Source organism: Pecten maximus, chromosome 13, assembly GCF_902652985.1.
Source record: "Pecten maximus chromosome 13, xPecMax1.1, whole genome shotgun sequence".
Classification (NCBI taxonomy): Eukaryota; Metazoa; Mollusca; class Bivalvia; order Pectinida; family Pectinidae; genus Pecten; species Pecten maximus.
Window position 1 is genome coordinate 13,670,009 of NC_047027.1, and position 72,089 is coordinate 13,742,097.

At 35.7% G+C, this 72,089-nt stretch overlaps 3 protein-coding genes across 4 annotated transcripts; 1 reads left to right on the top strand and 2 right to left on the bottom strand.

Moving 5' to 3' along the window:
• Positions 1–7,930: 7,930 nt before the first annotated feature.
• LOC117341361 (IgGFc-binding protein-like) lies at positions 7,931–18,416 on the bottom strand. The gene is made up of 13 exons (XM_033903216.1): positions 18,342–18,416; positions 17,421–17,471; positions 16,804–16,889; positions 16,060–16,131; positions 13,954–14,071; positions 13,592–13,686; positions 13,424–13,492; positions 12,279–12,384; positions 11,745–11,885; positions 11,073–11,126; positions 10,245–10,322; positions 9,625–9,669; positions 7,931–9,176 (listed from the first exon to the last, which is right to left on the bottom strand). The coding sequence occupies exons 1-13, from the start codon at positions 18,346–18,348 to the stop codon at positions 7,951–7,953; spliced, it is 2,148 nt and encodes a 715-aa protein (XP_033759107.1). The 5' UTR covers positions 18,349–18,416; the 3' UTR covers positions 7,931–7,950.
• Positions 18,417–28,719: 10,303 nt separating this feature from the next.
• LOC117340144 (gamma-secretase subunit PEN-2-like) lies at positions 28,720–41,677 on the bottom strand. The gene is made up of 4 exons (XM_033901912.1): positions 41,592–41,677; positions 41,083–41,187; positions 33,453–33,601; positions 28,720–30,674 (listed from the first exon to the last, which is right to left on the bottom strand). Exons 1-3 carry the CDS (start codon positions 41,650–41,652, stop codon positions 33,462–33,464), a joined length of 306 nt encoding a protein of 101 aa, XP_033757803.1. The 5' UTR covers positions 41,653–41,677; the 3' UTR covers positions 28,720–30,674; positions 33,453–33,461.
• A 1,913-nt stretch (positions 41,678–43,590) lies between these two features.
• On the top strand, positions 43,591–58,656 carry LOC117340143 (splicing factor U2AF 35 kDa subunit-like). Of its 2 annotated transcripts, none has more exons than XM_033901910.1 (8): positions 43,591–43,694; positions 44,805–44,892; positions 46,045–46,111; positions 50,239–50,315; positions 53,118–53,189; positions 53,936–54,069; positions 54,725–54,823; positions 57,982–58,656. In XM_033901910.1, the coding sequence occupies exons 1-8, from the start codon at positions 43,651–43,653 to the stop codon at positions 58,124–58,126; spliced, it is 726 nt and encodes a 241-aa protein (XP_033757801.1). In that variant the 5' UTR covers positions 43,591–43,650; the 3' UTR covers positions 58,127–58,656. The 2 variants fall into 2 exon arrangements, with proteins under 2 accessions (XP_033757801.1, XP_033757802.1); XM_033901911.1 differs by lacking the exon at positions 50,239–50,315 and adding an exon at positions 51,565–51,638.
• Positions 58,657–72,089: the final 13,433 nt, after the last annotated feature.

A 72,089-nucleotide genomic window follows, 5' to 3' on the forward strand; every position in this document is an offset into this window, starting at 1 on the left:
CTCCCATTACTCTCCTATATAAACAGACACACATCTCTCATTACACTCCTATATAAACAGACACACATCTCTCATTACACTCCTATATAAACAGACACACATCTCACATCACACTCCTATATAAACAGACACACGTCTCTCATCACACATCTCTCATTACACTCCTATATAAACAGACACACATCTCTCATCACACTCCTATATAAACAGACACACATCTCACATCACACTCCTATATAAACAGACACACATCTCTCATTACACTCCTATATAAACAGACACACATCTCTCATTACACTCCTATATAAACAGACACACATCTCTCATTACACTCCTATATAAACAGACATACATCTCTCATTACACTCCTATATAAACAGACACACATCTCTCATTACACTCCTATATAAACACTCACACATCTCTCATCACACTCCTATATAAATGGACACACATCTCTCATCGTACTCCTATATAAACAGACACACATCTCTCATTACACTCCTATATAAACAAACACACATCTCTCATCGTACTCCTATATAAATGGACACACATTTCTCATCGTACTCCTATATAAACAAACACACATCTCACATCACACTCCTATATCAACACACATCTCTCATTACACTCCTATATAAACAGACACACCTCTCTAATAACACTCCTATATAAACAGACACACATCTCACATCACACTCCTATATAAACAGACATACATCTCTCATTACACTCCTATATAAACAGACATACATCTCTCATTACACTCCTATATAAACAGACACACATCTCTAATAACACTCCTATATAAACAAACACACATCTCACATCACACTCCTATATAAACACACATCTCCCATTACTCTCCTATATAAGCAAACACACATCTCTCATTACACTCCTATATAAACAAACACACATCTCTCATTACACTCCTATATAAACAAACACACATCTCACATCACACTCCTATATAAACACACATCTCCCATTACTCTCCTATATAAGCAAACACACATCTCTCATTACACTCCTATATAAACAAACACACATCTCTCATTACACTCCTATATAAACAAACACACATCTCACATCACACTCCTATATAAACACACATCTCCCATTACTCTCCTATATAAGCAAACACACATCTCTCATTACACTCCTATATAAACAAACACACATCTCTCATTACACTCCTATATAAACAGACATACATCTCTCATTACACTCCTATATAAACAGACACACATCTCTCATTACACTCCTATATAAACAAACACACATCTCTCATTACACTCCTATATAAACAAACACACATCTCTCATTACACTCCTATATAAACAGACACACATCTCTCATTACACTCCTATATAAACAGACACACATCTCCCACTGGCTAACACGTTAACAGAGTAATATTACCAAAGGGGTTATCCTACTACCAAGACGAGGATACGTGATTTAAATCATATTCCAATAGTTTGTGGACACTATCATCATCGGGACCCGACGGTTGCGGGGACGTATAACCTTAAACAAATCACTAGATGTGTTCCATTAGGCCAGACTTTCGTTTGCATGTCTTTATTATTCATAAATAAGAATTATACGCGTCATTTAAACTTGCTAAGACACACCTGATACATATGTACTATTCAGAGACCTGTATATATTTTGCACGTCCAATAAAAAAATGTTTTGGCCTCTTTGTTGTATTGTATCTGTTTGTAAAATAGATTTTAATCAAAGCATCTGTTCCGTAATACATATATATACATAATTAAAGTATCAGAACCTTAAAACAAATTGAAGTTTCATTATCGAAATTCCGCCTCTTGATAGTATAATCTTTTATTAGGCTCGTGGTTAAGTAACGTGTATATGGATATTTTGTTTACGAAAAGCGTCGTCCGGGTGAAGATTTCATTCGACAATATCAACAGATATCAAATAAGATAGCTCAGTTAATTCTAAACGTGTTCATCAAAGATTCAGCAATATGCTAATACTTTTGTAGCTGCTGAATTAGATTTAGAGGGTTGTATAAACCTGCCCTCTAATAAAAATTCCAGATCAATTTATGTCATTTAGGTCTGTTACATAAATTAAATAAATTAGTTCCCTAAGGGACTCTGTCGCAATTTCTTCTTTTAAACGTAAACTAAAAACAACTATTGATATAACTGTATCTGATTTTTTTAATTAATTCCGTTTCGAGAAAACTTAATATAATCTTATGCCAGCTTAGAAATTTTAAAAGTGATCTTAATTACGATAGGTTCCAAGATCACCTGATTGATAATGCTTCCTGTCCATGTGATGCTCCTAGAGAGGATACAGTGCATTTTTTCTTTCAGTGTTCTTTATATTCCAATTCAAGACATCATATAACATCCATTTATAATTTGTTAGGTTATGTAAATCTTCACTGTTTAGTATATGGAATCCTCGATGCACATGATTATTTAAATAATTCTATTCTTTGTCATGTTAATCTATATATTAAATCTTCAAAGCGTTTTATTATGTATACATGATAAACTACATGTAGTAAAAATACAGTCTTTATGCATATAACATTTGCAGCAAGTTTCTTATCCTTATTACTGTAGCATTATACCATTCTAGTATGAATGTGTGAATGAATATGTGAGTGAGTTCTGAGTATTTACATATCTATATCTATTACATTAACGTTTTCATTTTTGGGTCTGGCATTGTTATGTTTCCACTCAATTATTGACGGATTCTATTTTGCGGAATTATTCCTTTGAAATTATTTCTATTTTTGATATAACTAATACTATCTTTCTGCCAGGTCTATCCGGAATATCTTCAGAAGAAGATTTATATAGGCTTAGCCTGTTGTCTCATTCTTTTGACACTACTATATTTTATATGTGTATTTTTAAGAAAATATTTTGAAATTGAAAGTGTAATAAACATAATTCTTCCAAGCATACATACATGTATATCTCTCAAATATCGTGTGGCCAAAAATGAACAAAACAAGACATATCTTTAAAAACGATAAACGGCATAGTTTTAATGTTGATGGTTATAATGAAAAACTGCCTGTGAACTAATGCATTTCAGCACAGATGACAAAATTTTATCAGTTTGAATCATTTTTGGTGATAATAAGACGGCATTTGAGTCAGGAATATATGTGTTATTTGAAAATATACATCTACTTATTCAGCTTGCATTCAAGACTGGAGGCACTGTGAGTCTGTCTTGTACTGGTGAAGAGTATGCTTATATGATACAAATGAGCATTGGTAACTAGATTTAATCTGGGAATCAAACATAGCCATTCTGCTCCCTTCGGTGGGGTGTCTGAGTGATCTGTCAGAATGGGGGTGGGGACAATTAAGCTGCTATAATGACGCTTGACTGGACTGACAGACGTCATTAACCTTTAATCTCATTACCAGAGATACTCTACCATATGTATATAATACCCACTAAAATTAATTCTCATTGCATTTTGAGAAAATTCGCCGAAAATACAGTAAACTTTCGAAATATCTACGATGTCCAATGGGGAATGTCCTCCACAGCAATCACACATTACTGGTCAACACAAAAATGATTTCTGCTTGTGTAACAGAATCCAGAATCATGTCTGAAAACAAATATGTTCCCACTTATTGTCAAATAGCCAGAATTCCGACCAATATGAAAATACTGTGGCCAAAAGACAAAGTGTAAGTAACACCTACAAATGAGCTCATACACATAATACAAGAAATTCAGACAGCTACATTAGTTAGTTGTACTTGTCTATACTAATGTTAAGTGACTACGAAACGGATTACATGTACAATGTAATTAGAAACATCACAAAAAAAGTCTTACGTAGACAGATTTTTGGCTGTAGTGCCCCCCTCCATCAGATCCCCCCTCATCGATTTCCGGGTTTTCAGACAGATTTACGATTTGAATTTCGTCTACAGTATCCTCGGAAGGTAGCATTTTAATCAAAATGAATGTACAGACACCGAAGGTAATTAGGGTCACCTAGACATGTGGTCGTTACCCTTAAAGGACTCACACAACTAAATAATTTACTATATGTTATTACTAGTGACCCAATCCCTTTATTCACTCGTTTGAAGTTCAAATGATGTGGAATTTATATCAAATTAAAGTTTGAAGTTTTTTCTATCGGATAAATGTTGTTATTGTATAGGTTTAATAAATAGCATATGAGAGCACACGGGTACTCGAAAGACAGTGACCCTTACATTAACTGTACACTGGGGAACCACTACCTTGGGAATTCCCGCCTTTTTACACCTCGAATCCTACGCCATTCTATTTCCAGTAGGAGTGTATATATTTGATTTTCCAAACCTCAATACACTACACTTTATTCTCGTATATAGAGAGTACCCATTTCATATATTAATTTCTCAGGGAAACAGCTACAAACCTAAGAAACACAATTTCCTCAGGGACTTGGTTTACGTGAAACACCAGCTGATTGGCTGATTTAGTTGTGTGAGTCCTCAAAACAAACGCCGTCGCTCGGTGCTCTACACGGGTACAGGAAAGGGTCGTTAAGCAAACGCCGTGGTCGTCCGTGGTGTTTGCACGGAGATTATATGGCGTTCTGTGAGATGTCACTGCGTCTTAAACACACTTATACGACGCTTCTACGGGGCTTGTACCGAATGCCATTTATTTTACGCCGCTCTTAGAATACAAAAAAAAAAATACTATGAAAACGGGATATGCAAATAAGCATTCTTTTTAGTCTATGTCCGACGTACGCAAGCAAGCTTGACTCCTTCTTGCATATATGCTGGTCCAGTAGTTCCAAAATGCTGCAGACGCTGTTCACATCATTCTTAGAAGACGACGGTGAGGGAGGGCGAAGAATCGTAGAATGCTTTAGGTCCGACCAATGATGCAGGAAGCTAGACGGCCCCACTCTGCTTGATGAGCTCCAAGACAGACTACGTCCTCGAATCACCAACCAAGACACACGGTATAGAAAACCGCTAGCTATAAAAATGCGTCATCTTGCCTCTGGGGATGGAACATATCATCTGAACCGAACCGAACCGAAACCGCAACTTGAACGAACCACGCGTGCTAAATTCATGAACCTGAAATGGTTTTAAACTATTAAAGACTTGAAGTTTTATGTAAAAAGGCTAGTAAAAAACAGGTTGAAAAATAAGAAACCATTGCTCGTACACACAATGGCCTTTTTTTCACCATGTTTTCCATTATTAAGAAGAAACGGAAATCGAGAATAATGTTGCATTCTTGAGTTTCAGTTCTGTATGTCAGGATCCGTATATGGTGCAATTGTATCTCATAATCTTTATAGTTTTTGTATGCTTCAACAATGATGATACTATAGTTGACAAAACTGCTTTTTCTGTGAACTACACTTAAAATAAATTACACATAGATCGCTTCACACATCCTGTGGTGTGACTTTCAAGTGAGGTATTGGGTATGCCGATAGTGTTCCTTATTATGTTTGACATAAATGGTATAGCAGACAAGGTAGCCCTACTGGTGGATCTAGCTGTAAAAGTCTATGGACAACCGCCGCCATCGGTTGCAGTTCAGTCATCTGCTCCTGTACGGAATTATGTGACCCCACACAGACATGTCCGGCTGGACGGATATAGACCACTGCTGAGGCTGGAGCTGCAACATAGTGCTTGTAAATGATGTTCCGGAGGACGCTCTGGGATACAATGGATACTGCTGCTGCTGTGGTGCTATATAGGGCGGCTGCTGTGCAGAGTAGTGCTGCTGCTGTGTAACAGGATTGAGAAGCTCTTCATTTTTCTCCTGGTAGGAGTACAGCAGATTAGTACATTCGCGCTGAAACTTCAGCCAAAGTGACAGATGTAGGCTCACCATCACCTCTTTTGCCCGATCAACATAACGTGTCCTCTCTTTTACCTTGGATGGAGCAAGCATCTCAAACGCTTTGGCCTGGAAAGTGACAGACTTCTCTGGCAGCGATGTTGCTAAGCAGTCGCTCCTCCTCATGAATGGCTTTCATAGTGGACGGTTTTGATGAACTCTGGAAGAGGGGCTCCTGCCGATGAGGGATGGTGGCTACAGTGTCGATGTTGTTTGGGTCTTCTAAACGGTCATCCTTCCCGTCATCAACAGAACCTGCGGCGGCTATTTCGTCCTTCTTCTGTGAGTATAAGGACACAAACACATTGTTAAATAAACAGGTGATAAGAAAAAAAGCACATGCGCTGTGAGATTTAATGTTAATTTATGGATAAAAAAACAAAAATACTTAAAAATCGTCTCCTATAGGCGACGAAGATATTTTCACGCAATGAATCGGTGAATCCACACAACACCGATGTTGAGTAAGTACGGATGGACGGACACAGGGCCATAACATACGCCGCACTGGTTAGGCCAGTGGAGCTAAAAATGGTCACACCCCACCCCTTTTGATTCTGATTCTACTTGACTTCTATGACGTGGTACCAGGCGAAGTTTGTTAGGACCCAGCGGTCCCTCTAAGTTAGTTCGGATGTGCCATCCCAAGACTTTTTAAGCGCTAGGCGGGTGAAGCGGCTGCGAATAGGCCTGTACCTGACCTTTAAGATATGTACGTCCTTACCTATGCTGGCTGCTTTCGATTTCTGAAGTTCTTATAGGCGTTAAGTTTTTTGTAATACAGAAGTTCATTCTCCTTAAGCTATGATGACATGTCTTCTTGGGCCATAGTAAGATCTGTCGTAGGCTGTTTGATGGAGAACTCCCCCGAGAAGGCTGTGACTGAGTTGACTCATTCCGTGGTTTATGAGTCGATGGCGGTGGATTTGCTTTTGCTTCTTTTTTGGCATTTTTCGTTGCCTGCCTTCTTCCTTCCTCTTTTTGCGGGCATGGTTTCTACTTCGCGAACAAATATATAGCTGACGAATAATTCGTTTTGTTGTGCAGTTCGTCAGCGGAGTGCGAACGTCGTAAAAGTGCAGTGAGAGCGTCGTGAACGCGCAGAAAATTGCGTTATAATAGAAAATCCATTATATGTTATGAATAATGTTTGCTACCATCCAAATGCGTATCCCTATACACTTCTACTTCTTTTGCTGTAAAATAAACAACGTTTACGGGGTTTCTTCTTCTTCTTCTTCTTCTTGTAAATCCAGTGACTAACATATTCGTGCATGTAGGCCTATGAACCCGGATACGAGGTCAAACGCATTACCGTCTTAGAAGTATCGTCACGATGTCTTGTATGGGAGTTTTAGATAGTTTCATATAGATTGACTACACAAAAATAGCAATATCAGATATTGCTGTTCCTTGTCTTCCAACATACTGGAGTCGTGCTGCTAAAATATATAAATCATTTCCTCATTCTGCTGAAAATATTTACAGTTAGGTTGTTCTGAGTTAGCACAAGACAATTAGTGTCATTTTCAACTACCACAATTATGATTTTAACTGCAGTTTCCGACAACTTTTCCTGTTAGTGCGAACGAATACATAGTTAAGATATTAAAAACCAATTAGTGTAATCTTTAAAGCAGCTTGGATCAGACGGGTTTGTGGCAAATTATGACGTTTTAAGAAATCCCCCAATGAAAAAACCTAACAACTGATGAGTTGAGAAAAAACGTAAAAAAAAAATGCATTTAATCAGAGGTTTTGCATCAAACTATATTGTCTGAAATCAACGTATAAAAACAGATATAAGAAAAAAACAATTTAAACATCACATCACGTCACCTCTGTCAATAATTAATGAAAAAATATTTCCAGTTTTCAAATTAAACCGTAAGACCCCGAAAAGTACCTTTCTTTTCAAGACATTTTCTCAAACCTATCAACACTGAAACGGAATAGGTGGATTGCACAACGTCATGGGATGCATATATAACATGAAAATACCCATTAATCGAAATTAAAGCGAACATGTTCTAAACTCAATTTTATTCACAACATGATATTTGCGGGATATGCATACATTTCCGTTGCTGTTCTACCATACACAATAACACTAAACACTGCGTTCTTGTTTGTATGCTGGACAGAACACGTCTGGTTTTTGTTACATGAAACTGTCATGAAACTAAACATCTCGCCGTCAATATCCGGAAAATTCGTGCTGGCAACAAGAGGTAGGTCTCCTCCGTCAGATGAGTGGATCTCTAGACCGGACATATCAGAAACACGTATACTGATTACAAGGTAGTTCTGAAAGGGCATCGGGTCTCCAGTAGGGGGCGCTACCAACACAGATTCGTGTGAGAATTGGTCGATAGAAGGAACTATTGTCATCGCGATAGATGCTGCCACAGGAAACAACAGAACTAGTATAGGTTTATCACTAGATATGGCGTAAGGCAACGAAGTGTTCATGTCTACATCGATAAAATTTGAGACTGTATATGTTTTGTTGAAATCTGTAGCAGAAACATGCACACTCGTGTCGTTCACTGATGCCATTATCCTTATGATGCCACTATTACTACCAGCAATCGGCGGGACCATGAATTTTGACCCCCATTTGGACACAGGAGGTAGATACTCCACAAGATGATTACACTTTTGTTCTCCATTCGAACACAGATTACCCGAAATCACGGCTACAGGTTTATCACTCTCGATACGCGTACCTGTCAGGTCATCATGACCAGCCTTCGCCTCTATATAAAAAGTGTCCAGTTTGTCCAGAACGACAGTAATTGTATCCCCATCTCTGTGATACTGACCAGGTACAGACACAGCGGATGTGCTTAGTGTAATATTGACCACTGTGTTGTCGTGCGGCGCTCCTACAGCAAATGAAGATCCGGTCAGGTTTAGTGGTTTCAGTGTTCCAACGATATAAGACGTTCCAAGTGCCTCGATCGGTAAGACGTGAAAGCCTTCCATTAGACCCAGGTTATTTATATTGAATGCTGTAACGGATGTGGTAGTATTTGAAGCTACAATAATCCCTTTGGTTGTCTTGCCATTCCTCCTCATTGTCATATTGGCATCTATGTTGATATTGTAGACGGGACCGGAGACGATATTTGACGTCGAACTATCATGAGTGATCACTTGTATTTCTGTATTTGGCGACGAAACCGTCATAATTCCAAACAGTTTGGTGAGGGAGTAAATATATGAGAAATTCTCCATGAACATAATGAAATACTCCTTTCCTGTGAAACCTGGAAAAATAGCAGTGCTGTGTAATACACAGTTAAATATCACTCATTTGAAATCTATTCACAGGGATTACTTTAATCAACATCAAACTAAAATGTTGGATTTAATTTATTGTATAACTCGAATACATGTACACACTAGTATGAGTCACTGTATAGTGCCGCCGACCCCCAGAATAGGCTAATTGCCTCCAGTGTATCATTTGATAAACGATCTAATGGTTTGAACATAATTGACTTATTTGACTGGTATTAATACACGATGAAGTATTTACATGCTTCGAAATGTACGTGTTCTATATCGTACGTATCAAATGGTAATATCGCATTACCAATGCCCATATACTATTATACAATATATTGTGAAAATGTATACAATTGTATATTTTTTTTCACGGATAATAACTTTTTTCTCATTGTATCAAATGTCAAAATTATAACTGGGAATTACCATGGCTTGGAGGCGCCTGCGTTGTCGTCACCCTCGTCGATGGAGCTAAAGTAGAAATAATAAGACGATGCAATCAAAAACAAAAAATAACTTTTGATTAACATAAAAGTATATTTACCTCGCTAAAGGAGGACTCATTTTACTGTATTTAAACTATTTCTCAAAACTGGTAAGCCAAATCACGCAGCCGAATATTCTAATGAAAAAGACATCATTAACATGGTTTTCTGCTATATAGTATCATGTCACTGGGTGACGCATTACAACATCGTTCCTCTAATCATCCCATTAACATTATTACCTGACAATGTAATATCTAGTCAAATAACAATGTCACATTGTCACACGAAATATCATATAATAAACATCAAATTATTATAATTTTGCCCCTTTATTTTTTAATGTTTTAACAATTCATTAAACTTCATGTAGGAGGACCGAGTCACGATACCAGAAGAAATAAGGGTAATGTGCTTTGACCATGGCCACAACAGCAGACAGCAGCCTTAGGTTCGTGAAAAATGCTAACCGCCCAAACAAGGAAAGAACCACACACTTCGGATATTCACCTGGGTTTGCATCACTCGCTTCTCTATCGCCTCAACTATCAGTATACATACCAAGGTGTACTGTTGTCGGTATTGTTGTCGGTATTGTTGTCGTAATAGTTAATGGTACAGTCGATGTCATGACATTACCTGGAAAATTATAAAATTTGAATCCAATCCTTCGTGTTGGTCTTCATCACATAATTCTTTTATTTTGAATTGTGATACATATACTGTTTTAAACTTTCGTTTCTATTTTTAGATCGTGAAACTGCCTGATTACTTTGATTTTGTCGATGAAGCACAAACAAAAGGTATCTCATGTACTTTTTCCAAAGTTGCCAGTATAAACATATCTTTTTCGTATTTTAACATCGTTACATATATGTTTAGTACGAATTCAATTGCTTAAATACATTTGAAAATCTTGTTTAAATTTTAACTTTAAGTGTAAAATTTAATATCTTTCTACATACCCTATTGGTAGATTTTCATTTTAGCGTCATGTGTTATGATAGGATATTGATAAGATGCATCCATCCAAGGAAACAGTCTATTCACATAAATGTATTATGAAAATCGTCACTAACAAAACTTTGTACGTTTTGTCGCATTTGTCAATACCCCTTTACACGATGGATATATACTTTAAAAACATTTTCTTTTAACAAAAATAACAAAGAGTAACAATATCTCAAAGAAACCCTAGTTCCGACGTTAAGATAACTCGAGGGCAAAATATGAACAAAAATAAAACCTTGAATAAGGACATGGATAATAAGACCATGTCCTCGGGAAGAGGAAGCGTCTTCTGCTTCATCGACGACATATATTGGTCGAAAAGAATCAAACATCACACAGACTACACCGGCAATAAAAGTATATGTTCTTTGTATTTACCCTGATGCATTGGTGTAGAGGATACAGTTGATAATCCTGATGTGATTGCAGTGACTAGAATCAGAGCAGAAAACGAAACAAAAATGAATACAAAATCGATAAATAATCAAAATTAAGACGAGCAAATAATAATAATAAAAATGAATGAATAAAAACAAGGTTTAATTAAGAACTTGACTATTTTTTGAATTTACCCATACAATACTTAATCGATGGCAATATGTATTTGACAGTAAAAGAGCCCTCAGTGTTTCTAAACCGACCCAATGGAGGGAATCTCTCCTTTATCGCAATACCGTTATAATCATGATATCTCAAAAAAGAAAACACAAACACACATTACACGCATGCAGTCCGGGCACAGGGGAGGTCGTCCTCAAACAACCATAGCTGTTAAGATGTAAACATTACACGGTGGAGGCCGTCCTGAAATGGTCATGACTGTTGATAGGATGTTAAACATTACACTGTGGAGGCCGTCCTGAAATGGTCATGACTGTTGATAGGATGTTAAACATTACACGGGGAGGCCGTTATCAAATTACCATAGTTGTTGATAGGATGTTCAACAATACTAACTCAAACCTCAGTTCGTCTAGCGGAGATGCACCCATATTTTCGATAGAAATATCATATAACATATTGTGACGTGACCAAAGAGAGAACACTCACCACCACACAAATTGCATGTTTTGTAACATCCCATCCTTTTGGCCGCATCTACATCGTTACATATATGTAGATGGTTGCTATAGAAGGCACAATCTGGAGACTTATCTTCGCATGTTTGAGGATGGGACGAAGTATTGGTGCCTATAATGGATTAAAGAATCCTATATTCTTTCTATTTACTGATACGTATTTATATTTCTGTATGTACTCGTAATGATGACAAAGAAATATATAAACTAAAATTTAAACTTTATTTTAAAAGGCATAATAAAAAAATGAAACTATTTACCAAAATATGTAGGAATAAAACTAATACAATGTAGAACGTTGTGGTCCACGGGGGCATTTTTTCCTTCCTTCGCCGTGTTAATTTGAGTTAGCAGGAATGTCACTTTCTCACAATACAACATCAGGATATTGAACAGGAGGCAACAGACCACAATAACAAGCCTCAGATATGTAGATATATGTTTTCCAAAAATGAAAGATTTTCCACTAAGATCATGATGACAAATAATATATAAAATGACTTACATTTGGTGTTACAAAGGTCATCCTGACAGCAGAAGAAACAGCTACGACGTCGAATAGCCCTTCTACCTACCTCCACGGGGTTATATACAGGCGGAATAGCGCATTCCTGCAATGAAATATCATGCGTACATCGGCCAGATAAGAATAGTATACCTATTGTAATCCACGCCATGTCGTAAGACACGAATAATTGTGTCATCTGAATGGAGAAGCTTCTGTGATATTTTCTGTTAAATAGAAATCAAAAAGCCAAATAGTTCAGCCTTAGGCCCCTCTGTATTCCCTGTTGCGTGATGTCACCAAAATTATGCTCTTTAGAATCATCTACATAATCTTTTTTATGATTTTTTTAGAGGACATTTATTGGAAGTTGTGCTTTTTAAAACCAAGATTTTTGTCTGACAAATGATCACTATATATTTACATTTTGGTGACAAAGTCACGATATAAACTAAGTAAAAAGACTTGCAGTCTATGTGACCATAATTGACACCCAAAACGTGACATCAATCCATGCCGCGCCCGAATATATTTACCCACCGGAACTACTTGTAACTAACATAAATCGTTTTTATGTTAAACAAAAAGGTATCAAAAAGACATTTTATACAATATTGTTTCACAAATAATAAAAAAAAACGTTGAACCGATTGTGTTTTTTTCGTAATATTTCAATGCACTTTTTTGTTTGCCAATCTGCACGTGACAAATGAATTTTGAAAAAAATAGGCTGTTCTATTTGTCGAACCCCATTGACGAAATCGCTGAATATTGGCATTTTCTATGCTTCAAATATAACAAAACGAATATGTCGAGAACGTAAATATAAGCATTAAACTGTCTTTTTTGGTGTCTATGGTCGATATAGATGCCAGAGCTTTACAAACAAACATGCCATATTGTGCTAGCTATATCGACCATAGACACCAAAAAAAGACAGTTCAATCCTTAATCAGACTGACCACAAGCCCCTCATTATTTGTACACAATACCTCAATGGTATTATAATCATTGCTTATCTAGCCCTATTTTCAAACCTTTCAAAAAGTGCATAATATCAAAGACTGTATTTTCATATATAACTGTAATATTCTAATTCAACTATGTCATAATCATATTTATTACTCTTTCGTTACAATACTCACAAAATTCCGCAGACAGCCCGTTTTATAAAATACATCTCCAAATTGGTGTGTTTCCTCAACATGACAAAGCTACAACATATCAAATAACAATCAGGTTTGTCGGAATATAATTATGGAACAATCTCTCTTAAATATTTTGTTAAATGAAATCAATATAATGATCCTTACCTCGCCCTCGAGACAAACTGTAATGACGTCACAGGTAGACGGATCACGTGACTGTTGGCAATCTAAACATACTGGTCCTCTTCGACTTGGAAATCCTTCATTTACATACATTCGTAATTAGATAACTTATTTTTTATTAAGATTTGCAGTTAAGAAGATTTCATTTGTATTCCGATAAATTGATATAAAGATATACATGCTTACGATGAAAATATATTTCTTCAAGGAAAATATAACACAAGATAACATGACGTGAACAAATACCATGATGAAATAATTTTGACTTATATATAATATATATTATAATATACTTATATCTCCTACGGTTGACAGCACAAAATTATTTGACTATCGTGGCTTACCCTCCGTCCTACATCCGGCAGCGTTACACAGGTCACCATGGCAACAGTCTGTACACAACGACTGGACGTCTTTCCCGATTGTACCAGCACTCCGGGTAGTGTTGATCAATGCACACCTCTTCAGGCAAAACCGAAACAATTTGACTAGCCAGCAAAACAATACCCGTAAAGAGATTTTTCCATGTAGATAAAAAAAAACATAAGGCGAAGCAGGCCTGAGGTGATAAATATAATAAGTAATGTAAATATCACAATGAACAAGCTGCTCACGTGGAACTTTTAAAATAATTTTCCTCTCGTATAATCAAGGAGCCGACTTATGCCTGTCTTTCTTTCCTTATATATATGTGGTGTTAAAGTACATATTTCAGCATAAAAGCATTTTTGCTATTCATTAACCCTGTTTTGGGTGCGCTAAAACACATATAATATGTCTTCAGCAAGAGTATTTGATACGCCTGTTAGTAATTGCATAGTCTATAAAATGATAATACGTTAAACTAAAGTATAGATAATGTGTCTAGTATAAAAAAACACACGGGAAGTAAACCTGGTGTCATTATCATGAACGTTTCATATATTTAGGAATTTCCTTGAACTTTCAAATTGTTAAATAGGAAAGTGTAAAAGAGGTTGTCGGTGTGACTTCAAATTCACATTTCGTCATTATTGTCGTCTTGTACGTTACACCTAACTTAATCAGCGAAAAAAAACATACTATCTCGTTTAAGAGGTTGCAAATCCAAGTTTATTTATATACACATTGTACCATCAATATGTTATAGCTAACGGGAGCAGGTAGAACTCACGTGTTGCTTTAGTAATACTCAGTATGCTTTTTGATGTAATTATTTCAAATTTTAAACGTGAACTCTGGTCGAGGTCACATGAATGTATGATTGTATATTTCAAGACACCAGTTTCATGACAGGAGATGTTATGTCGGAATAAACTGCGTGTTATTCAACCTAAAGTTGGTATGTGTAGTAAACGTAGAGCAAATCGTGGAGATTAAGTTTCCGTTTGGGTATTGGCCATACATACATGACCTACAATTATACTTAACGAAAGGGGGTCCTTCCTTTGCTCATGCCGTCAATCAACCTTTTATTGTGACGAATTTTATAATTGAGTGTTCTGATTCCAAACTTATGAGTGAGACCTTTTAACACGTTACGTCTATGAAATGTTTGTTTGCTACGGTCTCTGCATCACTTAAAACCTTATTATTTGCGTGCAATAAAACTAAACAAAAAATAAGATGTTCTGCGACCAGTTTGAAATCAGTGATCTTTAGATTTTTACCTTTTAACATTAAAGTTGAGTTTAAAGTGTCTCTGTAAATGTCGTTCTAATTCAGTGTTGTTTGGTCCAAAATTACTCGAATTGTAGATGGGTCGTGAAACAAATAAATACAATACAATATAAGTCAATAAGGCTTTACATATATATTTCCCTAAGTTACTTATAATTAGAGTCTCTAAATGGATGGATTGGGACGATAACATGATTTAAACAATTTTGTTCATGAAAATTATTTTCTAGCTATTCAAAGATGAACTGAATTTCTTCTTTAACTACGACTACGACAGAGCATATAGGACATAAAATACGCTTAGAGACATATTATCGTAGTATTACCTCTTTCAATTGTCAAATAATGTGAGGACAATCGAAAATGTCTTTATATGTTTGAGTGAAATTGACTTCCTACACTGAAGTTTCAACAAACATTTGTCCTATGAGAAAGCGGTAAATGTGAAAATTTGAAGAAGAAGAAGAAAAGGTGGCAAACATATTTTGCTTTAATGAATACAACCGTTGCTTACATCAGGAAAAAAATATGTAAAAGTGATGTTATGCTGGTTATACTGACTTTTATGTTTAATATACGGTTTACCTCGCTCAGCTGATGGAGCATGATTATCTTGCTCGGGAGGCAGAACAACACATTAAGCCGGATATTGAGGTTCGATTCCTATCAGGACACACATGAGTAATGTGTTGTGTTCTCCTGCCCTTTCATTTTTGGATTTAAGGGGAAATCTCAGTCAAAGTTATTCCCTTAAGTTAATCAATGTTGTCAGTAGGTGTACTTGTATATACCTGTGCAGACATACAGCCGAGGTTGAATAGGTATTCTCCGTTCTCATTTCGGTAGGCCTCAGTCACACAACTCTGAAAATCAAATCCAGTGTTATATAACATGTATTATATTATAGACGACCGTTTCTGTCAGGATAATTATAAAAACAGAAACGGGTATCCAAACATCATCAAAAAAGTGATAATTAGACGACTGATCAGCTTGATCAGCGCTAAGAGGAGGTAACTCATGACATTTAGGTCAAAACGCTGCAGATAGTGTAAGATATGATAGAGTACAATGTTATGATGTTTTATCAATATTTGTTTAAGATATCCTAGTTCAACTTTAGAAGATAAAAATATGATTTTAGAAGGTTATACGCAGCGTATTTGATTCCTTCGAAAACAAAAATAATCATTCTTACTTAGTTGCAAAAGATTTTGATAGGTGAAAAGTACTTTAGGAATAAAAAAATAAGATAAATGGGAAAACATCGCAGCCAATTTAACAGGACTGTCCGGAGATTGCAAGGTCTGTCCGGATATTGTCACCATTCCCTTTTGGGATGGCGATGGAAGTCTTTGCTAACAAGACCTTATTCTGTAGTACACTGTATTATGCTGTCGAACTTAACCAGTAGAGTACTTTTCCTAAAACAAGTGATATTTCGCTCTTGAATAGAGTCTGTGAACTTTAACTTTTATTAATTTGTAGTGTCACTTATGTTGGCATGGATGTACGACATTGAAAGTTATACTTACATCTCCATCCGGGCAGTGTTTGATAACGGAACAGTGACGTGGTTGTATGACGTCATTACAGCTCAAACATCGTATGGCAGCAGAATCTGTCGAATTTGTAAAGCGTATATGGACAAACATTACACAGTATTGATATATCGGATATTCTATTTTCGAGTATATAAGTGTAAATATAAAATGGAATATAATTGTATAAATACACACTATATATATAACGAAAGCACCTGATACAATATTTAAATATAATGGTTATCGGTTCGAGTGTTTCGGTAAGTGTTGGTTTACCTGCAAATGTTGGAAGTTATTACCATGGCATTAGTCATCAGTGTTACTTAGACAAAAGACAAACGATAGCTTACTTTGTGGGAGAGTCTATTGATATGAGGGGAGATAGTCTACTTACGTTGTGAGCGACTCTGCGTACGTCATGGGAGAGACTATTTATAGGGTGGGTTAGTCTCATTACATTGTCGGAGGGTCTTCTTATTTTGAGGCGGATCTACTTACTTATAAAGGGCGAGGGCAAGTCTAATTACATTGTGGGTAGGCCTACTCACATTGTTCGAGTCTACTACATTGTGGGTTAGCCTACCAACATTGAGGGCGAGTCTACTTACATTTTGAGCTAGTCCAGATCACCAGGAGGACGACCAGATAAGTCCAGGTACCTGGCAAATTGTATGTTAAGTATTACGACAAATGAATCTGATTATCACTATACGCTTCTCTTTGTTTGATTGGCTGGCGTGCTCATTTGTGTATTTTGTTTTATGTAATAAATATATAACAGAGTTCCTTCTTTGGCTCTCTTGTTTACATGGACAAATTTTCTTATCTAAGCGCTTCATCTGTAGTTCAGTCCTTATCGTAACCTTTCCGAGATTTGTTTTTATCACAAGTTGTTTACCAGAACTTCCCCTCTGAGGTCGTTTCATACGCACTTTCCCTCGAATGAATATATAGGTCTTAGATCAGTTTAAGAAAGTGTTGATTTGTTCATGTTATCATCCACGTGTTTGCTTTAGATGCAATTTCCCTCTAATGTATTCATTAGCAATTAGTATTGTTGTTCGAATTATAAATAAGATAATTCGGGATGTTCATCAATTTGAACCACATGTGAATATAACAGGTATATCTTTTTAAGGTTAATGTCACAGTAATAGATTAATACATTTACGTATGATTAATTTCTAGTAAATCTGTGTATCCGTTAGTGAGTGGTTACTATAAACGAAAACCTAAGCTAAATCCGAAACTAAATCAATTTTTCCAAGGAGAGAGTAAGAGCCGAATTCTGGTATTGTTACCAATAAAATCGACCGTTGGGTCCAAAGGAGCCCCATACAATAAAAAAATGCTGACGAATATTTCAGAATTAAGCCGGGATAAATGTTAGGAAAATTTAAACTTTAGCATGTGTATTTAAACGTTTTCCATTAGACCTCGACAACAGACATATCTTTAAAAACTCATCGCGAGAACACTAACTGAAAACATAATTCAGATATACTTCTTAATTAAACAAATGTACAAACCCGTCATAGCGGCCTCATATACCGTCAGTGATAATCATAATACAATTCCCCGAGATATAGTACGACATTATCGAGTGCCTCCTTATCTTCTACTGTAGGCGGGCTGTGAGCTTTCACAGCCGCAAAGTATGATACTGTAAACATGTTAGTGTGAAGATCATCCAGTTTTCAATTGGTATTTTGAGTGTGATATATGTGATGCAAGCATGTGCGCATGTAGTAATTGAGAAAGTTTTGTTAAATGTAAATGTGTTTTAATATTTCTATGTATAGTGTATACTATTGTAGTATTTGTTCTATATCCTTATAGTATTTTTCTATATTCCTATTATACCATCATCGCTTTATGTATTTTAATAGCACATCTTTATGTTGACCGTTGGTAATTAGATGAGAGACCGTTTATCCGTGACGTAATCATTTATTTATGTCCGTAGCACTAAACGTCCGCATGGCTCCCCTTCAGTGTCATTGCCCCCTATAGAGAGGTATTAATCACTTTCTACCACCATTATCGATGACAAATGACTACACCAATCTGGGAGCACAAGATGAACATGTATTATGTGTTTTGGCCCCGGATATGACGCGACAGGTGGCGTTACTGGTCAAGATGAAGTATGTGATTGGTCAATGTAGCGGTCAATGCAACATGCAGATATGCAGTTAAAAACGAAACAAAGTTAAGATTGAATGCAAGCTAAATAAGTGGATGTATCTTTTCAAATGACACATTAATAAAATCATATTCCTGATTCAAATGCAGTCTTATTATTACCAAAAATGATTCAAACTGATTTAATTTTGTTATCGGTGCTGAAACGCATTAGTTCGTTGATTTATTTCACCAGCAGTATTACATTATAACCACCAGCATTAAAACTATGCCGTTTATCTTTTTTAAAGATTTCTTGTTTCGAAGTGTTATGTATATTCTTATTGTCACATTTAAGTTAACGGAATACTCTTTGTGCTACTTCTCGAGAGTGGAGGGGGAGTTTTGCATGCCTTTGCGATTTCTTATGAGAGAGCGGTGTTGCGAGTAACTCTATTAATTGTAACGATGCAAATTGAATGTTGATTAATATAGATAAAAAGGAACATTACTACAGTGCTATTGTGTTTTCTCGACGATCCAATTTACATTCTCTTAACACGGGTATTGTGGCAGGCGTCTTACGCTACGTCAAAGACACATACCGAGGGCTACCGGACTTTAACTTGACCATTCCGTAGTTTTTTGTTACTTTCTATAAAGGTACATAAAGGCAAATAGCTTTTAACTGAAGACAAACACACACATTTTTGTACAGGTTTATACATATAAATTGGAACTGGTGAACTATGAATCTTTTACACAAATACATGCAATCATAGTTTCATTATTACAATCTTTTATTTATATTTTAAACACCGAATCATTGCACTCTCTTTTTGAGTGCATTTCATAAGTATAATTATAAATAATAATTTCGGTCTTCTTCCTTGTAGGGTTGGTGGTGATTTCTCCCCGTCTTGTGATCAGGCTACATTTAAGAACACAAGAATAGATAAATTATAGATTTGGTATTGACAACAGAAGAGGGCCCAATATCTTACAGTATAAGCGTATTTAGAAAACAGGGACCATATCATTATCGTATTCAACTTGTAAAAGATCCCTATATAAAAACTGCACCAAAAGAAAGTTATTGTTACCATAGAGAATATAGAGGACATGACTAAAGATTTGGCTATCGCAGACTGGAGAAATTATTTCCAGAGCATGATTACCTGGAAATTTTCTTTTTTTCACCAATGAATTAAATCAAGTTCGGAAGAAGTGACAACAAGTGGACAAGGGAAGATGTATAGGAAACCTTTGTCAATGAGGAGACAAACATGCTGTGAAAAATCGAGGAAAACATTTCATATTTACAAAAGTAATACTTCTGCAAACATCTACAAAACAACATTTTATTAGAAAGAAATATAGCAGCATCTTAACTGTATAGAGTTTCAAATTAGTATGATTACAAAATCAAAACCGAACTTAAATATTTCAGGAAGTATTTGAAATCTAAGATTCGAAATCTTACGAGATACAAAACGGAAAACAGGAAAAAAGTACGATATCTTACCAGATACCACAGCGTAATGACATGCTTTTACAAGAGAAAATATCGTGATATCTTACTTGTGACACCACAACGTGATGAATATCATGTCACACAACCTAAATTTCACATATGAACAAAAATTCCAAATATGCTGTTCAACACATTTGTCTGCCAGTAAAAAAAATATATTCAATTGTAGTCATTAACAGCAGAAACTTTTACCAGAGCAGATTGGAAGAACGCAAATATTATTACCACTATTGATGACGAAATAAACACATTTTGGATAACAACAGACCACGATCGTTGTAGACGGTGTTAACAGAATAGTGGCTTACCTTAAAAATAGCCCCCTGTTATGTGACGAACAATTTAAATTAAGACCAGAAAAACACATTACAGCTTCTGGACGTTCTGGAAGAGACTACTTAAACAAAATGCATAGGGATATAATTTAGATATGATTTACTTATGGTTAAGAAATTGTTATCATTAGGTATGAGAGGAGATACACTAAAATGGACTAAGTCTTCCCTAGAGGACAAAAAACACTACGAGTGATACGGATACGGGCAAAATGACCACCACTTGGCCATCCAATTGGCAGCTGCATTCCAACATATCAAAATGTAAAACTGTACACATTTGTAATAAACGCATGGCTACTGTTTGGCGGCCGCAGAAGGGACTAATCAGAATATAAAAAATTGAGATAAGTGTGAAAATTCCTTTGAGTTAATTTTGAAACAGAGTTGAAATTCAGTCTTAATGAAGCAAACTGCATAAAAAGGCAAATAGGTTATATAGGAATGACAAAACGCACATTCACAGTTATGAACAAGAAAAGGTTCGTCTCTGCACAAATCCTTAATAAGACCGCGATTAGCGTATTCTGTACCTGTCTAGCACCTTATTACAAACATCATAGAACTGTTAAACGTGCAAAGGAGAGCAACAAAACAGTGTTTTCAAGATATCGCAAACATAGAGACGAGGACCGTGGAATGGACAACACAATCTCAACAACACTACTTTAGCAAGGGGACATCGTAATAAGGTAAAGAGATATTAAGCCATGATGAGACGTGGAGATCATTCCTTTTTAACTGAAATAATATCATTTAAATAAACAAATGAACGCCTTTATTCAATCGTATACATACAGAAGGACAGGGACTACAATGTTGATATCGACTCTCATGATACAAGGGCATATACTACATTAAAGGTTGTGCAGTTGAACCGTCACCATAGTCCGTAGTAATGTAACAATGCCCACGCGAACACGTGGTTAATTGTCCACCAATAAAAGGATTAAAGGAATAAGCATATGTTCCTGTTTATCATATCCCAATCGAGGTCACGCCAATTCTGACCAAGATCCGAACATTCTAAGTACTCAAGAAATGATGACAGAATTGTATTTAGAACCGTCATCATATTCCATAGTAATGTAACAACACTGTGGCGGACACGTGGTTAATTGTCCCTCAATAAAAGGATTACCGGAATAAGAATGTTTTCTTGTTTATCACATCCCACTCGAAAGGCACATCAATTCTGACCAAGATCCGAACCTTCTGTGTACTCAAGAAAAGATGACAGAACTGTATTTAGAACCGTCACCATATACAGTGTACAGTAGAAAGGTAACAATGCTGCCGCGGACACGTGGTTAATTAACCGCAAATAAAAGGATTACCAGAATAAGCATAGTTTCCTGTTTATCACATCCCATTCGAGGTGAACACCAAATTCTGACCAAGATCCGAACCTTCTAAGTACTCAAGAAATGATGACAGAACTGTATTTTAAACCGTCACCATATTCCGTAGTAATGTAACAATGCTGCCGCGGACACGTGATTTATTGTCCACCAATAAAAGGATTAACGTACAATGTAATAAGCATAGTTTCCTGTTTATCACATCCCACTCGAAGTGCACACCAATTCTGACCAAGATCCGAACCTTCTAAGCACTCAAGAAATGTTGACAGAAATGTATTTTAAACAGTCACCATCTTCAGTAGTAATGTACAACAGTGCTGCCGCGGAAACGTGATTAATTAACCAAAAATAAAAGGATTACCAGAATAAGCATGTTTTCCTGTTTATCACATCCCACTCGAGGTGCACACACCAATTCTGACCAAGATACGAATCTTCTTAGTACTGAGGAAATGATGACCGAACTGCATTTTGAACCTCGGCAGCATTGTTACATCTTTATGAAATTGTGCCGGGTCAAAAGTCGGTTCTGTCATCATTTCAAGAGTACTTAGGACTGTCGGCTCTTTGTCCGAAATCGTGTGCACCTCGAATTGGAAGTGGCAAACACGGAAATGTGCTCATTCCGGCAACTAGTTTAATTGTGGACAAGGAAGCATGTGTCCGCGGCAGCATTATGACATTCTTACGGAATACTGGTGGGTCGAAAGGCGGATCTGTCATCATTTCTAGATTAATTAGGACGGTCGGGTCTGGGTCAAATGGCGTGTTTTCCTCGAGTGGGATGTGGGAAACAAGGAAATGTGCTCATTCCGGTAACAATTTTGATTAAGGACAAAGAACCACGTGTTCGCGGTAGCATTATTACATTCTTACAAATTTGTGCCGGGTCAAAAAGCGGTTCTTTCATCACTCCTCGAGTACTTAAGACATTCGTACGTCGCATTTGATATGGCTAACACGAAAATCATTCCTGTAAACATTTTAATGGTGGAGAAGGAAGCAGGTGTCCTCAGCAGCATGTTTACTTTCTAACGGAATTGTGTCGGGTCAAAAGGCAATTCTGTCATCTTTCCAGAGTACTTAATACAGTCGGATCTTGGTCAGAATGTGTTTTTCACTCGAGTGGGATGTGGGTAACAATTTAAATATGGACAAGAACAACGTGTCCGCGGCATTGTTACATTCTTACGGAATTGTGCCGGGTCAAAAGGTGGTTCTCTCATCATTTTAAGATTAATTAGGACGGTCGGATCTGGGTCAGAAATCGTGTTCACTTCCAGTGGGATATGGGGAACACGTAAATGTGCTTTTTCCGGTAACATTTTTAATGGTTGAAATGGCAACACGTGTCCGTGGCAGCATTATTACATTTTGATTGAATGGTGACGGGTCAAAAGGCGGTTCTGTCATCATTTTAAGAGTATTGATCACGGTCGGATATTGGTCAAAATTCGCGAGCACCTCAAGTGGGGGGGTTGGAAAACACGTAAATGTGCTCACTCCGGGTATATTATTAACAGTGGACAAGGAACCACGTGTCCACGGCTGCATTGTTCTATTTGTTTGTAATGGTGCAGGGTCAAAAGTCGGTTCTTTCATCGTTTGAATTACAATTTATTATATTAAACACGGAATATTTCTCCCCGTCTTGTGATCAGGCTACATTTAAGAACACAAGAATAGATAAATTATAGATTTGGTATTGACAACAGAAGAGGGCCCAATATCTTACAGTATAAGCGTATTTAGAAAACAGGGACCATATCATTATCGTATTCAACTTGTAAAAGATCCCTATATAAAAACTGCACCAAAAGAAAGTTATTGTTACCATAGAGAATATAGAGGACATGACTAAAGATTTGGCTATCGCAGACTGGAGAAATTATTTCCAGAGCATGATTACCTGGAAATTTTCTTTTTTTCACCAATGAATTAAATCAAGTTCGGAAGAAGTGACAACAAGTGGACAAGGGAAGAGGTAAATGAAGCCGTTGTCAATGAGGAGACAAACATGCTGTGAAAAATCGAGGAAAACGTTTATATTTACAAAAGTAATACTTCTGCAAACATCTACAAAACAACATTTTATTAGAAAGAAATATAGCAGCATCTTAACTGTATAGAGTTTCAAATTAGTATGATTACAAAATCAAAACCGAACCCAAATATTTCAGGAAGTATTTGAAATCTAAGATTCGAAATCTTACGAGATACAAAACGGAAAACAGGAAAAAAGTACGATATCTTACCAGATACCACAGCGTAATGACATGCTTTTACAAGAGAAAATATCGTGATATCTTACTTGTGACACCACAACGTGATGAATATCATGTCACACAACCTAAATTTCACATATGAACAAAAATTCCAAATATGCTGTTCAACACATTTGTCTGCCAGTAAAACAAATATATTCAATTGTAGTCATTAACAGCAGAAACTTTTACCAGAGCAGATTGGAAGAACGCAAATATTATTACCACTATTGATGACGAAATAAACACATTTTGGATAATAACAGACCACGATCGTTGTAGACGGTGTTAACAGAATAGTGGATTACCTTAAAAATAGCCCCCTGTTATGTGACGAACAATTTAAATTAAGACCAGAAAAACACATTACAGCTTCTGGACGTTCTGGAAGAGACTACTTAAACAAAATGCATAGGGATATAATTTAGATATGATTTACTTATGGTTAAGAAATTGTTATCATTAGGAATGAGAGGAGATACACTAAAATGGACTAAGTCTTCCCTAGAGGACAAAAAACACTACGAGTGATACGGATACGGGCAAAATGACCACCACTTGGCCATCCAACTGGCAGCTGCATTCCAACATATCAAAATGTAAAACTGTACACATTTGATATAAACGCATGGCTACTGTTTGGCGGCCGCAGAAGGACCTAATCAGAATATAAAAAACTGAGATAAGTGTAAAATTCCTTTGAGTTAATTTTGAAATTCAGTCTTAATGAAGCAAACTGCATAAAAAGGCGAATAGGTTATATAGGAATGACAAAACGCACATTCCCAGTTATGAACAAGAAAAGATTTGTCTCTGCACAAATCCTTAATAAGATCGCAATTAGAGTATTCTGTACCTGTCTAGCACCTTATTACAAACATCAAAGAACTGTTAAACGTGCAAAGGAGAGCAACAAAACAGTGTTTTAAAGATATCGCAAACATATAGAGACGAAGACCGTGGAATGGACAACACAATCTCCACAACACTACTTTAGCAATGGGACATCGTAATAAGTTAAAAGAGATATTAAGCAATAATGAGACGTGGTGATCATTCCTTTTTAACTGACATAATATCATTTAAATAAACAAATGAACGCCTTTATGCAATCGTCTACATACAGAAGGACAGGGACTACACTGTTGATATTGACTCTCATGATACAAGGGCCTATACTACATTAAAGGTTGTGCAGTTGAACCGTCACCATATTCCGTAGTAATGTAACAATGCCGACGCGAACACGTGGTTAATTGTCCACCAATAAAAGGATTAAAGGAATAAGCATATGTTCCTGTTTATCATATCCCAATCGAGGTCACGCCAATTCTGACCAAGATCCGAACATTCTAAGTACTCAAGAAATGATGACAGAATTGTATTTAGAACCGTCATCATATTCCATAGTAATGTAACAACACTGTGGCGGACACGTGGTTAATTGTCCCTCAATAAAAGGATTACCGGAATAAGAATGTTTTCTTGTTTATCACATCCCACTCGAAAGGCACATCAATTCTGACCAAGATCCGAACCTTCTGTGTACTCAAGAAAAGATGACAGAACTGTATTTAGAACCGTCACCATATACAGTGTACAGTAGAAAGGTAACAATGCTGCCGCGGACACGTGGTTAATTGCCCACCAATAAACGGAATACTGGAATAAGCATATTTTACAGTTTATCACATCCCACTCGAAGTGCACACCAAATTCTGACCAAGATCCGAACCTTCTAAGTACTCAAGAAATGATGACAGAACTGTATTTTAAACCGTCACCATATTCCGTAGTAATGTAACAATGCTGCCGCGGACACGTGATTTATTGTCCACCAATAAAAGGATTAACGTACAATGTAATAAGCATAGTTTCCTGTTTATCACATCCCACTCGAAGGGCACACCAATTCTGACCAAGATCCGAACCTTCTAAGCACTCAAGAAATGTTGACAGAAATGTATTTTAAACAGTCACCATCTTCAGTAGTAATGTACAACAGTGCTGCCGCGGAAACGTGATTAATTAACCAAAAATAAAAGGATTACCAGAATAAGCATGTTTTCCTGTTTATCACATCCCACTCGAGGTGCACACACCAATTCTGACCAAGATACGAATCTTCTTAGTACTAAGGAAATGATGACCGAACTGCATTTTGAACCGCGGCAGCATTGTTACATCTTTATGAAATTGTGCCGGGTCAAAAGTCGGTTCTGTCATCATTTCAAGAGTACTTAGGATTGTCGGCTCTTTGTCCGAAATCGTGTGCACCTCGAATTGGAAGTGGCAAACACGAAAATGTGCTCATTCCGGCAACTAGTTTAATTGTGGACAAGGAACAATGTGTCCGCGGCAGCATTATGACATTCTTACGGAATACTGGTGGGTCGAAAGGCGGATCTGTCATCTTCTAGATTAATTAGGACGGTCGGGTCTGGGTCAAATGGCGTGTTTTCTTCGAGTGGGATGTGGGAAACAAGGAAATGTGCTCATTCCGGTAACAATTTTGATTAAGGACAAAGAACCACGTGTTCGCGGTAGCATTATTACATTCTTACAAATTTGTGCCGGGTCAAAAAGCGGTTCTGTCATCACTCCTTGAGTACTTAAGACATTCGTACGTCGCATTTGATATGACTAACACGAAAATCATTCCTGTAAACATTTTAATGGTGGAGAAGGAAGCAGGTGTCCTCAGCAACATGTTTACTTTCTAACGGAATTGTGTCGGGTCAAAAGGCAATTCTGTCATCTTTCCACAGTACTAAATACAGTCGGATCTTGGTCAGAATGTGTTTTTCACTCGAGTGGGATGTGGGTAACAATTTTAAATGTGGACAAAGAACCACGTGTCCGCGGCATTGTTACATTCTTACGGAGTTGTGCCGGATCAAAAGGCGGTTCTGTCATCATTTCAAGATTTAATTAGGACGGTCGGATCTGGGTCAGAAATCGTGTTCACTTCCAGTGGGAAATGGGGAACACGTAAATGTGCTTTTTCCGGTAACATTTTTAATGGTTGAAATGGCAACACGTGTCCGTGGCAGCATTATTACATTTTGATTGAATGGTGACGGGTCAAAAGGCGGTTCTGTCATCATTTTAAGAGTATTGATCACGGTCGGATATTGGTCAAAATTCGCGAGCACCTCAAGTGGGGGGGTTGGAAAACACGGAAATGTATTCACTCCGGGTATATTATTAACGGTGGACAAGGAACCACGTGTCCAAGGCTGCCTTGTTCCATTTGTTTGTAATGGTGCAGGGTCAAAAGTCGGTTCTTTCATCGTTTGAAGAGTTCTTAGGTTGGTCTGATCATAGTCAGAAATCTTGTGCACCTCTAATTGGATGTGGCAGCATTGTTACATTCTTACGGATTATACCGGGTCAAAATGAGGATCTGTCATCATTTCTGGAGTATTTGGGACGGTCGGATCTTTGTCAGAATTCGTGTGCAACTCGCGTGGGATGTGGAAAACACGGAAATGTGCTTTTTCCGGTGACCATTTTAATGGTTGAAATGGAACCACTTGTCCGTGGCGGCAATGCTTCATTCTTATGGAATAGTGTCGTGTCAAAGGGCGGTTCTGTTATCATCTATAGAGTACTTAGGACGTTCGGATCTTAGTTAGAATTCGTGTTCACCTCATGTGGGATGTGGGGAACACGGAAATTTGTATGCTCATTCCGGTAACCATTCTAATGGTTGACAAGGAACCACGTGTCCGCGGAAGTTTTGTATTACATGGTTTGAAGATGAAGCTAAGGAGCATGTGCCTAACAATTCACGCTTCAGCTATTATTATCCATTAAGAACCTTCAATCTGGATTGTTTTTGTTTAACGTCCTATTAACAGCCAGGGTCTTGGAGGTGGAGGAAAGCCGGAGTACCCGGACAAAGGAGTACCCGGACAAAAACCACGTCTTAATGTCAGTACCTGGCAACTGCCCCACGTAGGTTTCGAACTCGCAACAAAGAGGTGGAGGGCTAGTGATAAAGTGTCGGGGACACCTTAACCACTCGCGATCGGCCACTAACAACCTCCAAACACTAGAAGTGAGTAGGGGGATATACAGTAGCATAATTTAATGTTAAATTAGGGTTTTCATGGAATTAGAGTTAGACACGGTTTTTCTTAACCATACGGAATCATACCATATCTTTTTTTTAAAAGGTTAATTTTAAAAGCCCGCACTACCAATACATGACAAATCACGGATGATAGACAGCAAATGAAGTATCACCACAAAATCTCAGGCGATTCAGAATATCAAGCCAAGTTTGTTTGTTTGTTTGTTTGTTTTTATTCAAAATACATAAAATAATGTCGCCAATAAATTATAATGTTTCATATTTCACTCAAGTTTTTATACTCAGATTCATACATTCATTCATTCATTCAAATTTTACTTATTCTCAAATACATGTATTTACATGTACACTGTCACACACACACACACGATCAATACATCTCATTAACATACTAATGACATTTACAATATAAGTATGCACTCTTCACTTTACTCATCAATAACACACGATAAAGAGAACAGTGTTTACACTGACTCTAACAACAGACATTTGCCTATCGGAATGTCAAAGTCTGGTGATAGGGCCAGAGGAAACTCGGGCTAACCATAACTGTACAATGGTAACTTGCACCCTTTTAGCACTACAAAGTATTCAGGCACAATCCCAGAGTCCCGACCATGTACTTTACTAAGACTTAGAATGAAATATTTTACCCCATGGGGTAATACCCTCAGGCAATATTTCATTGTGGGTCATTGGAACTTGTAGAGTCCCTTTGAGTACAATGGCAATGTTGCAAGTGGTTTTCTCAGATTTTTGGTGAAAACATATCTTTCTTTCTCATGAAAACCATATTTGTAATCTTTTTGATTTTTAATATCCTCTGGGAATACCTCAAATCTAGACAAATCATTCTTACGATCAATATCTCCATTCTAATGATACAATGTATTATGATAATATATTCACTTGCATACTGTTCTTTGTTCTTGTGTGGACTGTGATACATTAAAAACATATCCTTATAAACATTATCACTTAAGTGGAGAAGATGTAAGATCTTGTCTCCAATTCCATTTGTTAGTTTAACAATAAAATAAGTCTAAATCATTTTTACTTTCTATCTAATGCTTGTTATGTAGATGTATATAGGAACGATTTTGCAATAGATATACCCGGTAATTAAACATAAGTGTGTACAGATAATTGGATTTGTTTTGTCAATTATAATGGGATCATCAGACCCGAGTTTGTTGTTTTCGGTTATAACACCTTTGGAATATTTGAAAGACACGTATCAGCCTATCAATTGGTCAGATTTCTTTTTCTGTACCAATGAAATGGCTTGTGAACCATCATGACATATCCCATGGTTTCAGAGAAAATTTGAATTAACCTTCGACTTTGGAAAAGAAAAGTGTAAAAAATTTACTGTTCACTTAACCTTGTCTCCAAAACAAAATATGTATATCTGGTAATTGAAATAGCAAATGATTATTATTTACAACATTCGTCATATTACATATATACAATGGATCCCACTTATTGTAATATTTTACTTTCCGGAGAAAAATATTATAAAAATTGGGATATTATATTAACTGAAAAAGCAACTATAGGGGGCCTTCAACTAGGCATTGCATCAATGATAGGAGGTCTTGAACTAGACCTTGTATCAATTATAGGGGGCCTTGAACTAGACGTCGTATCAATTATCGGGGGCTTTGAACTAGGCGTCGTATCAATTATAGGGGGCCTTGAACTAGACGTAGTATCAATTATAGGGGGCCTTGAACTAGACGTTGTATCAATTATAGGGGGCCTTGAACTAGACGTTGTATCAATTATCGCAGGCTTTAAACTTGACGTTGTATCAATTACAGGGGGCCTTGAACTAGACGTGGTATCAATTATTGGGGGCTTTAAACTAGACGTATCAATTTTAGCGGGCCTTGAACTAGACGTAGTATCAATTATAGGGGGCCTTGAACTAGACGTTGTATCAATGATAGGGGGCCTTGAACTAGACGTTGTATCAATTATAGGGGGCCTTGAACTAGACGTATCAATTATGATCTATGACTTAGTGTATATGGTAAAGAGAATAACAACTTTGTAAGTAGACCCAGCAGCCAAGAGAATCTAGAATCCAGTTGGAGATTTGTCCAGGTACTACCAATGTCTAGGTCAACATCTGTAGATCTGAAACCAATAAATTCATATTTAAATAGAATGATCATTTATAAAAACAAACAAATATGGCAGCAGAAAAATAAAATGTTAATCCACATGGCAAGGTTTAGTTTGTATTATTTACGTGCCATTGATAGTTTTGCTTATTAATGATAATGATAGCCTCACCTGTATGACAGGGACATGTGTGTAGTGTTTGTGTATTTTGGAAGTTATGGTACATGTATCTCCTTGTGATGGTGTGCAGAACTGATGCCAAATTATTAGTGCTTCCTCACTTAAGTGTATACTGCCTAGCAGTTTGTACCGCCGAATGTTGCTAGCTATGTATATGTTTATCTACTTCTGATAATTTGAATTTGATGTTGAATTGACATTGATATCATACTCAAGTGTACTTACTGCCAAATATTGCAAGCAGAAAGCAAAATATCTTAGACTAGTAAAGATTATTTGCTATCAATCTCTTTCCTGGTGTCTTTGATTAACAACAAGTAGCTGTATTGTGTGACAGGATGTAGTCAGTATTGTGTGAGGGGATGTAGTCAGTATTGTGTGACAGGATGTAGGCAATATTGTGCGACAGGATGTAGGCAGTATTGTGTGACAGGATGTAGTCAGTAGTGTGACAGGATGTAGTCAGTATTGTGTGACAGAATGTAGGCAGCATTGTGTGACCGGATGTAGTCAGTAGTGTGACAGGATGTAGTCAGTATTAGTATTGTGTGACGGGATGTATTCAGTATTGTGTGACAGGATGTAGTCAGTAGTGTGACGGGGTGTAGTCAGTATTGTGTGACGGGATGTAGTCAGTATTAGTATTGTGTGACGGGATGTATTCAGTATTGTGTGACAGGATGTAGTCAGTAGTGTGACGGGATGTAGTCAGTATTGTGTGACGGATGTAGGCAGTATTGTGTGACGGGATGTAGTCAGTATTGTGTGACGGGATGTAGTCAGTATTGTGTGACGGGATGTAGTCAGTATTGTGTGATGAGATGTATTCAGTATTGTGTGACTGGATGTAGTCAGTATTGTGTGACAGAATGTAGGCGGTATTGTGTGTCAGAATATTAATGTAGGCAGTATTGTGTGACGGGATGTAGTCAGTATTGTGTGACGGGATGTAGACAGTATTGTGTGACAGGATGTAGGCAGTATTGTGTGACGGGATGTAGTCAGTAGTGTGTGACAGAATGTAGACAGTATTGTGTGACAGAATGTAGTCAGTATTGTGTGACAGGATGTAGTCAGTATTGTGTGACGGGATGTAGGCAGTATTGTGTGACGGGATGTAGGCAGTATTGTGTGACGGGATGTAGGCAGTATTGTGTGACGGAATGTAGACAGTATTGTGTGACAGAATGTAGACAGTATTGTGTGATGGGATGTAGTCAGTAGTGTGTGACAGAATGTAGTCAGTATTGTGTGATGGGATGTAGCCAGTATTGTGTGACGGGATGTAGGCAGTATTGTGTGACAGAATGTAGTCAGTATTGTGTGACGGGATGTAGTCAGTAGTGTGTGACGGGGTGTAGACAGTATTGTGTGACGGGATGTAGCCAATATTGTGTGACAGTATGTAGTCAGTATTGTGTGACAGGATGTAGACAGTATTGTGTGACGGGATGTAGGCAGTATTGTGTGACGGGATGTAGACAGTATTGTGTGACGGGATGTAGGCAGTATTGTGTGACGGGATGTAGGCAGTATTGTGTGACGGGATGTAGGCAGTATTGTGTGACGGGATGTAGGCAGTATTGTGTGACAGGATGTAGTCAGTATTGTGTGACAGGATGTAGTCAGTATTGTGTGACGGGATGTAGACAGTATTGTGTGACAGGATGTAGACAGTATTGTGTGACAGGATGTAGACAGTATTGTGTGACAGAATGTAGGCAGTATTGTGTGACAGAATGTAGACAGTATTGTGTGACAGAATGTAGACAGTATTGTGTGACAGAATGTAGACAGTATTGTGTGACAGAATGTAGACAGTATTGTGTGACAGAATGTAGGCAGTATTGTGTGACAGGATGTAGACAGTATTGTGTGACAGGATGTAGTCAGTATTGTGTGACGGGATGTAGGCAGTATTGTGTGACAGGATGTAGACAGTATTGTGTGACAGAATGTAGACAGTATTGTGTGACGGGATGTTGTCAGTATTGTGTGACGGGATGTAGGCAATATTGTGTGACAGAATGTAGACAGTATTGTGTGACGGGATGTAGGCAGTATTGTGTGAAACAATGTAGGCAGTATTGTGTGACAGGATGTAGGCAGTATTGTGTGAAACAATGTAGGCAGTATTGTGTGACGGAATGTAAGCAGTTTTGTGTGATGGAATGTGTCACAAAAAGTAGTTATTTTTAAACCAAAAGTGATAGTAAATTCGAGAATCACACAAAGAATTATTAATATGCATTACTTAATCCAATAACTCAAACCTGAATGAACTTTTTTTTTAAATGACAACAAAGAATTTGAATATCAAACATACTGTACTTGATCGTCAATAACATAACTCCTCTTCCTATAATGTCTTTTTATCCAATAAGGCTTAATTCAGCAATAATACCCCTCCCTCCTATTCCCTACATTTTCTCCTGGAGGTGGGGGCATGTATTGTCAATCAAGTACAGTGCATAAAATATTGCTATCATTTTGATTGATAAAGAGGACGTAAGATGTACAGATAATGTTACAATTCAGTTAAATTCAGTTTCAATTCACATACACAACTCACACAAACAACAATAGTCTGTTATGGTCGCTGATAATTACCGTTATGTTTCAGGGAATGCCTCTTGGGAGAACAAAAGACAGGCGGTCTCCTATTATTCCCCATGTCACCCGATTCGACTGGAACACTATGACCCATGTTATAATGATTGCCAACCATATCACTGTCCCAATGATTGATCGTATCACATCTACAACATAAAACAGAATATTCTGACAAGTCGCATCAAAATCAGATAAATAGATGCTAAGTTCTCACCAAATGTTCAAAGGAAAAATGTTACCAAGTAGTCAGCTATTTAAAAAGGAGATTGAAAAAAATAAAACAGGAGTTTTGCTATCTCATGTTGAAAAGAAGACTTTCAGGAAACCCCCACTGGCCTAAGAAAGATTGGAATGTGTGCTATTATACAGTCTCTATGCAATGCTTACAGAAGTAACTAATATATCCTCTGATCTTCAGCGATAAGTTACATTTTGATTTGTTTTTCCTACTGAAGATTAAAATCAGCGCATGTGGTAGTAATAACCCCTTCCAACGAAAACACAACCATACAAGAACAAGGTTAGGGCACAAAGGCACCAATCAATTAACTTGGGGGGGGGGGGGGGGGGACAAAATAGTTTGTTGGCAATTTTAACGAAAAAAAATTGTCATAATTGTTTTTAATATCTAATACATGTGTAATTTGTGAATTTCTTCATAATTATATATTCAAAATAATTGTGTGAAATCCATTCTAACAATAGCATAATAATCAAAGTACTGGAAGTACTGTAAACGAACATTATTGTTTAATGCAAAATCGGTAATCTTCTAAGTTTTAAGTTGATAAATTTACTGATATCGGTTTAGGAATTAATTGCAAATAATTTGAAATATTTGCAGCTGTTCTGATTTGATTGTACACGTGCATGTTTCTGTAAGGTCCTAATTGAAATTGGAAGTTTGTTGATCTATCTTGGATCGATGAAAATAAAATATGTCTTCTTTCTTTCGGGAAGGCATCATCAGTTATAATACAGCCAGGACTCTGTGACCTTATTGATGCCAACTTCTAATATGCACTAAATTTAGGCTAGTTCCATCGTTAGTTTGGCATACATAGTTGTATTTCAACTTAATATGATGAAACACACATAAAGAATTACTGAAAACCAAAACCAGAGCTGCTAATCAAGGCCCGAATTAAGAATGTATCTAAGAATGAAACTGTACTCAAGCATTTATGGTACTTCAAAACAAAACAAAACTGACTCCTTTTGTTCAGGAATCATTTGATGTTAATAAATCTGTATATGAGAAGATAAACTTCTGGTATAATTACAGTATTGTAAACAATGTGATAAAGAATAACAACCAGATAAAGACTATCTTCATCGAATAATTCAGCAAACAGGAAAAGAAAACTTCCAGATTCATTTTCAACTTCAAACCTGATCACAAAGATTACAGTCCATTCGATGGGACGACACATTCCCTATTTATTGTCCTTTTCCAATGTTGATCATCCAATCATACTGAACCACACAATTCAGCAATGTAATTGCACAAATCACACCTTTATGTGGAGAGAACATTTTTGGGGGTGTTATAATATTCCATAACTGTATGCAAATTGTGAAGCATTCCATATCTATAACTATATATATACAGTACGTGTATATATTTACACATATCAAAATTGGAATGACACAGGAGATTTGCAAGTTTAATCATCAGTCATGGGAGGTTTATGTAAAATGTTATATTTATCGGGGTAATTAGTAATTTTGAGAATATATTTATGAAGCTCTATTCTGTACATTCTACCAGTGCTTAGAGAATGGACACAATTATATGCTCTCCAATGTCAAAATTAATCATATGTAAAATATTAGGGGTTTATACGCCATTCTAGGCCTGATTGCCGTCATAGTAAAATTACCAAAATTGACTTGAAATCAATATTTTTAAGAGAATGATCTATGACTTGAATATTTCATAAAGATAATGTAATACATCGTTTATTCACTTCATTCAGATCTTCAGACACCACATAATTTGTGAAGTCATATATAGAAATATATGAACCATTTTGTTATTGATTTATAGTTCACACAAGTAAGCACTAGATGTAGGCAGTAAGTATATGTACCGCTATCTACTGGCATGACTTTGAGTACAGTAAACTACACTCGCTTTGTGGATATTGACAGGATAACATATACTTACATACTAATTCAATTTTAGAATTGTAACTGAAATCTTGTAACAGAATGGCACAAATAGTCATCTGAACATTTGTTGTATTTTCAGTTTATCAATTCATTGATTACTCCGTGTTTGAAGTATGGTGTAGTGAGAATTTCAAGCCTTGATCATGACTTGATGAAAATTTTAAATTAACAAATTATTAAAATGAATTTGTTTGAAAAATAACACAAGTTCCACAGCAATATCATATAGAGAATCAATCACAATATATCAAAAGTTATAAAACTACAAATAACAATTAACGGCTGAATATCAAATTAAGTGAATACCACAAGTATTTTTGCATTTGTTTTTAGATAATCCGGATTTCCGTTTTCCGGCTTAAAAAAAACGAGAAGTATTTTAATTGCCGTTATAGTTGAATTACCAAAATGGACCTGAAATCAGTATTTTTAAAAAAAGAATGATCTATGACTTGAATATTTCATAAAAATAATTTTATACATCGTTTATTCACTTCATTCAGATCTTCAGACACCGCATAATTTGTGAAGTCATAAATGTATATAGAAATATATGAACCATTTTTGTTATTGATTTATAGTTCACACAAGTAAGCACTAGATGTAAGCAGTACGTATATGTACCGCTATCTACCGGCATGACTGAGTACAGTAGACTACACTCGCTTTGTGGATATTGACAGTATACCATATATTTACATACTACATTGTAATTCAATTTTAGAATTATAACTGAAATCTTGTAACAGCATGGCACAAATAGTCATCTGAATATATGTTGTATATTGAAAAATTATTTAGGTAAATATATATTAACTCATTTGCTTGACTTTTAGAATTGTAACTGAAATCTTGTAACAGCATGGCACAAATAGTCATCTGAACATGTGTTGTATATTGAAAAATTATTTAGGTAAATATTAACTCATTTGCTTGACTTCAATTTTCAATTTATCAATTCATTGATTACTCCGTGTTTGAAGTATGGTGTAGCGAGAATTTCAAGTCTTGATCATGACTTGATGAACGTTCTAAATTAACAAATTATCAAGATGAATTTGTTTGAAAAATAACACAAGTTCCACAGCAATATTATATAGAGAATCGATCACACTATTTCAGAAGTTATAAAACTACAAATAACAATTAATGGCTGAATATCAAATTAAAGTGAATATCACAAGTCTTTTTGCATTTGTTTTTAGATAATCCGGATTTCCGTTTTCCGTCTTTGAAAAAAAAAATACGTAGGCGTATTGCATAGTAAACGTAGCCATGTGTACATATGTAACAGCTGATTTCAATCAGTTTGACTTAACATGAACTTAACACTGTCTCAGTAGTTCGTCACAATCGAAAATTTGATCGTGAATTCGGTATTTTGCAAATTCTTTCAAAATACTTCCAGGTAAAGGGTCTCTATACACACACCAAAGATTAATAGATCCTATATTGGGTCCAATCTCTCGTAAAAATATCGATTTGGGTCCACTATCGGCCATTTCGGTAATTCAACTCTAACGACAATCGGGCCGCGATTCGCAAATGAAAAATTAATTTAAAATTCGTAAACCTCTAATATTTTACATATGATACAATTAGGCATTGAAAAACATATATGTGGGTCAATTCTCTGAAAATAATGCCAATTTATATTATAATTAAGCCCCATTTTTCTTCGTTTCGGTATTTCCAAGTCTGCTTCACCTGTGGTCCGTTTCAGTAAATATTCTCGACTTTGCCGAAATAAAAACAAGCTATATAATTATTCATTTTAAACATGACAACTGCCGACCACACGTATCTAAAAATGTTATTGTTGATATCATCTGAACATTGCCGTAGTTATCTGTCACTTCGATTGTAAACCCATTGCCAAAGTCATGGAAGAATCGACCAATCAAATTGGTTTAACGTTTGAATTCCGTAATCTTGCAGTTACCTCCCTTACAACAGTAAATACGTTCCAAGTATCGCCTACAACAACCAATCCCGTGCACATGGCAACAAGATATTATCATTTGCATTTGATTTATTGGTCGTTTTCGTCAAAGGAAAATGGAATATGGAAATCGATGACAATGTTAACGCTATGACCAGTCACCCTGACCACAAATGCCACCTAGTATCTACCTTTCTCGCAAACATGTACAGTAACCTATAGTATGATACAATGTATCGTCTCGTATGCCGTTATTGATATATTTTTTTCTCTTAATTATAGAAATACTCATCTAGTTGATAATGATGTAACATTCTAGAATATATATATTACACATTTAAGTAAATCGCGGACATATTTGCAGACCTATGCTATAATGTCAGCCGTTTTGGAATGAACACGGAAGAGCAAAACTTTCTAAACATCCGGAGACGAATGCGCCTGCGCAATATTTGTTTACATAAATATATTGACCTGGAGTTATTCGCAAAGTTCAGGATCATTTAGTCTTCACATTTCGCTAGAGTTATGTATTTCTCAAATCGTATGCATCTTGAAAACATCTACTGAATACATTTCAACATTTTCGGTAATACTACTACATAAAACGAAGATGTTTTTGCCAGTAAATTATTTGAAGCGTAAGGCAATGGGGGCAGCCATATTTCATTGAAACAGACAGTAGATGGCGTATTGGTGAATGTGGCTACCAAATATGGTCATATTTCTCAGTCCAGTTCTTGATGGCAATAACCGAACATTAATGTTCGTTTAAAAATGATTGTGATGTATGAAATTGTTGTTTATTGTATTGCTTTATTTTATTAAACTCATTCATCACACCAAAAATACTTAATTATCTCCCTTTACTAACTGGGCAAAGATATTTTGCTGACATTTGACATGCATTAGATCTGTATCCTTCTTATCAATTAAACAATGGAGTGCTCTACAGGATGAATGATCAAATTTTATAAACTGATATAGATATAGCAACAGGTGATGAAATAATAATTATTAACACTTTATTTTCAAAAAGAATGAAATATTCACAATGCCACTGGAAAAAATTAAAATGTTCAAATGGAAGTTAAAATATTATAGAGTTATTAAACTTTAATATAACGGACCGGATATGAAAAAAAAATGTTGTTGCTGAAATGTTTTGGAAAAAAAGTTTGTCTCTTATTCTAGGCAGAAAAAATAAACTGTTTTCCTCCGAGTTTGTAAAAACGAATTGATCCTGATAAAAATCCGAGCCCCATATATATCGCCCCCCTGCAAAGTTACAATGGTCGGTGCCTAAATAAATTGTGAATGTTCACCATATATGTACACCCTTCTCCCATCATTGATGAAGACACAAAAACATGTAACCAGGTAAGCGTGACCTTCACTCTCAACCACAGAGACTTGACAGTCTTATGATCCAGAATGACAAATTAACCCCCAAGTCTGGTCCCTGGATCATGTATTATTGACCCAGGCGTTTATATTTCTTTCTAGTTCACAGAAATTTGTCAACCCCTGTCCTCTGAAATTGACATATCAAAGTTTTAATCAGATGTAGAACTTGAAGAAATGGTCACCTTGCTATAGTTTGAATATGAACTAATTTTGTTCAGGTATAAATGAGATATCTTGCAGCCAATTTGTTTTACTCTAAATTGATCTGCATTGTAATATAATGTACCTTTGACTGCATTGAGATGTTATTCATGTTAGAATCATATTTTCGTTGAATTGGCAAAATGTCTTAAATACCGAAATTCCTGGTTTTGCCAGAATCTAACATGGACATACCTGGGTGGTTAGTAATTGGGGAAACATTTCCAAGATAATGAATTCAGTATTAATACTGAAAACGACCACCATGCCCTTTTATACTACTCATGAATAGATAATATAATAATCATAAAGAAGCAAATTAAACTTACAAAGCAGTTACTGTGTAAAATCTACACGTACCACAGGGATTTGGCACAAATGCCAAAATCAAGTCTGTGTGATGATAATACTGTTACAGTGGACCCGCGATAATCCGGACGCCGATAGTCCGGAAAACTCAGTCCGGACGGAAATGCACGGGAACGGATTTCTGTAACGTTATTTGTACTCACCAGTCCGGAAATTCGGATTCCGATTCCGGAAGCCCATTTTGGGAACGGAACGTACTTTTCATTAGTAAATTTCCCTCAATAATCTGGACGATTTTTTCACCACGAGGAGAAAAAAATGTCGGGGCAAGTCACCCGTGTCGACAGCTGCACAGAATATCGCTTGACACTAGTACTGTGCGTAGTCATAGCGACCGCTGCCAGGTCATAGCCCCTGGTGTTTACCCGTGTTCCAATGTGTAGCTTTTGTTTTTATAACGGTACATTGCTTTTTCTCTACGACCTAATTGTTACAGAATTTATGCACAAACATTCAGTTCAATTTATGATCGGTAATTAACATCATTAACACTTGTATTGGGTAAACACGGATATCGGCATTGTAACACTGTTAACGTTACGTGAAACGACGACTCGTTGAAAGTTGCATGTTATTAATTACATACACATTTACGTATTAAGCAGTGATCACAAGAACTGGGTTGATTACACACAAATTAGTCAATAGTCTTCTGATACTTAACTAAGAGTCACATTGTTAAGTGAATACGGGTTGAATAATTATCGGACATCTTGGGTAGTTCTCGCTGGTGTCGCATACTTTTAAATAGATAGCTTGGGGTTTCTGGTACGTAAAAATCATAAGAAAAACATAGACTGACGGTAAGTTGTAAAATCGGGCTATTTTATTTAAGGTATTTAACGTTTGTAATTTCTACTTGTTTGTGAACCTCCGGGACGTGACACATGTGTGTTGTTTGTAGGTCACATATGCCCGCTATAAATAAAACAACTTTCACTTTACATGTTCTTTTAAAAACAGTTTATTTTTTACTTTCTACAAAACAAAAAAAAAAGAATCATATCAGAAACATAAGTATATTTATTGTTAAAAAGTCTGACAATTAGACGTGTTTATGAAACGTCCCGGATTGTATATAATCAAGGGAGATAACTCTTACACGACAATTTTTTTGACCTGGTACACGAAATTCGGCAGTCCGGAAAACTCGTAATCCGGACGGTTTGGACTGGGAACGAAGGTGTTCGGATTATCGAGGGTCCACTGTATACACAAGTGTAATACCTTTTTGTTAATTAATGGCTTGTCCCTGTGATATGTACAGATGTGATGTAGTCAATGTAAAATTATATGGTTAAATAAAACTAGCATGATCTTTACTGGTTCTACATCTGAATAATAAGACTGATCTTTTCTCTACTTTTTCCTTTTTCCCTATATTCTTCTTAATTATTTGATAACAAGGGGAATCTTTGTAAGAAATCTAAGAAAGATCTATAAAGAATGTCCTGAGAAATATCAGGTAGCAATAACAGATTTCAACTTTTAAATTCCAAGACAGCTGTTGGCTATTTTGTAAATAAAACTTACATGTGCGTATCTGTTTTTGCTCATTATAACTTGGATGGATGAAGGCTTCCTTGAAAAACCACACAGAGTTTACAAACCACAGAAACGGCAGCATGGCAAACCCACCTGTTACAATAAGGACGATACATGGTATATATCTGTATCATGATATGCAACATACTATTTCCAAACATATCATCTTCAATCATAAAATGCAAGACAGCCTCCAAAACTTATGCAAAGGGTAATCATGAATATATATACATGGTCAATTTGTACTGCTTCGATATTCTTAATGTCAAATATATTAGAAAATGACAATGCCTCACAGAAGTACTAACTTATAAATACAATATGTATCAAACGTTGATCTGATAATAAGCTCAGGGAGAACGTTAACACAGACTTTGACTCAGAATAGGAGGTGGGCTTATTTATGTATTGTATATATACGGTATTCATAATTTTAACAAAATACTAACTCGGCAATTGATGGCTCATAAATATAAATGAATACAATATTGACTTACCAATGTAATATTTCCGACACAAAGACAATTTGTCCTCATTACTCATACGCTTAAGATCCATCTTGAAATCTTCAGCTCAGCTGAGATGAAAGGTCACAAATAAAAAAAAAAATACAATGCAAAAATACAATACAAAACCTACAAATGGAGATGCTCCAACTTGGACGTGACAGAGATAAATCTACCATATACATGTTGTTAATTTGTTAATTGACATACTAACTATCCCTCTACAGCAAATTACAAATGTATGTATATATAATGGGAGCAACAACCAGAGGACATTCAGAGATTCCTTGAGAAATTTCTTCTGCCATGTCAAGAGCTACCAGGAGTCCAGGACCCTCTTCTTTCCTAAAGCATATCTCTTTAGTATCTATAGTAACCGATCTCTATTAATATATAATAGTAATTGATCTCTATAGTAACTGATCATCAACTCTCTGCTACACCATGTCATATGTGGTAATTCCCTGGATTCTTTAATTATATGGTACGTGAGAAGACGACTCATACAATTTTCATCCACTTTTAAAAAAGAATTTGCACCTTCCGAAATATGATTGAAACTGTGTGATGATACCCATTCATAATGCAGTCTGAACATTATTGTAACCCTGGTAAATACTAGCCGCAATACCCCGCTTGGCTAGAGAGATCTTCTCTTTAGCTTGTAAAAGTTCAAGGAGTAGTAGTGTGCAGCCAGCCGGGATAGAATCTGGGACCCTCGGCTTACTGGTCTGCCTCTCTACCGACTGAGCTAAAGAGGGAAATTCCCCCTAGCCGGAAGCTATAGAAGGCGATCATACAACTATGTACAGCATTTACAATTAAAATCCGGCCTGCTACACTACTCCCTCCTTCAAATGTTTTCCCCCCCGAACACACAAACACAAACCCAGCTGTTCTATCTCCAAGGAAGCCTCTTGCTTTCACTTGGAGTGGTCTGCAGCACCAATGTAAAAGTTCAAGGAGTAGTAGTGTGCAGCCAGCCAGGATGGAACCCGCGACCCTCGGCTTACTGGTCCGCCGCTCTACCGACTGAGCTAAAAGGAAATTTCCCCTAGCCGGAAGCTAGAAGGCGACCATATAACTATGTACAGTATTTACAATTAAAACCCGCCCTGCTACAAGCTCGATCGGTTTAGCGTAAGACTAGTAAGCTAGAGGTCCCGGGTCAGCCTTGATCCACAAGCATCGCTGTTTCCCCTGGAAACTCTAGGACGAGTTCTTTCCTGGAGGGGGCGTATGCAATCCTGGTAAATACAAGCCGCAATATATATAGCAACCACTCGGCTATAGAGATCTTCTCTTTAGGTCGATCGGTTGAGCGTAAGACTAGTAAACCAGAGTTCCTTGGTTCGATCCCTAGCGGAGGCAGTGATTTGAAACTAATTTATCATGTGCTCTGTACATGTTACATTGTAAACTAAATTATGAACATTGTATTTAAGTAACATTTTGTGATATGAACCTTCAAAGACATAATTTTATCTACGATATGATAACAAAATAAATCTCAAAGGAAACAAGGGAATTATTGTACAATATCATATTATTACAATATATATTGAATATGAATCATCAGCTGACCATAATTCTCATGTCAGACCTACTCCAACAATGTTAGAGGTTTTACACGGCGAGATACTTTTGACAGGCGCCGTGTCGCAGGCGGCAAAATAATATCCAATAGAAAAAGAGACGACCAGCGGCCTCTTATGTTATAGGAGTAATGTCAGACCCTGTGATGGCCGACATGTTACGGTAGATATGAACCGGTCAACAGGAAATATAGGAAATTGTATGTACATAACATTAAACTGTAATTTGTTGTGTCTTTTCGTTATAAGATAAATTAATTCAAATTCATCAAATCTTTGTTTACCTCGAGTTTCCAATATTTCCTACTTGACACTGTCCGTTCCTCACTTCCGAGTTGTGTAAAACGTCACAATTTTTGATGTTAATAATACTATCTATATCACATTCACGCTTGTAATAGAGTCGATACATGTAAGCTTTGCGCTGACCCCGATAATCGTAGCACGCACGAAAGATGGCCGAGTATCTGGCGTCGATTTTCGGCACAGAAAAAGATAAGTGAGTATTACTGAAATGTACATTCATACAGAAGCCATATTTGTCTTTGTCATTGGTATTTGTATACCAGTAAAAGATGCATCAATTATCTGTGAAATATATTGGAAGGTTAATTTAGAAATCTTTAATTGAACGTGTTTTCCCTTGTGGCTTGTCGACATCAAAATAAATCGATACATTATAAATACCACATTTCAGTCGAATGATCTTTGTCTTGGATGGTGTTTTTAATTTATAATGCATATTTTTTGAATATGAATATTTAGTAACGGCGTGCGTAGACCCATAAAGCCGTGGAAATACTTGTATTTGTACGTCTGTTGAATCAACCAATTAATGGGACGAATTGACTATAAATTACTGGCCAGAAGGCCTAGGCCTATTGATAAATTTCCACAAGTTTAGATCTCTATGCTAGATCTGTAATCCTTTATTTAACAATACGTATACTTTATTTAGACAGTACTTATAAGCATTGTCAAAATTTGTTCAAATTAAGTCATAGTTACACCGTTACAATATAATGGATAATGTAATCATTTTCGTATGTTTTTTTAATTTGCTTTCTTCCATCACAAAGCCGAGTGTTATTCCCAACTGAAAATTCCATTCCTTATAGTTCCATTCAAAAATGATTCAAAACAATTTTGCATGTGCTATTTAGTACTGAGTGATGAGGAAAGAAAGTTTATAGTGTAGTGTAGATAAGATAATTAAAATGTCCTGTAGCTGGAATATCAGCCACAGTATCGCAAAGCAAGCTGTTATAATTTACTTATGTAAATTTAAGTTATCTTAAACTTAATCATGTGTAATGAACAAATGTAACAAATTTTCTTTTATCTGTAAATTCCATGAGAAATGTGATTTTTGCATGTCGAAAATAGGTTATTAATACTATATCTGTACATGATAATAAGTTGCAGCAAATCAATCATAAATACAATTCTGACTGTGAAAACTAAACCAAGCAATACAAGGTATTTTTGAATTCTTTGTATTTTTTAAGAGTTTCCTTGATAACTGCATGGACATAAACATTTGTCATGTGAATTTTTTAAATTTAGATCCTATGACAATAATGATAATGCTTTTTCTTTTATCTTACAGAGTAAACTGTTCCTTTTACTTCAAGATTGGAGCATGTCGACATGGAGAAAGATGCTCGCGTCTCCATAACAAACCCACATTTAGTCAGGTACATCTACCAACTACCTTCAGTATACTGCTGAGATCTGGTTGCTGTTTTAAATACAGATTAATTTAATATGGGAAACTGTTGGCGATTACATTATTGATATTCAGTTTGATTGGAGTTTCTTATTACCAATTATATATATATATTTGGTTGATCAGTTTTTATTGTAATGTTTTTCTATTATGCTGCTTCAAAGTTATATACCTATGTTATAATTTGACACATAGTCAGAAATAACATGATATGTCATCAGTGCAAATTGTTTAAAGTTCAAAATATAGAGATATTGTTCTTTATGGGACACTACTCAATTCAAATCTCATTATCTCGATGTCATTATGGTCATGAAAAGAGATGTACCAAGTAGGCAAGATTTCGAGGTAACTGATTATGTTTAGTGTATAGAGTTCATTGCCAAAACTGTTTTTTTACTTAAAATTTAACTAAACAGGGTTTTTGAGTTAAGTATCATTTGTGTATCATTTGTAATCATGACACTTTGACCTGATGAAGTTCATGAACATCAAACAAGCTCTGATAAGAAGATAAGCATGGTTTGATGTTGGTAGATCCTTATTTAATTAACTGATTATAGATGATGCCAGGACTCCTTTATATGATCATCTACAGGAAAAACAACAGAGAATGCTTACAAGTTACATACGTAATGAAACCATAATTTTAATCAAAATTAATAAAACGGCTAAAACATAGACAAAAGATATATAACATGGAGGCCATTGAAAAAGTGCAGGGAGAAAAAAACATGGTGCCCCAGAAAATTAATGATTTTAACAAGAAAAGTTATTTGTCACTTGTATAAATATGTCACTCTGCACTAAGGCCTAAACAAATACCTGTGTTTCCACTAATTTTATAGCATCACCGACCATGTATTTTTGTGCCTAGCCTAAAGTTATTTTGACCATTTTCAAGGACTATTAATTAAAAGTCCAGATTGCCTACAAGTCTGTATTATCTTAGTTATCTTAGTAAAAACTATTATAAAAAAAAAGATTTCCCTACCTACCCTATTTTTTTTCTGGCATGTTAGAGGAAACATATATATCATTTTTTAAGCCTAAACAGTAAATACTATATTCATTAGTCAAATGTCATTACTAATACTATGCTATATACATGTATTTACAGACTGTACTGATCCAGAACCTATACCTGAATCCACAGAATGCTGCCTTGACAGCTGACGGCTCTCACAGTGAGTAACATTGTATATATGTATGATGTTGTGGTATCTTTAATGTCAGAATCCACTTCTCCAAACCCAAAGCTTGCTGTATTTGGTTTTTAAGTTTTAAAAACATATATTATTAAAATATATGGAAAGATGCAATGTTTTCAAAATTTTAATGAACAAGATGTTGAAAGCAACCAGTTTTGTCTTCTATTAAATTTTGAATTTTAACTAAATAAAATAAATGTCCTAAGTTTACACCTGGTTCACTGATTTGCTGCACTATTTTCAAAGTTTACAATGATTGTAGTTGAAAGTTATTTATCAGGAGTTACAGCAGCTAAGGGCTGGATTTTCTCTGGGTGTTGTATGTGGTAGCCTTGTTGTTTTTTATATGTTGTAGAACACACATCTCAGATTTTTTTCATAATGTACTTGGACATTCATTGCTTCCCCTGGCTAAGTTAGTCCCTGACAGTACACTCTGCTGTAATACAACTCCTAATCGGAAAAGATGGATACACAAATTTGGTTGACTTTCCTGTTTTGACAGATAATTTTATCAGTCTTTTAAAATGCGAGCTTAGCAAATTTTAAATCACTACAATGTAAATGCAGATTTTAACTTCTGGGATTGGCTGAAATTACAAATCTTTTGTATCTTTTTATTACTTATCAGTTATGATAAGTAATTTTCTCCTAAGTTGTCCTGTCCACTATGTAGTTTAATATTTTTATAATTTGTAACATTCAAATCACATTGTTTGGCAAATTTCAAATAAAATGTTGTTTCTTGAATTCTTTTTTTTAACAAAAAATGGTATTGGATCATTCACAGATTGTATATAGCAGAATTAATAAAAAAAAATCTTTTATTTTGTGTATTTTATGATTTAGGTCATGACAAGCCAGAACAACAAATATATTTTGTTTTATAATGTTTATTCCACTTGTCTACCGATTCATTTGGTGATTATTCAATGGATACAATCACAATTAAAGTCATATTCCAAAAAAAAAAATCCATGTTTTTAAAATTTTGATAGAATCTTGTCTCTTCGATGTTAAAAAATAACTTTTAAATGTCATTTTGTTGTGTTGAAACTTTTTGTGATAATATTAATTATATGTACACATTTAAAGTAGTTAAAAGGGTTATGACTTCCAAGTTCATTTGAATGTCCATTGAGAAATTACCTGTCAAATTGCATGTCTACTGATTTGAATTGGATGTTATGTGACCAACAAATACAAGTGCAATCAGGCATGACCAAGTGGAATCACTGGAACAACTACTGTGATTTTTGTTGCATTTTGTGGTAGTGTTTTTTTATTTGTGTTTAATTTTTGTTTTCTTTTATTTCTTTCAGTTTTGTTTCATTTTAAAGGCTATTTTCCTGGACTACACATCATGTATTTCCATTATAACCTGTAGAGCCTTTAGCAGGAGAGAAACATTCAAGTCCAAAACAAATGGCTCCACAATAAAGAAGTTAATTTGTAATTGATGATGGGTATCATTCTGCATGTATAGTTCTGATGTTAAAAGTAGCTTTCTAAAAATTCTTAATGTGTTAAGATTTGGAGGCCAGATATAAAAAAAGTTTCTAATTCTCCAGTTTCACTCACTTTACTTGATACAAGTATTCAACACTATTCATAGCCGTGTTTCAGGCAAAATCTTTTATAAATTCTGTTAGATTGAATTCAACTTTTTTTAGGTATGATTAACTACTATTCATGCATTTCAAATGAAAATGTTAACACTAGTCTGGTGATAAGAAAGAGTGACAAAGGCCATTTTTGTTTATAAGTTGGATGGGTGACTTTACAGTGTTACTGCTATTGTTTTCAGATGAGCCTTAACAAAGAATGTCAAGGCCTGTTCTTTGTCTGATGCTATATTTAAAGATTGACAAACTGGTTTCTCTGTAAAAACGAACAAGCCCGGGAGCCAGGGCCCTGATTTTTTCTCTCCTGGTCATTATAGGTGTGGATTGTATTGTTTTCCTAGTGTACAAGTGTTTGCATACATATGTAACCTTTGTAGTGTCTACATATACTGTAAGCCAAAAAATATTTGCAAGCAATTTATTTTCACTGTGTTTACACATAAGAACAATCACAAAAATCAACTAACTTTGTGAACTTAAATGAAAACTAATGAAATATTTGTATCCAAAAAAAAGTTCAGAGGAAGCTCAAATAAAAGAAAAAAAATGACCCATTAAGGAAAAATGTGTCACTTTGAACTATAGTAGACAGGTGGGGGGGGGGGGGGGGGGGGGGGGGGCGGCACAATAGCTCAGTTGTTAGAGCCGGACCAAGTATCCTCAGGTGAGGTCTAAGGTGCGTGGTTCAACGCTCCCTACCTGTGTTGGTTGTGTTTGTCGGTAATCTGAGAAACATGCAGGTCTGTGCTGTTGTGGTACCGGTTGTGTCCCTTGGCTTAGACTTTACCCTAATAACTGCTCTGAATGGCATGCTGTAGGCCTCCCTGATGTTGTTCAGTGAGGTAGTCACTAACTAACTACTACAAGGAGACCCTATCTCACTGCGAGATAAATCAGTAAACAAACAGTCTAATAGGCTCAATTTGTGAAAATTAATTGCTGCAAAAGTAAATTGGTGTACAGTAATCTCTGTTGTAGTTTAGCTTCTGTGATGGTCCTTGCATGACACATACGTATCACTGGTAGTATAATCACAAGGTTCACGAAATCTCCTGCCTTTAAATTTTACCACTTTGTAAGTACCATCATGTATTATGTAAAACTTTATGCTGTAAACATGGACATCTCAATTTTCAGTGAGTCACAATGGGTTGTTAGTTTAATAGAAAAGCGTTTAATGCTATCAAGATTACATGATTAGTTCAAAGTTACTTACATTGTTCTCAAATGTTGAAAATGAAATGCAGGACATGTATAAAGGTACATATTTTGATCTTGGTGAATTTGAACTGTTTAAGAATTGTGGAAAGATTACACATGTACATTTAGGCCATAATGTTTTATTAAGAATAGTTATTAATAAGGGAACATTTTGAATGGGTAATTGTTTTAAAGAATTTTGGCCTCAAATATGGTGGAAGTCCACACTTTGATGAGTAATATTTTCACCCAAATTTAAAATGTCAGATTAATTTTAATCTTTGAAAAAAAATAATTCATTATTTACTATAGAGAAAGAAGGGTAAATTATTAAGTAGAATTTCTCTTTATCTTAATTGTATTTAACTTAGAATGGGAACTGTGCTTGATATTTGTCATATAGGTCTTGGTATTTGTGACAAATATCATGTGAAACAATCCATGTTTATAGCATAAAGAATAATACATGTACTCAATTATGTAGAGCTATATGATAATTTTAATCTATTCCAGTCTATTAAGATAATATATTTATTTTAAGAAAATATTTTTCATCTATTTTTCATCAAGAAATGGGATATACATTTGTCAAATGTCATAACAAATTTTAATTTAAAGATGTATAGTACCAAAGAATATAGAAAAAGAGTATTCAGAACAAAGATAATCAAGTATTGTATGTGTTTATTTGTTTACAAGCTTGCTAAACAGGATAATCTAGGGTTTGTACCTAATAGTAGATAAACTATTAATATAAAGAATGAGTTGATACTAACTGAATGAACAGTTATTTTTTGCATGTAAAGGCCAAATAAGGAATTGTCTGTTTCAGGTTTCAGTTTAAATATTTTATTTGAAAAATAGCTTAATCTTTTTCCAAAATGTGAAGTAATAATGTGGTAGAGGATATAGATGCAGTCAAACTTTTCATCATTGTTATATGTTATGTACATAGAGTTTTAAAACAGTAGGAACGAAAATGTAAGTAAGTACTTTAAAAAAAACATAATGGAAAGAGTTGTTGGGGAGAGGGCATGTACCAGATGGATGTTAAATTCATTTTAAGGAAGAATATTTATAGAATTAAAAGAGCCTTTATAAAATGCTACTATTTCAGAATGTTTGAAACAAAGCAGAATGCTTCCATCTTGATAAGATATATGCAGCCCTGTTTGGGAGGCTTTGAAACAACACAAAATACTTTTTATTTGGCCTTACCATGTTTGTAAAATAACAGCACTGTATGTTTGATTGTGAGCGCTAACATGTTTGTTTCAGTCGCTATGGACGATGTGGAAGCACAACAGGACTTTGATGATTTTTTTGAGGAAGTATTTTGTGAGTTAGAAGACAAGGTAAAGTCTTGTTCATATTTAGACATTTTACATGTGGTGATTGTGTACCAACTTCTCAGCCAAGTTTCTAATGTTCTCATTCAAATTCTCTCCAAATATCTCACCATCATAATTATCTATGTGATAATGTCACAGGATACTAAAAACTGTTCACAGGTGGTTTAATACAGAATGATGACATGACGAATGAAGAATTTATATGGATGCACACCATATAAAAACTTGACATGCTCATCGTGCTAAATTGCAGTGAATATTATCTCTAGATTGGTAAAATTGATTATTAAAAATCAATAGAAAATACAATTTTGATATATATATATATATATTGACTCAAACTGACTTGGAGAATATTTCATTGAGAGCGTTGTTTTTGTTGAGAGCCTGGTTTATGTCTGATATAAGGGTGTGTCTAGTGACAATGACGGTCTTGAAAAAATGTATTTGGCTTTTTTTTTTCTTTTCTTTTTGACAGTTTAGAGATTATACATATATTTATATTAGCTACATATCGTTGGTAAACTTCAAAATTGACAATTGTATTTTCAATTACTTCATCAAAATCATTTCTATTTTTTCAATCAAGAGTTGAAACAGTTACTAGAAGTGCCCTTATATATTTATCAACCTTTAATCTGGCTTCCTTGAATTTCAGAACACATGACATCAGCAGTAGAGGAAATTTTGTTTCTTAGTCAAGAAAGTTCATGTTCATTGACCATATGAAATTCTTCAGATATTTTCTGATCAACTGATATAATCTTACAATATTCTTTCAACATAACAGTATTTGTGGAATCAAAAGGCAATTGCTTATCCATTTTCGAGTTTTCTTGACTTTGAATAAGAAAATTCCTGAAACCCTGACCATTATCTGCATATATATAGTATTGTTTGACCAATTTGAAAATGTAAATTGAAAAATATATAAATTCAACAACAATTCATATTGTATACGTACAAGTTCATTGTTTCTCAGACATTTCACAGTTTACATAAGTTTTGAAAAATCTCCTAGTTGCTGTGTACAACATCATATCTATATCACAAACGGTCAGATCAATTATACATGGCAGATTTTGGTCACTGTTTGAACTGTCTCATGATCATGAAGCAGAGAGAACTGAGTATCCAATCAGAATGCAGCATCAACAGAAAACCAGCCAATCAAATGGCAGTGTAAGTCCATTGAAAGTTGTTGAGGAGAGGACACATATGAGTGACTTTGAGTGCTTGTTTTTGTTTTTAGTCCAAATGGATGAGTTAGCTATACAGCAGCACTATGATGAGTTCTTTGAAGAAGTCTATGTAGAAATGGAGAAGGTAGGCAACCTCAATGTCATATTCCTCTTGTGTATACATGTAGTACAGAGAAAGTGAAAGTAAACTTGCCCATGATGTATTGTATATGGAAAATGAAAGTTTCTCACCACATGATGTATTGTTTATGGAAAACGAAAGTAAACTTACCACATGATGTATTGTTTATGGAAAATGCAAGTAAATTTAACCATGATGTTTCTTTTATGGATAGTGAAAGTAAACATACCTATGAGGTATACATATTAGAACGGAAAATGAAGGTGATTTGACATTGGCCACTTGTGGTTATCTATGGCCATCACAAGCAGGCATAAACATTTACTCATTGACATGAAGGAGCAACAGCGGAATATCTTGGAAAGTAAAACCATATACATGTGTATATATATATGTATGCAAACAAATTAAATTAAATTCATTACCAAATTTTCAAAGGGTTTATATATCACTATGGTATGGACATATCCATATTTCAACTACATTGGAAATCAGCATTGAAGATATTATGTATAAAAAAAGATGGAGAAAAAGTTCATGTTTGAACAGTTAGAAGTCTTACAATATCCTATAAAGGCATTTAATGTACAGGTAAGATAATTAAGTCTGGATTGAAATTTCCTAGAGGTAGTTTGTGAGTGCCATAATGTGCTACCTCTGTCTCATTTGTATCAAATATGAAAATGTTTCATTCTAAACATTTTCATTCACTAATTGACTATTGTCTTTCCTGATAAGAAGTGCATATTATAAACATTGACATATTTGTTGCTGTCACTATGATAGGGACACTGCAAGCCTATAGATCCACATTATATGCTATAGAAGGTACTAATTTGAGCAGTCACTCATTGCCCTAGTCAATCTCAAAACCTACTAGGGGCAGTTGCCAGGTACTGACTGTAGGACGGTGGTTTTTCTGAGTCAAGGTACTCCGGCATTCCACCACCTCCAATACCTGGCATGTCCTTAAATGACCCTGGCTGTTAATTATAATAGGATGTTAAACAGAAACAAACAAACAAACAAACAAACCCTACTAGTCAATCCTAGACCATACAATAGTGTGTAATAGTCACTGATGTTCTCGGCTCAAACTAGATATTTAGAAAGGCACTTTATCTGTCACTATGCTTAATGTCAATATATTATTTGGAACACGTACATTTTGATGGCACACATTGCAACTTGAAGAAATCATGAATTCAAACATTTTGATTACAATTGCATTCATTTTGTCATTACAGCATACAATAAAAAAAATCAAAAGGGCATTCACAGTCCGTCTGTTTTAGAAATTAATTATCATTTTGTTTTCTTTAAAATGGTCAGTGTCCAGAAATGAGACGTGATCCTGGTTATGAACCTTACCTGTGATAATGATGTTCATTGTTGCTATGTAGTCATCATGTGCAGTGCAAAATTACAGGTAAAATATAGGTAAAGTGGAAGTAGACATGTTATTGTTTGGTGTGATTTCAGTATGGTGAAATTGAAGAAATGAATGTCTGTGACAACCTTGGAGATCACTTGGTGGGGAATGTCTATGTAAAGGTAAGGTTAAGTTCATACTGCAAGGTTCTGTAGTAACTAGTCGTCCTATTGAAATAAAGTCATAGATTAATTATTTCATCATCAAAGTTTCTATCTTTATAGATTAATTATTTAATCATCAGTTTCCATCTCTATTCCTGTTGACTCTTGCTGAATTCACTTTGAAATTAATAGCTGATGTTGATAAATGTAATATTAAAATTATATAGATTATATATTATCAATAGAATTGTTTATTCTTAAAGAAATAGGCAAAGTATGCCTATGTGCTACATCAGGAAAAACAATGCAAGGATTGAATTGATATTTAAAAATTACAGTGGTACAGCAGGTATTGTACAATAACTTACCAGTACAATGAGGATCCAATCTTGTGGTGACACATAATTTATTATTATATGATTCAGTAATTATGATAACACTAATCATGATTTTACATTAATCATGATTTTCTACTGAAATTAAACACAATAGATAACAATGTTGTAAGTCCTACATTAATTTGGTACTGTACACAACCACATGTAATTGTTGGTATGTACTCTGTCAGTCCCCTATATATTTGTGTATATTTCATTATATTCTTTGAAATACCATTTTTCTATAATAATTCATAACAAGTTACTAAGAAAGATAACTTTGGGAAGCAATTTTCAAAGCTAGCACTCTTCCTAGTACAAGTTGCCACAGTATGTCTATCGGTAGTTGTTCTTTAACTATTTGTTACCTAAGATTTCCTGTTACAGTACCGTTATGAAGAGGATGCTGAGAAGAGCATGAACGACTTAAACAACCGTTGGTTCAATGGTAGACCTGTCCATTCAGAATTATCCCCTGTCACTGACTTCCGTGAAGCCTGTTGCCGTCAATATGAAATGGGGTAGGTTGGAATAGTCTTGATTTATTTTTCTTAAATGCACTAACAGTCTTAGTCATGAAAATTAACAGTTTTGAAAACGGAGATATGCTAGTTAAATAGTCTTCTCTTCATAAAATAAGTAAAATATTTATATGATGCATACAAGGTTAACATTTCTAGAGTTTATAAAAAAGATCCAATTATAAAAATGAGATGCATTTGAAAAATTAAACTTAAATTAAATACTGGTCCACAAGTCTGTAGCCAGAATGCTTCTTTACCTGTCTGTTTGCTCTTTTGAAGAATTAATGGGGAAAAAAATTGTGAAAATTGTCCAAAAAATGGCTCTACAGAGTTAATGTTTACTGTTTGTACACAGAAGACCTAAAATAAATCTCCATGTTTCTAAACATTAAACTTCTAATTGACATATTTCTATTTCATAGTTAATGTATTGTGATTTTGGATTTTATTTCATTCGGTTTTTACTTACCACCTGAAATACTTTAGGATATTATCTCCCTTCAACTTCAATTTCAGATTTGAAATGGAATACAGTCAGTAACAGAAGTAACAGTTATTACTCATAAAGGGGTTAAAATAATAATGTGGGGTATAAAAAGGCTGTACATTTGAAAGTACATTTGAAATACACACAAGTCCCTTTCTTCTACAGAGAGTGTACCAGAGGGGGATTCTGTAACTTCATGCACTTGAAGCCAATTTCAAGAGAACTTCGACGTGAATTGTACGGCCGCAGTAGGAAGAAGAGAAGGTAAAAGGCTATTTGTGTAATAATACTGTGGTGTACATTGTTTCATTAAGTCACCACAGGTTGGTACTCTTCATGGAAACATATATAATAGCATAGCTGCTTGTTGTTTTGTATGATACATACACTGTCATTTTCTAGCAGATTTAGAGAGGGGATTGTATACATGTGTCAACCATCAGACACCAGTTAAATGGGTCAGTATCCTGACCACATCTCTATGTTGCTGATAAAGCTTGGTTGTTGACAAATGTGTTCTTAGATATGGTAGACTTGGATATAAATGATTATAAAACTTTGGTTGTAACAGAAATATTATCAAAAATAGTTGTAAACATTATATATGATCTGGTTTGTATCTAGTCCAAGTCGTGGTGACATTCAACTAATGGAGTCACAGAGTGCAGAAAAATAATGTATCAGTTAATTATTGACATCCTTTTTCTGTTGTGTTTCCTTAAGGGATATTTTAATGTATGAATGTTTGGACATTATACAGTGTAGCTGTATAAGTTTTGCGTAACCATCAACACAATTGAATAACATTCTGTCAGTTACACATGTTCAAATTCTCCCTACATATTTTTCACCTGTTTACCTGTTTCGAGCAGGTATTTCACTTTTAATAATAACCAAGATTTATGGATGCATAACCTTTAAGGAACTCCACTAATGATAGAAATAATGAGTCTGTTATAGACGACCCATTCAGGCCTTTACAAGTCAGTCAAGTGTTGTTATGTTGCCAATTTTCTGTGTGTTTCATAAATAGGATGCTGATTGCAGTGACAGAGGTGCCCAATATTGTATTAGTATGTAACATACTTGAGAAAAATTAACCTCCTTACATTCTATGACAGAGAGAAAAAGTCTAGGTAACACATACTGCCCACCAGCTATGTGGCCTCTTGTTTTTGTCTGTTCTTCATGTATGGATGTTCAGTTTGTGGATATAAAAATTAGAGGAAGTTACTAACACATCTAAAGATTTCAATTATAATGACCAAGTATCATTGTAAGAGTTCTTTTAATTCCTGTACACAAAATTCACTTCATGAAACAAAACATGGTTTGATTTGATTGCCTCCATTTTAAGTCCCCAACTGGTGAAATCATGGAGACTATATATAGGTTCCCTCCCCTCTGTTCTGTATGTACATACATAACACCAAAGCTTGTCAGTACTCTAGTGGCTGTGTTACTTGAGAGAAGCTTGTCAGTAATCTAGTGGCTCTGTTCCTTGAGAGAAGCTTGTCAGTAATCTAGTGGCTCTGTTCCTTGAGAGAAGCTTGTCAGTAATCTAGTGGCTCTGTTCCTTGAGAGAAGCTTGTCAGTAAACTAGTGGCTCTGTTCCTTGAGAGAAGCTTGTCAGTAATCTAGTGGCTCTGTTCCTTGAGAGAAGCTTGTCAGTAATCTAGTGGCTCTGTTCCTTGAGAGAAGCTTGTCAGTAATCTAGTGGCTCTGTTCCTTGAGAGAAGCTTGTCAGTAATCTAGTGGCTCTGTTCCTTGAGAGAAGCTTGTCAGTAATCTAGTGGCTCTGTTCCTTGAGAGAAGCTTGTCAGTAATCTAGTGGCTCTGTTCCTTGAGAGAAGCTTGTCAGTACTCTAGTGGCTCTGTTCCTTGAGAGAAGCTTGTCAGTAATCTAGTGGCTCTGTTCCTTGAGAGAAGCTTGTCAGTAATCTAGTGGCTCTGTTCCTTGAGAGAAGCTTGTCAGTAATCTAGTGGCTCTGTTCCTTGAGAGAAGCTTGTCAGTACTCTAGTGGCTCTGTTCCTTGAGAGAAGCTTGTCAGTAATCTAGTGGCTCTGTTCCTTGAGAGAAGCTTGTCAGTAATCTAGTGGCTCTGTTCCTTGAGAGAAGCTTGTCAGTACTCTAGTGGCTCTGTTCCTTGAGAGAAGCTTGTCAGTACTCTAGTGGCTCTGTTCCTTGAGAGAAGCTTGTCAGTAATCTAGTGGCTCTGTTCCTTGAGAGAAGCTTGTCAGTAATCTAGTGGCGCTGTTCCTTGAGAGAAGCTTGTCAGTAATCTAGTGGCTCTGTTCCTTGAGAGAAGCTTGTCAGTAATCTAGTGGCTCTGTTCCTTGAGAGAAGCTTGTCAGTAATCTAGTGGCTCTGTTCCTTGAGAGAAGCTTGTCAGTAATCTAGTGGCTCTGTTCCTTGAGAGAAGCTTGTCAGTAATCTAGTGGCTCTGTTCCTTGAGAGAAGCTTGTCAGTAATCTAGTGGCTCTGTTCCTTGAGAGAAGCTTGTCAGTAAACTAGTGGCTCTGTTCCTTGAGAGAAGCTTGTCAGTAATCTAGTGGCTCTGTTCCTTGAGAGAAGCTTGTCAGTAATCTAGTGGCTCTGTTCCTTGAGAGAAGCTTGTCAGTAATCTAGTGGCTCTGTTCCTTGAGAGAAGCTTGTCAGTACTCTAGTGGCTCTGTTCCTTGAGAGAAGCTTGTCAGTAATCTAGTGGCTCTGTTCCTTGAGAGAAGCTTGTCAGTAATCTAGTGGCTCTGTTCCTTGAGAGAAGCTTGTCAGTAATCTAGTGGCTCTGTTCCTTGAGAGAAGCTTGTCAGTAATCTAGTGGCTCTGTTCCTTGAGAGAAGCTTTACTAAATCTAGTGGCTCTGTTCCTTGAGAGAAGCTTGTCAGTACTCTAGTGGCTCTGTTCCTTGAGAGAAGCTTGTCAGTAATCTAGTGGCTGTGTTACTTGAGAGAAGCTTGTCAGTAATCTAGTGGCTCTGTTCCTTGAGAGAAGCTTGTCAGTAATCTAGTGGCTCTGTTCCTTGAGAGAAGCTTGTCAGTAAACTAGTGGCTCTGTTCCTTGAGAGAAGCTTTACTAAATCTAGTGGCTCTGTTCCTTGAGAGAAGCTTGTCAGTAATCTAGTGGCTCTGTTCCTTGAGAGAAGCTTGTCAGTAATCTAGTGGCTCTGTTCCTTGAGAGAAGCTTGTCAGTAATCTAGTGGCTCTATTCCTTGAGGGATTTGGATCAAACTTCACACAATGATTTCAGACCGTAATATGATATATCAGATGAGTTTGAGGGATATTGTTTTGGGTCAAGGTCAAGGTCACATACATTTTTTTTGGGGGGGGACTAGTAGGGGATATGTACTGGTTTAGGAAGCAATGCCCATCATACCTGTTTGATATCACATGATCATCACATTCTTACTTTTCTGAAACAGATCAAGGTCCAGGTCTCCACCCACTCGAGGTCGTAGCAGGAGTCGGGAGAGGAAGAGGTCACGAAGTCGCGAGCGAAGGTCCTCATCTCGTGGCCGTGATCGCCGCAGCAGAAAGGAACGAGATGGTCGTCAGGGACGATACTAAACATAGCATCAAAAGTGACAAGATGTCAAAAAAACTTTTTTACATACTAATGTTTTTAACTACATGTAATTGTCTTTTGAATGAGATTTGGTTCTGTGAATTCATACCCTCAGTTATCATAAAGGACCATGTTCAGGAGTACACAAAATTGGAGTTACACCCAAGCTTATCAGATTGGTGATAGGTACATGGGCTGATATTAAAGAGCGATGGCCTTTCTGTCCACAGTTGTACTGATCACCACAAATCTCGAAAGTAACATCAAATCCTACAGATTTTGCATTTGTAAATCATACATTATTGTTGACAGCCCTGATGTTTGATGGAGTAATAAGTTTATAAGTCATGTTCAAACACAAATCTGATCAATTTATTTTTGAGTTTACAAAACTACTCATCGCTCAAAGTTAAAAATGTGTTAATAGATCAGTTTGTTTCTTATTTTCCACCCTTCATATTTCAATATCATTCTCACCTGTTGTAATGTTTTATTTTATCATGGATGGAAATAAAATTTATTCAGCTACAAATATATTTCCTGTATATATTTAGCTCACCTATGCCATACTGTGGCGTCCAGTGTCTGTCTGTCTGTCAACAATTACATTGTGAATTCGATATTAAACTGGAGTTAATATCAACCAAGTTTGATGAAACTTTTAATCACACTATGTGGCCATATATAACCAGATCCTGGACGAGTTTGAAAATGGGAATTATTGACAGTAACTTATAGAGTTATTGCCCTTTGTAATAATATTATTGTTTGTTTTTTTGTTTTTTTGTTTTTTTAACCTCTCCTGGCCCAAAGGGCCTGTGAGTTTATGCGATGGTGTAGGTTTTTGGGCCTCTCGGTTTTAGTCTTCATATATTTTACTCCTGTGGTCTTAAATGTTAGCCCCCTACTCCTGGTTTTTTTCTTCTATAAACTACTAACCAGAAGCAGGCGCCTGTGATATAAAATACAAAATAATGATGGCCAGGCGGCATAACTTTGAGGAACCTGCACTATCCATTTTGAAACTGCTGTTTACAATTTGTACATTTTTCGTGTCATTGATTTTGTCAGTGTTCCCAATTCTTCTATACTATCTTGAAGAGTGCAGTCAGATAATTTTTGTGAATTTACTTCCCTTGACATCGTTAATGGTCAACTTCTGCTTGTGTTGTTGCGCTTTCAAATTCATAGTAAATATTTGTTGATGGTTTTTAATTGAAATTACAGTCAAACCTGCTCTAACGACCGCCTGTATATAACGACCGCCTGTCTATAAGAACAAATTTTAAGATTCCTTGTGAGATTTTACTATATAACGACCCTATATATAATGACCACCTGTCTAATGGGACTAACGACTGGTGATTTTGGAACAACGGTCGCTCGTTTGTTTTCAATAGCGACCAATTTCTGTCAAGCCATCTTCTGCTCTCGGCAGTCATCCTGGAAAATTCAGATACTTTGACCCTGACCTGATTATATCGACAATAAATTGAAAAATGGCAGGCAGTTTCGGTAATTGCCCATTAAATTTAGATATTCATATAGAAATTTTGATTGTCTATTTTTTCAAACAATTATAGATGTAAAATATGCAAAGAGAGAAATATATGTATTTGATATTAGTATTTGTATCATTTGGGTTTCACACATTTAATTTCAGATGTCTGCTGCTTTAAGAGATATCTATAAAAACAAATCATTATCTGCTAGGAGAAAAGTAGAGTGGAAATATTAGTCCAGAACCTGGCTCTATTGATACTTGGGTATAGTAATGACTATACTTGGGTTAAGTGATACTTGGGTATAGTAATGACTATACTTGGGTTAAGTGATACTTGGGTATAGTAATGACTATACTTGGGTTAAGTGATACTTGGGTATAGTAATGACTATACTTGGGTTAAGTGATACTTTGGTTAAGTGATACTTGGGTACAGTTAATACTTAATACTCGGGTATAGTAATATTTTGGTATAGTAATACTTGGGTTAAGTGATACTTGGGTATAGTAATACTTGGGTATAGTAATACTTGGGTACAGTAATACTTGGGTACAGTAATGACTATACTTGGGTTAAGTGATACTTTGGTTAAGTGATACTTGGGTATAGTAATACTTGGGTATAGTAATACTTTGGTATAGTAATACTTGGGTATAGTAATACTTTGGTATAGTAATACTTGGGTATAATAATACTTTGGTACGGTAATACTTTGGTATAGTAATACTTGGGTATAGTAATACTTTGGTACGGTAATACTTTGGTATAATAATACTTGGATATATGGTAATACTTGGGTTAAGTGATACTTGGGTTAAGTGATACTTGGGTATAGTAATACTTGGGTATAGTAATACTTTGGTATAGTAATACTTGGGTACAGTAATACTTTGCTACGGTAATACTTTGGTATAATAATACTTGGGTATAGTAATACTTGGGTACGGTGATACTTGGCAGGGGCATAGCGTTCATTAGGGGAAGAAAAGCCCGGGCTTACACATAAAAATCCTGCCTTTATGTTATGGTCCAACTTTTCAAGTAGACTCCGAGAAAAAGGAATGTTTATGAATTCAAAGCTTTGATTTAATATTATAACCAAATGATTGATAATACCAGAAAATGTACCACTGGGTGCTATATATTATAAAATATAGGTCTAGTGCATTCCGGAATAGCTTATCACATCATATTTGTCTATTTACTGTCAACCTCAATGTTTCTGGTTGAATAATGTTGATAAGTGTATTCATTCAAAATGAAGAAGGCTTCAAAAAATGTGCCCAGGATCGATACATTCTTCAAACCCAAGGAAGAAGACCCAGCGACTAAAAAGTTAAACCAGTCGCTGATAGCTCATATCCTGGCCCAAGTAACGTACCACAAACACAAATCTCCATTGAAACAGATATTGTAATAGACATTCTTACAAGAAAAAATAACAGGAAAATGTCTTTTATTTAAACTGAAAACTGTCGTTTGTCTAAACTGTAGTAAAAATGGACATTAACTAATGTTTATACCGGAAAACTCGGTAGTTCAGTATAATTTGAAATTAAACATATTTTGAACTTACTATCTCGGAAATTAATTTCAAACCCTCATAAAATAGTTTAATTAATTTTCCGTCGGGGGACTCGCCCCCCTCATCCCCCCTCCAGGGCTCTGCCTAGGCCCCTAGACCCCCCGTCTTGGCTTACACATTTGTTGGACTGGCTACGCCCCTGCTTGGGTACAGTACTACTTAGGTATAGTAATACTTGGGTATAGTAATACTTGGGTATAGTAATACTTTGGTACAGTAATGACTATACTTGGGTACAGTAATACTTAGGTATAGTAATACTTGAGTATAGTAATACTTGGGTACAGTACTACTTAGGTATAGTAATACTTGGGTACAGTAATGACTATACTTGGGTATAAGTAATACTTGAGTATAGTAATACTTAGGTATAGTAATACTTTGGGTATAGTAATACTTAGGTATAGTAATACTTTGGGTATAGTAATACTTAGGTATAGTAATACTTGGGTATAGTAATACTGGAGTATAGTAATACTTAGGTATAGTAATACTTGGGTATAGTAATACTTGGGTACAGTAATACTTGGGTACAGTAATGACTATACTTGGGTATAGTAATACTTGGGTATAGTAATACTGGAGTATAGTAATACTTGGGTATAGTAATACTGGAGTATAGTAATACTTAGGTATAGTAATACTTGGGTATAGTAATACTGGAGTATAGTAATACTTAGGTATAGTAATACTGGAGTATAGTAATACTTAGGTATAGTAATACTTGGGTACAGTAATACTTGGGTACAGTAATGACTATACTTGGGTATAGTAATACTTGGGTACAGTAATACTTGGGTACAGTAATACTTGGGTACAGTAATGACTATACTTAGGTATAGTAATACTTGGGTATAGTAATATTTGGGTATAGTCATACTTGGGTATAGTAATACTTGGGTATAGTAATACTGGAGTATAGTAATACTTAGGTATAGTAATACTTGGGTATAGTAATACTTGGGTATAGTCATACTTTGGTACAGTAATGACTATACTTGGGTATAGTAATACTTCGGTATAGTCATCCTTGGGTACAGTAATATTTGGGTATAGTAATACTTGAGTATAGTAATACTTGGGTATAGTAATACTTAGGTATAGTCATACTTGGGTACAGTAATACTTGGGTATAGTAATACTTGGGTACAGTAATACTTGGGTACAGTAATACTTGGGTATAGTAATACTGGAGTATAGTAATACTTGGGTATAGTAATACTTGGGTATAGTCATACTTTGGTACAGTAATGACTATACTTGGGTATAGTAATACTTCGGTATAGTCATCCTTGGGTACAGTAATATTTGGGTATAGTAATACTTGGGTATAGTAATACTTGGGTACAGTAATACTTGGGTATAGTCATACTTGGGTATAGTAATACTTGGGTATAGTAATACTTGGGTATAGTAATACTTGGGTATAGTCATACTTGGGTACAGTAATACTTGGGTATAGTCATACTTGGGTATAGTAATACTTTGGTATAGTAATACTTGGGTATAGTCATATTTGGGTATAGTAATACTTGGGTATAGTAATACTTGGGTATAGTAATACTTGGGTATAGTCATATTTGGGTATAGTTATACTTGGGTATAGTAATACTTGGGTATAGTAATACTTTGGTATAGTAATACTTGGGTATAGTAATACTTGGGTATAGTAATACTTGGGTATAGTCATACTTGGGTATAGTCATACTTGGGTACAGTCATATTTGGGTATAGTCATACTTGGGTATAGTAATACTTTGGTATAGTAATACTTGGGTATAGTAATACTTGGGTATAGTAATACTTGGGTACAGTAATACTTGGGTATAGTCATACTTGGGTATAGTCATACTTGGGTATAGTCATACTTGGGTATAGTCATACTTGGGTACAGTCATATTTGGGTATAGTCATACTTGGGTATAGTAATACTTTGGTATAGTAATACTTGGGTATAGTCATACTTGGGTATAGTCATACTTGGGTACAGTCATATTTGGGTATAGTAATACTTGGGTATAGTAATACTTGGGTATAGTCATACTTGGGTATAGTAATACTTGGGTATAGTAATACTTGGGTACAGTAATACTTGGGTATAGTCATACTTGGGTATAGTCATACTTGGGTATAGTAATACTTGGGTATAGTAATACTTTGGTATAGTAATACTTGGGTACAGTAATACTTTGGTACGGTAATACTTTGGTATAATAATACTTGGGTATAGTAATACTTGGGTTTGGTGATACTTGGCAGGGGCATAGCGTTCATTAGGGGAAAAAAAGCCCGGGCTTACACATAAAAATCCTGCCTTTATGTCATGGTCCAACTTTTCAAGTAGACTCAGAGAAAAAGGAATGTTTATGAATTCAAAGCTTTGATTTAATATTATAACCAAATTATTGATAATACCAGAAAATGTACCACTGGGTGCTATATATTATAAGATAAAGGTCTAGTGTATTCCGGAATAGCTATCCCATCATATTTGTCTATTTACTGTCAACCTCAATGTTTCTGGTTGAATAATGTTGACAAGTGTATCTATTCAAAATGAAGAAGGCTTCAAAAAATGTGCCCAGGATCGATACATTCTTCAAACCCAAGTAACGTACCACAAACACATAAATCTCCATTTAAACAGATATTGTGATAGACATTCTTACAAGAAAAAATAACAGGAAAATGTCTTTTATTAGCCCACCATCATCAGATGGTGGGCTATTCAAATCGCCCTGCGTCCGTGGTCCGTGGTCCGTCCCTCCGTCCGTCCGTCCGTAAACAATTCTTGTTATCGATAATCCTCAGAAAGTACTGAAGGGATTTTTCTCAAATTTCATATGTATGTTCCCCTTGGTGTCTAGTTATGCATATTGCATTTTGAGACCAATCGGAAAACAACATGGCCGACAGGCAGCCATCTTGAATTTTGACAATTGAAGTTTGTTATCACTATTTCTGAGAAAGTACTGAAGGGATCTTTCTCAAATTTCATATGTAGGTTTCCCGTGGTGCGTAGTTATGCATATTGCGTTTTGAGACCAATCTGAAAACAACATGGCTGACAGGCAGCCATCTTGGATTTTGACAATTGAAGTTTGTTATCACTATTACTGAGAAAGTATTTAAGGGATCTTTCTCAAATTTCATATGTAAGTTTCCCTTGGTGCCTAGTTATGCATATTGCATTTTGAGACCAATCTGAAAATAACATGGCCAATAGGCAGCCATCTTGGATTTTGACAATTGAAGTTTGTTATCGCTATTTATGAGAAAGTACTGAAGGGATCTTTCTCAAATTTCATATGGAGGTTCCCCTTGGTGCCTCGTTATGCTTATTGCATTTTGAGATCAATTGGAAAACAATATGGCCGACAGACCGCCGTCTTGGATTTTGACAATTGAAGTTTGTTATCTCTATTTGTCAAAGTACTGAATGGATCTTTCTCAAATTTCATAAGTAGGTTCCCCTTGGTCCCTTGTTTTGCATTTTTGGACCAGTCTGTCCTGAAAACAACCTGGCAAACAAACAGCCATTATCGTTAAATCTCAAATTTCTTATATAGCTAGGATTCCCTTGTTTGAAAAGTACTGGAGGGATGTCTCAATTTGCACAGATTAGTAAAATGAAGGGAAAAGTAGAGAAAAGATCAATCTGACATGGAACCTATGAAGATCATTCAATGGTGGGCGCCAAGATCCCTCTGGGATCTCTTGTTTCAAACAATTATAGATGTAAAATATGCAAAGAGAGAAATATATGTATTTGATATTAGTATTTGTATCATTTGGGTTTCACACATTTAATTTCAGATGTCTGCTGCTTTAAGAGATATCTATAAAAACAAATCATTATCTCTTAGGAGAAAAAGTTGAGTGGAAATATTAGTCCAGAACCTGGGTATGTTGTACTTGGATATATGGTAATACTTGGGTTAAGTGATACTTGGGTTAATACTTGGGTTAAGTGATACTTGGGTATAGTAATACTTGGGTATAGTAATACTTTGGTATAGTAATACTTGGGTATAGTAATACTTTGGTATAATAATACTTGGGTATAGTAATACTTGGGTATAGTAATACTTTGGTATAATAATACTAGGGTATAGTAATACTTGGGTACGGTGATACTTGGCAGGGGCATAGCGTTCATTAGGGTAAAAAAAGCCCGGGCTTACACATAAAAATCCTGCCTTTATGTTATGGTCCAACTTTTCAAGTAGACTCTGAGAAAAAGGAATGTTTATGAATTCAAAGCTTTGATTTAATATTATAACCAAATTATTGATAATACCAGAAAATGTACCACTGGGTGCTATATATTATAAGATAAAGGTCTAGTGTATTCCGGAATAGCTATCGCATCATATTTGTCTATTTACTGTCAACCTCAATGTTTCTGGTTGAATAATGTTGATAAGTGTATCTATTCAAAATGAAGAAGGCTTCAAAAAATGTGCCCAGGATCGATACATTCTTCAAACCCAAGTGACGTACCACAAACACATAAATCTCCATTGAAACAGATATTGTGATGGACATTCTTACAAGAAAAAATAACAGGAAAATGTCTTTTATTTAAACTGAAAACTATCGTTTGTCTAAACTGTAGTAAAAATGGACATTAACTAATGTTTATACCGGAAAACTTGGTAGTTCAGTATAATTTAAAATTAAACATATTTTGAACTTACTATCTCGGAAATTAATAAAAAACACTCATAAAATATTCAAATTAATTTTCCGTCAGGGGGCTCATCCCCCCTCCAGGGCTCTGTCAAGGCCCCTAGAGCCCTCGTCTGGGCTTACACATTTTTGTTGGCCTGGCTACGCCCCTGCTTGGGTACAGTACTACTTAGGTATAGTAATACTTGGGTACAGTAATGACTATACTTGGGTATAGTAATACCTGGGTACAGTAATGACTATACTTGGGTATAGTAATACTTAGGTACAGTAATACTTGGGTACAGTAATACTTGGGTACAGTAATGACTATACTTGGGTACAGTAATACTTGGGTACAGTAATGACTATACTTAGGTATAGTAATACTTAGGTACAGTAATACTTGGGTACAGTAATACCTGGGTACAGTAATGACTATACTTGGGTATAGTAATACTTAGGTATAGTAATACTGGAGTATAGTAATACTTAGGTATAGTAATACTTAGGTACAGTAATACTTGGGTACAGTAATACTTGGGTACAGTAATGACTATACTTGGGTACAGTAATACTTGGGTACAGTAATACTTGGGTATAGTTATACTTGGGTATAGTTATACTTGGGTATAGTAATACTTGGGTATAGTTATACTTGGGTATAGTTATACTTGGGTACAGTAATGACTATACTTGGGTATAGTAATACTTGGGTACAGTAATACTAGGGTACAGTAATACTTGGGTATAGTAATACTTGTGTACAGTAATATTTGGGTACAGTAATACTAGGGTATAGTAATACTTGGGTATAGTTATACTTGGGTATAGTTATACTTGGGTATAGTTATACTAGGGTACAGTAATGACTATACTTAGGTACAGTAATACTTGGGTACAGTAATGACTATACTTGGGTATAGTAATACTGGAGTATAGTAATACTTGGGTATAGTAATACTTGGGTACAGTAATATTTGGGTATAGTTATACTTGGGTACAGTAATACTTTGGTACAGTAATACTTGGGTACAGTAATACTTGGGTATAGTTATACTTGGGTACAGTAATGACTATACTTGGGTACAGTAATACTTGTGTATAGTAATACTTGGGTATAGTAATACTTGGGTATAGTAATACTTGTGTATAGTTATACTTGGGTAAATTAATACTTGGGTATAGTTATACTTGGGTATAGTAATACTTGGGTACAGTAATACTTGGGTATAGTTATACTTGTGTATAGTTATACTTGGGTATAGTAATACTTGGGTACAGTAATACTTGGGTATAGTTATACTTGTGTATAGTTATACTTGGGTATAGTAATACTTGGGTATAATAATACTTGGGTACAGTCATATTTGGGTATAGTTATACTTGGGTATAGTAATACTTGGGTATAGTTATACCTGGGTATAGTAATACTTGGGTACAGTAATACTTGTGTATAGTTATACTTGTGTATAGTTATACTTGGGTATTGTAATACTTGGGTACAGTAATATTTGGGTATAGTTATACTTGGGTATAGTAATACTTGGGTATAGTAATACTTGGGTACAGTAATACTTGGGTATACTGTAATACTTCGGTATAGTTATACTTGTGTATACTGTAATACTTGGGTATAGTAATACTTGGGTATAGTCATATTTGGGTATAGTAATACTTGGGTACAGTAATACTTGGGTAGTACTATGACCTAGCTTTTCGTCCACTTTTTGAGGAGCCAGGGCTTCAATGAGGAGCAAATGAGGAGTGTGCTCATCAACTGCTTTTGTCCAGACACGGGTGCCTGACTCGTTTTATAAAATAATAACATATAGAGTTCATTTATTATTTTATAAAACGAGTCAGGCACCTGTGGTCCAGATCGTATTAAAGAAATAGAGATATCAAAAAGAATATCTCGCTTTCTCTGTCTCTGAAAAAATATAGCATATATCAGTAGAATTCAAATTAACAGAGATAACATTTATTCATGTATTTTAAACATAACATACAGGACAAACTTACTATAGAAAAAAAAAACATCAAAATGATAAAAATATATAACGAATGTCGCAGTATCGGTCTAGTGACTATTACTATACAACTGTTTTAACATCCTAGTTTTGAAAAAGGATGGGAGGTCAGTTAAACATGTACTGGTACCCACATCGGTTATCTAACGTTAACATAATGGATATAATTAAATCAGTCTAGTCTTAGTCAGTTTATCGAATTGGGACTTGAGTTGGGCTTGACGGTCTCGTGAGTCTTGAAATGGTCCAGTTAATTTTACCTCTTTTTTTTTTTTTTTTTGCCCCGCCTATCGGCCCGGGGGGTCAATCATGACCTACAGGTGCATACCATCAAACTGCCATCCAAAGTCTTTGTCAAAGCTCGCCTAAAAACAGCAAAAAAATCACCAGGTCTGGCCTAATTCATGAACGAACAACGGCCCAAGTCATACATGAACGCTCGTGTATGAGATTCGAGAAACGTGTCGGAAACCTCGTCTGCGGAAGAAGTAAGACGATTAAGAAACAGCAAAACAATATGTCAAAGTTTGGGGAAAGTCATGAAGTATCTGGAAAAAAAAGAAAAGATAGTATCCCGTATTAAATCACCGCTTATGATCATGCAATTAGGGCGGCAGGTGCATCAAACTATCAATTAAACCAAGTTTAATAGACACCCAACCCCTTTGACTTTTATTTATTTGGTTATCAGTTTTACGTCTGCTATTACGGCCTTACGGCCTTTCAGCTGACGAGAACAGATAGGAAATTGAGTAGAGTAGGTACAGTATGGAGTAAAAGGAGAGATTGGGAAAGAAGAGAAGGGAGTCGGTTGGAGAACTTATGGGTAATTTTTGAAACGACTCCTTGAGTCCGAATGAATCCTAACCTGGTACTGTTTAGTAGCAGTTACGCCTACCCTATCGAAGAAGAGTGGAGAAGAGAGAAGACCCCTTTGCCGCGTTGGGTCACCCTATGGCGAATGACGTCAAGTCTCAAGTCTATATAAATATGATCGGGTACTATTGTAACGTGCAGAGGGGGAACAACGGAGCGGTCACCCATCCAAGAGCTGACCACGCTCGACGTTTCTTAACTACGGTACACAGACACGACACACAACCGCACAGCCATTCCCAGCCGTTCTCTGATTTAATTCCACCAACCAAGCAACTTTCAACACCTACAAAATAAGATAAAGCGATTTCGGACTTCTAAATGCTGGCCACTGGATATATAATACATAGCGATACACTGTATGTCAATATTGTTATATTACATGTATTATATTAAGACAGACATATAAAATCAATTAAGAGATACTCACTAACGTTTAAATACAGTACTACGAAACGTAAGCTTTACCAGACACACAAATAATTTCTATATTTGATAACTATGGCATATTGTGGCTCGAACGATTTAGAAAATGTATTTTTTAATTGACTAAATTCATCGAATTACTGATCGAGTTAAATGATGAAATGTTCCAACTTCGGTTATCATTAACATTCACTAAATAGCATCGCTTCGCCAATGATGTATGGTGCGCATGTGCCCGATTCGATCTAATCTGTTTAACACTTCAGCAAAGTAGGAGTTGATGGTATCTGACATAGCATATCCAAGTTGCCATAATCAGTAAGTGTTGTTTGATATGATTTCAGTCATATCAGCACAATGATGTCGGAACCACGCTTAGAAAAATATTCAAATAAAGAGAAATATGACACTAGGAAACGGCAGCGATCCCCCCTGAGAATCTGAGAAACTTTCAGGCAGTTTTTTTTTTTCAAGCTTTTGAAGGAGTGCGGACGGACGAGGTATCATAAAAACAAATCAGTCATAATTAAATCAATAACAAACTGTCCACAGAAAGTTAATATCATGAATCATAGAAGGGTACCTATGAACTATACCGTTTAGATAAAAGAAGACGGTGTCCTCGGCTAGGAAATTCCTGCCCGAGTAGTAAACTCATACCAGCTTCTATCGTCAGTAACAGGTTTTGTTATATCATTTACATGCATATCGTTATTTTTCGATAACAAATCTTCATGAATACCATGTTGCTGATGATACGTTTTATACTTGTGATTATTTTTCTTCTAGAGCGCGGGAGTACCCGTTGAACTGTATGTGTAAGTGTTTTGTAAAACAAAGTATGGCACATTAATTTTTTAGAATGCCATCAGCAGCTATTAGCTGGTGGATTTCGATCTATAACAGGATACCCCGGACCACACACACCACGTTTACCTGAGAAGCGAGCTAGGTAATCAATTTCAGAGTGTGTACCGGAGCCATCGGCAAATAACGAAGAAAACTATAAAACATTCGAGGAGTTCCGAAACGATTATTTGAATCTGTGTATTTTTTTTTTTAGATTTCTCGTCGTCACATTCTTTTACAAATAACGGATATCTTAAAATTGAAAATTTCAACTGAATTATCTTCACAATATAGTTGACAAATTGGAATTCATTAACTCAACAACACATCTTTCTAATTCTAATATAAAGGGATTTTATTTTTATGGGCAACGTGTCAATAGAGAGGACACTCCCTCCAGTTATACCACACGGACAATGGGCAAACCAGTCTCTGGGAACTACATTGGTTGCCTTTAGATGGACATCGAGAAAATGAAATTTAAATCTAACTCAAGAGACTTCTTCCGACCCTTGTCTTATTGTGTCACAATGACCCGAGTGACGTCGTAATAATTATAATAAGATAAGAAAGTATACAGTTTTGAACTAACAACTAAAGATGTGCATATAAGACACTTTGGAACTTAGCAATAACTGCTTCACAAATCTGTGAATTTCATAATTTTCAATAATGGATTTAAAAGGAAGGACAATTATATGTGTATGAATGACAATTTTGTGTTAAAACGAGGTGAAGAAAAACAAAACCTTGTTTCTGTCCGAGAATCTGTATGAGATTTTCCATCTTTGCATCCGTGGCAGGCAAAGCCAAGTGTACCCCGAAATCTGTACAAAACTTATTGGCGTGCGTGAAGCTCAACCTGATATGTCCGAAGTGTGCATACGGCCATGTACCATTTTCCAGGCAAGCTTGAATAAGAGATAGGAGAAGGGATCTAACTAATTTTCTCAACAATTCCTGATATCAATATATATATATGCATATCTTTAAACAATGTGCGCAGCTTGGTTTAGTTTTGGTTTTTATTGATTAGCATCCGATCAAACAACTGTCTAATGTAAGGACAACACCCGATGTATAAGAATTGCACCAGAGTGGTATGAGTGTGTATCGCCGTATGATCCGGTAGAAATGGTTACAATTTAATAGTGCCACCTCACTGAAGCATACTTTGACAGCCGAAGAGTCTACAAAAATGGTATTTGCTTCTTCTACTAAGAGAACAGCATTTTATTGTTAATTAGGACGATTAGTCCTCCCCTTGTCAGTATAATTTGCCGGGGTGTGATATCCCCTTGGGTGTCTATAACAGAATTCTTCAGTAAGCACTTCAGAGCTACCACATGGAGACAAACACAAACATACCAAAGCCTCCGCAAACACACACATATACCTCACGCATGCATGTTACACACTTTAAATGCCTTACCCGTTGATATAACGTTAACATTACAACAGCAAACATTCCAGGTTTTTTTTTATTAACTACTAAAACGGTGGCAAGTATTTTACTCCACTTACAACACTGCTAGTTATTCATTTTTAATGCTTTCAAAGTTTATATGAAGGAAACACAGTAACATAATCTTATTTCCAAATCCTTTATCAATCTGTATTTCGTGATGTATTTATATTAATCATGACTGTTATAATATACTGTTAAAACTATGGAAATGATAATATATACATGATCCAACCTAAACAACAAAATAATCATTTCATACGGCAATGAATGAGTCAGATTACCTTTCCATAACGACGTGTTTGTCACATGTACATGTCCATCAAGGACTGCGTACGTCTTGCATTCTCTTGTGAAGCTGTTAAATGTTGCAAACTGACATTTTGATGTGGATGAACAAATCAAAATGCATTCTGATGAAAGTCGCCACGTCGACCTGGACCAGAAAGACTGGAACTCTGTGTTACCAAGGTTAACATCAGGCCTCCATCAGGAAAACTGTATCTCTACCAACGTAAATGTAATGTAACTTTAATGTAAATGGAGATGTTGCCC

Excerpts from the sequence above, each read along its gene's own strand:
- LOC117341361 (XM_033903216.1), bottom strand. Across the intron at positions 13,687-13,953 it reads TGCCGGATGTAGGACGGAGG|GATTTCCAAGTCGAAGAGGA; the intron begins GTAAGCCACGAT and ends ATGTAAATGAAG. Across the intron at positions 11,886-12,278 it reads TGACCTTTGTAACACCAAAT|GCACCAATACTTCGTCCCAT; the intron begins GTAAGTCATTTT and ends AATCCATTATAG.
- LOC117340144 (XM_033901912.1), bottom strand. The coding sequence starts at position 41,652 with ATGGATCTTAAGCGTATGAGTAATGAGGACAAATTGTCTTTGTGTCGG. Across the intron at positions 41,188-41,591 it reads GTGTCGGAAATATTACATTG|GTGGGTTTGCCATGCTGCCG; the intron begins GTAAGTCAATAT and ends TTATTGTAACAG. Across the intron at positions 33,602-41,082 it reads GCAAAAACAGATACGCACAT|ATGTGATACGATCAATCATT; the intron begins GTAAGTTTTATT and ends TTTATGTTGTAG.
- LOC117340143 (XM_033901910.1), top strand. The coding sequence starts at position 43,651 with ATGGCCGAGTATCTGGCGTCGATTTTCGGCACAGAAAAAGATAA. Across the intron at positions 43,695-44,804 it reads TTCGGCACAGAAAAAGATAA|AGTAAACTGTTCCTTTTACT; the intron begins GTGAGTATTACT and ends TTTATCTTACAG. Across the intron at positions 50,316-53,117 it reads TTTGTGAGTTAGAAGACAAG|TATGGTGAAATTGAAGAAAT; the intron begins GTAAAGTCTTGT and ends GTGTGATTTCAG.